The sequence below is a fragment of the Lactuca sativa genome, chromosome 6, assembly GCF_002870075.4.
Source record: "Lactuca sativa cultivar Salinas chromosome 6, Lsat_Salinas_v11, whole genome shotgun sequence".
NCBI lineage: Eukaryota > Viridiplantae > Streptophyta > Magnoliopsida > Asterales > Asteraceae > Lactuca > Lactuca sativa.
In genome coordinates this window covers 133,707,361-133,779,449 of record NC_056628.2, presented here as the reverse complement: position 1 = coordinate 133,779,449, position 72,089 = coordinate 133,707,361, and the positions used below count along the sequence as shown (strand labels likewise).

The window sequence follows — 72,089 nt, the reverse complement described above, 5'->3', positions numbered from 1 at the left end:
TCCTTGGCCTCTTCTAAGTTGGAATCAACTTCTTCTTGCAAAACAAACCCACAAAGGTCCAATAATGGCTTCTTCTCTCTCACAAATGCTCAAGCACTATAAGGGTTTCTCTCAATGGTCTGGTAGCCGCAAATAGTGGCTATAAGGGTCCTTAAATAGGCCCCAAACCCAAGAAATTAGGGTTTCATTAAACAGCATGGACTCGCCGAGTCCACGTATGGACTCGCCGAGTCCTCCATTAAATCAGACCAATACATGCGCGATCCCACTCGGCGATTCTGAGCGCCTACTCGCCGAGTCCCTCTCTAATATTCAATAAAAATACTTAAAATGAGATACCTGGGAATCCGGATGTTACAATTCTCCCCCACTAGAATCAGACTTCGCCCTCGAAGTCTCGCTCCGCAAACAATTCTGGATACTGTTCCCGCATCTCTAACTCCGGCTCCCAAGTCAGCTCGGACCCCTTTCGATGTTGCCACTAGACCTGAACTAGGGACACCTCCTTGTTCCTCAGAACCTTGATTCTCCTATCTTGGATCGCGATCGGCCTCTCAACATAGTTCAGGCTCGCATCCACCTGAATGTCCTCCAATGGAACCACAGCTGACTCATCGGCAATACACTTCATCAACTGAGACACGTGGAAGGTATCATGAATCTAACTCAGCTCGGCAGGTAGCTCCAAACGATACGCTACTCTGCCCACCCTAGTTATCACCCTGAATGGACCGATATACCGAGGTCCCAACTTGCCTCTCTTCCTGAGTCGAATCACACCTTTCCAAGGTGATACCTTCAGCAGAACGAAATCACCAACTTGAAACTCAAGCTCTGAGTGACGCCTATCATCGTAACTCTTCTGGCGACTCTGGCCCGTCAGCAACCTCTTCCTGACCTGCTGAATCTGATCAGTCGTTTGGAGTATTATCCCCGTACTACCCATCACCCGCTATCCTACCTCTCCCCAACAAATGGGAGTCCAACACCTCCTTCCATACAACAGCTCGAAGGGAGGCATATCGATGCTCGAATGGTGGTTGTTGTTATAGGAAAACTCAACCAAAGGCAGATACGTGTCCCAACTTCCTCCGAAGTCTAATACACATGCCCGAAGCATGTCCTTGAGTGCATGGATAGTCCGCTCACTCTGACCGTCAGTCTGAGGGTGATAAGTGATGGGTTTTGAGCATTCTAACACTTCCTAAGTATACATGCAACCCTAATAACATTGGATCTATTTTTGTCTAATTATCATGAAAAGTTGATTTCCAAGGCTATGATCCTATCTAGCATACATGGGGAACAATTTTAACTTAAATAATAGATAGAACTACATACCTTGTTGTTGTAATTGTTCCTTGAAACCTTGTGAGCCTAGCACCCCAAGTGTGATGCCTCAAATGCTTCACACAACACCAAATGCTATGGAGTAAACTTGGAGAGAATGTATAACACTCAAAAATCGGCTCTAACCCTCAAGTATGCATGTGTAGCCGATTTTGGGAGAAACATGATCTTTATATAGTGTTGACAAATCTAGGGTTACACCATGTAAACCCTAATGTGTCATGACTATTCATTTCCATGACCCATGGGCTTGTAACTCCCATGGAGCCTCCATGGAGCATCCAATGGGTCCAACCCAACTTGATTATCCATGGAGCTTCTTAGCCCACTATCTAACTTATGGATGATATACATAATCAGCCCATATATTTAATTAGTTATCTTTTGATCACTTAATTAATTCTAAATTAGTTCTTGATCAAACTAATTAAATAATATTATTAATATATTAGAACTTATAATATATTAATAAACCATATGTGTTATTTCTCTCATTTAGTTTATCCAATTGCATGGTGCCATGCAACCCAAATGGACCATGCCGGGTCGGGTCAAGTACATACCAGAAATAGTTATGGACTTAGACACCTTATCCAACAGTCTCCCACTTGGATAAGTCTAATAACTATAACTGCAAGTATGACTTCAGGAACCGATCGGCAATCGTAGCTTTTTTCAAGGTTTCTCGGAACTGAGAAAACGAAGGTACGCCATTTCAGATAAGGGATCATATAATCCTCTATTCTAGATATCAGCCGGACAAACACATGGAACATAGTCTAGCTTATTGTCCAGCAGTTTATTTCTCGATTTTCGATTTGTTTGACAAAGAACTTAATTGAACACATCAACTTAGTTCTGACCGGGCCCCGTACATAGGCCAAAACAAAATCATCGAGGGGCCCAGATATCAGCTTCTAATCCAAGAAGGAACAGATAAACTTCGACTCATATGCTTGTTCTACTACTTGTTAAATTACACACAAACGCACATTTTATAACATCGAGTTACCAATGCATTTTCGCACGATCAATGTATAACTAACTCATAGTTAACAAGTCATATCTCTAGGTTTGAAGACTTATATGATATTACCGTCTCGCGATCACTCAAGATAAATTCCATGAAGTGATACCAGCAAGCATGGGTTGAATCCAATACTCAGAACTTATGAGCACTCATGAGTGTTGAGGCCATGTCCAACATCTTAGACCTCTACAACCAACTCATGACAGTCTTACTTCATATCTACTTCCAACATATGACTGATTGTGGATAATTTGAATAATATGTAAAACAACATAAATATTCTGGAAGTCAAAACATGCAAAAGAAATAATAGTAAATGATTGACAAAAGATAGTAACACTTTACTCATAAATAAACACACCTTTTATTCATCATCAAATGTCAATTACTTTTTACAAATTTCAAAATTATCTAACTACTAAAACTAATATCATCCTTCAGCCCTATGCTCCTAGCATGCTGGAGATGCTTAACCCTACCCAGTCCCTTCGTGAGGGGATCTACCGGGTTCTCATCCGATGATACTCTCTTTGCCACGAGAAGTCCTTCTTCTATGCGATGTCTGATGAAATGATATTTTTTGTTGATGTGTCTGGATCTCCCATGATCCATTGGTTCCTTTGCTAAGGCATCTGCACTTTCACTATCACATAAAATCTTTATGGGCTTTGATATAGCTGGTACAACTCCAAGGTCTCCAATGAAGTTCTTTAGCCATATAGCCTCTTTTGTCGCTTCGCTTGCCGCTATATACTCTGATTCACAAGTTAAATCAGCCACTGTCTCTTGCTTGGAACTTTTCCAAGAGATTGCTCCTCCATTTAAGGTAATGACCCAGCCCGACTGAGAGCGGAAATTATCCCTATCAGTCTGGAAGCTAGCATCACTATACCCTACAACTCTCAAGTCATCATTCCCACCAAGGGTAAGGACCCAGTCCTTAGTCCTCCGCAGGTACTTAAGAATGTTCTTTACCGCTGTCCAGTGAGCCTTACAAGGATTCCCCTGATACCTGCTAACCATGCTTAAAGCAAAGGCTACATCAGGACGAGTACAGGTCATAGCATACATGATTGAGCCTACTGCCGAAGCATAAGGTACCCGACTCATTTCTGCTATCTCATCCTCAGTACTCGGGCTCTGAGTCTTACTCGGTCTAGTGCTACTCTGGATGGGTAACTCTCATTTCTTGGAATCTTGCATGATGAATCTCTTCAACACCTTGTCCAAGTAGGTACTTTGACTAAGTCCAATTAGTCTTTTACTCTGGTTTCTCAAGATCCTTATCCCTTGAATATAGGCAGCTTCTCCTAGGTCCTTCATAGCAAAACACTTCCCAAGCCAGGACTTAACTTCCTGCAGAGTTGGGATGTCATTTCCTATGAGTAGTATGTCATCCACATACAGTACCAAAAAGCTAACTATACTCCCACTAGCCTTGACATATACACAAGATTCATCTTCACTCCTAGAGAAGCCAAACTCTTTGACTTTCTCATCAAAGCAAAGATTCCATCTGCGAGGTGCTTGCTTTAATCCATAGATGGATTTTTCAAGCTTACACACTCTATTAGGGTACTCTGTGCTGACAAAACCCTCTGGCTGATTCATGTAAACATCCTCAGCCAACTTTCCATTAAGGAAAGCGGTTTTGACATCCATTTGCCATATTTATAGTCATGAAATGCAGCTATGGCTAACAATACCCTAATGGACTTAATCTTGGCTACTGGAGAAAAAGTCTCATCATAATCCACTCCAGGAGTTTGAGAGAAACTCGTTGCTACCAGTCGAGCCTTATAAGTGTGTACATTACCATCCATGTCAGTCTTCTTCTTGAAGATCCATTTGCACCCTACAGTCTTACGACCTGGTACATTCTCAACCAAGTTCCAAACTTGATTGTCATACATGGATTGTATCTCGCTATCCATTGCCTCTTTCCATTTAGCAGACTCAGGGCCTGCCATGGCTTCCACACAGCTGTTAGGTTCATCTAGACCTACTAGTGTCTCATCACTAATGAGTGTCTCACCTTCCGCAGTAATATGGAAACCATAGTAATGCTCAGGTACATTCCTAACCCTTGTGGAACGCCTCAGAGGTACAACTGGAGGTATAATTGGATCAACAGGAGGTTCCTCCTCAAGTTGACTGCTAGGGTTTGAGGTTCCTTCACCACTTGACTCTTGAAGTTCTTCAAGGTCAATTTGCCTCCCACTGTCTCCTTGGCTTATAAATTCTCTCTCTCAAAAGACAGCCCTCCTTGCTACAAAGACCACATTCTCACTAGGTCTGTAGAAGAGGTAACCAAAGGATTTTTGTGGGTAGCCGATGAAAATACACTTCTCACTTTGAGGTTCGAGCTTGTCATGAGTCTCGCGTCTCACGAAAGCCTCATAACCCCAAACCTTGATGTGGGCTAGACTAGGAACTTTTCCAGTCCACATATCATGAGGTGTTTTGGCAACCTTCTTTGTAGGGACCAGATTAAGGATATAGGTGGCAGTCTCTAAGGCATACCCCCAAAATGAGATTGGTAGTGTAGCTCGACTCATCATGGAACGAACCATATCCAACAAGGTTCGATTACGCCTCTCAGCTACACCATTCAACTGTGGTGTCCTGGGAGGTGTCAATTGTGAGACAATCCTACATTCCCTTAGATAGTCGAGGAACTCAGTACTAAGATACTCACCACCACGATCGGATCGAAGCATCTTAATGTTTCTGCCCAATTAATTCTCGACTTCCTGTTTAAACTCTTTAAACCTTTCAAAAGTCTCTGACTTATGCTTGATTAAGTAGACATATCCATATCTACTATAATCATCCGTAAAAGTCACATAATAATGATTAGCATCCCTTGTGGCATGTTTGAAGGGTCCACACACATCCGTGTGTATAAGGTCCAACAAACCTTCACCCCTCTCACAAGAACCTGTGAAGGAAGACTTTGTCATTTTTCCAAGTAAGCATGATTCGCAACTATCATCTGACTTTAGGTCAAATGACTCCAAGACTCCATCCTTTTGGAGTTGGCCTATGCGTTTCTTGCTTATATGTCCAAGACGACAATGCCATAATGATGCTTTATCCAAGTTATTATCATTAGTAGAATCAATACACAATACATTATTTCCTAGGTTATCTACAACAGACACAACTTCATATACACCATCACAAGGTAATGCTTTAAAATAAAACACATTATTAAAGAAAGCATTTATTCCACCAGTTTCATTATCAAAAGAAAAGGTAAAACCTTGTTTATACAAAGCATGAAAGGAAATAACATTTCTTGCCATTTCTGGCGAATAAAAACATTTATTCAAATCTAAAGTAAATCCACTACTAAGCAACAAAGTATAAACTCCAATCTTGGTGACAAGTGAAACTTTCCTATTCGCCATGATCAAGTTTATCTTTCCATGCTCCACATTCTCACTTCTTCTTAGTCCCTGCAATTCAGAACAAATATGAATACCGCAACCGGTATCAAGGACCCAAGAGTTAGAGTAGAGTGAATTATTAGATGAAATAGTGTAAATACCTGCATGGTTGGGTTTAACCTTCCCATCCTTCAAGTCTTGCTGGTACTTTGGGCAGTTACGCTTCCAGTGCGCCTTTTCGTGGCAGTAGAAGCATTCAACCTCTTTGGGATCAGAAGAAGGTGTAACAAAACCTTTCTTGGTTCCGCTAGAAGAGGAGCCATCAAGAGTCTTACCCTTGGTACCCTTCGAAGGGTTCTTTCTCTTCTTCCCTCTACCTTTCCCGATTGCCAGGACACGTGCTGAGTTTGGAGTAGTAGCAGGAGTGGTCACAACCGACTTACCTTTAAGACCTGATTCTGCAGTCTTTGAAGTTTGCTAAGTGTAACTTCCTCCTTATTCATGTGGTATGTCATGTGGAATTGATCATAACACGAAGGTAAGGAGCGCAAAATAATTTCTATTGCTAACTCTTCAGGGAAGTTCACATTCAACTTCATTAAGCGGTCCACAAATCTTTGCATTTTCTGCATGTGGCCTGTGATGGGTTCTCCATCTTTCATTCGGGTTGTGATCATAGAGGAGATGATTTCATATCGCTCTTGATGAGCACTCTAATGGTAGTGTTCGATCAAATCCTGGTGCATCTTAAAAGGATTGTAGTCCTCATAGGACTTTTGGAGCTCGGCTGTCATGGTGGCCATCATGATGCATGCCACTTTGGTTGCATCTCTTTCATGTGCCTCATATTCAGCAAACTCCTCAGGAGTAGCATTTGGCTCAGGCACCTTGAGCTCCTTGTCAAGAACATATTCCTTGTTCACGTAACGAGTGGCCATCCTGATGTTTCTGATCCAGTCAGTAAAGTTGGATCCATCAAAGATGACTCTCCCACAAAAGTTCATGAGAGAGAATGAGCCTGTAGGGTTTGAGCCAGGAGTAACATCGTTGGAAGACATCTGAAAAGAAGAAAGTAAGTTTAGTTTAGATATAGGGATAGTCCTTAATAAAACACCCAAATGTAATATTAAGGCTAGGATCCAATCACAATATAATATAACCTAGAAGAGGGATGCCGTAATCCAAGTTATAACATATTTGAAAGGTAGGTGAATGACGATTCACCAATTTCCACCATGAAAACGAAATATAAATTATTAGGTTTTATTTGGCTTTTAGAAATTCCTAGATTCTTTGAGATTCATTGAACTTTTCAATGGCATGTTTCAATCTCGAGTGTGCCCTTCATGTTTTGTGACTGGGATAACGAGGATCACAAAACAAGGTGTGAAGTAACCATGCAAATTACTTGGTACCCTTAATGTTTTTCACTTAATCGTTGTGCCGGTAAACCACATGCGCTCCTTCTGACCTCATGAAAAACCTTAAGTCACCCTTTTCCTTCCCTGTTAAGTCCAAGTTAGTGTGTCGGTAAACCACACGTGCTCCACCAACGACTTAAACAAGGTGCAAAGTGTAATTTCATGGATTAGCACCTTTTTCACATTTTTCCTAAAGTAACTAAGATTGGGAATTTATAAAACATTTAGTTACTTTATAATAATCATTATACTTTTAATGAGAATTTATAAGTCCTTGTCTTACCCGTTCGGCTAACGACCCTCCACCAGTCAAACAAGCGGTGGGTGAGAGTGGACACCCATTAAGTCGCTATTTTATAGGCAACAACCTTATACCCACCTTATAGACCGGCTTCGTGAATGAGGCGTACTAGCGGTAAGACGACTTTGTTCTTATACATACATATATATATATACATATATATATATATATATATATATATATATATATATATATATATATATATATATATATATATATATATATATAATTATTAAATCATAATACTATAAGTATATGGGTTGAATTTTAACTTTTAAAATTCTAAGGGTTGGAACTAAAGTTTTAATCAAGACTTTACTTGTTCCAAAACTTGAGGGCAAGTTTTGTAAACTTTCAAAACTTTTCATTTCTTGTAACTGATGAGTTTATTAGGGTATTAAAAATGAAGACTCTTCATTTTATAACCCATGTGTTCTTTTAATGGTTCTTAAAACAAAGTGACTTTTGGTTTTCCATAATTTGAGGACAAGTTATGGACTCCATTAAAACACATTATGATCATGAATTAATCTACCACATAGGTTACAAACAATTCCTATGATCATCTAAACATCATAAGATCAAGAACATGAACATGAACACTTTCATGAATCAAAACTTACATTTAAAACTTTGTAATTTTGATAACTTGTTGTTGTAAATGGATTAGCAAACTCATTACACCATCTAAAAAGAGTTTTCAAGTACCAAAACAGTTTAGGCTAATGTTTCTAGTCCATTTCCAGCAACTAAAGTCGAAAATCTGCATTCTTAGGCTTCTACTCGCCGAGTGCACGAACCTACTCGACGAGTAGGATGAAGATACACATGAACTCGACGAGTCCCCCCATGGACTCGGCGAGTTCATCAGGCAGATTGCAAAAATATCGACTTTTTCAACTTTCTAGCACAAATAACAAACAAACAAGCCTAGTCTCTGATACCACTGATGGGTTTTGAGCGTTCTAACACTTCCTAAGTGTACATGCAACACTAATAACCTTGGATCTATGTTTGTCTAATTATCATGCAAAGTTGATTTCCAAGGCTATGATCCTATCTAGCATACATGGGGAACAATTTTAACTTAAATAATAGATAGAACTACATACCTTGTTGTTGTAATTGTTCCTTGAAACCTTGTGAGCCTAGCACCCCAAGTGTGATGCCTCAAATGCTTCACACAACACCAAATGCTATGGAGTAAACTTGGAGAGAATGTATAACACTCAAAAATCGGCTCTAACCCTCAAGTATGCATGTGTAGCCGATTTTGGGAGAAACATGATCTTTATATAGTGTTGACAAATCTAGGGTTACACCATGTAAACCCTAATGTGTCATGACTCTTCATTTCCATGACCCATGGGTTTTTAACTCCCATGGAGCATCCAATGGGTCCAACCCAACTTGATTATCCATGGAGCTTCTTAGCCCACTATATAACTTATGGATGATATATATAATCAGCCCATATATTTAATTAGTTATCTTTTGATCACTTAATTAATTCTAAATTAATTCTTGATCAAACTAATTAAATAATATTATTAATATATTAGAACTTATAATATATTAATAAACCATATGTGTTATTTCTCTCATTTAGTTTATCCAATTGCATGGTGCCATGCAACCCAAATGCATAATGTCGGGTCGGGTCAAGTACATAACAGAAATAGTTATGGACTTAGACACCTTATCCAACAATAAGCAGTGTTGAAATGCAACCTCGTACCCAACTCCTCACGAAACTTCTTCCAGAACCTGGAAGTAAAATGTACATCTCGATCTGACACAATCGAAATTGGCACCCCATGACGAGACACCACCTCCTTCACATATATTTCTGCTAACTTCTCTGCGGAAGAACTCTCTCTGATAGCAAGGAAGTGAGCACTTTTCGTCAATCGATCCACAATCACCCAAATTTCATCGACACCCCTTGGGGTTCTTGGTAGTTTGGTGATGAAATCCATAGAAATCTGTTCCCACTTCCACTGGGGAACCTCAAGTGGCTGCAACTTGCCATGTGGACGCTAGTGCTCGGCCTTAACTTGAAGACAATCAAGCACCTCTCTACAACCCACACAACATGTCTCTTCATACAATGCCACCAATAATCTCTCTTTAGATCCAAATACATTTTTGTGGCCCCGGGATGGATTGAGTATCTCAATCTATGCGCCTCCTCCATCAAAACACTGTGTGCCCTACCAATAAACGGCACCCAGATCCGACCATGAAAAGTTATAAGACCTTGGCTATCAGTCACAAACTCAGATACCTGCCCAATCACTCGTTCCTTCTTGCGGTTCTCCGGTCTCACAGCCTCTACTTGGGCCTCACGAATGGTATCCAACACTGGATTCATCACGGTCATTCTCTTACACATACCTCGTATCAGAACACTCTCTGCCCTCTGACTCAGGGCATCGGCTACCATATTCGCCTTGCCCGGGTGGTACAGGATCTCACACTCATAATCTTTCACCACATCCAACCATCTCCTCTGCCACATATTCAGGTTGGGCTGATCCATCAAATACTTCAAACTCTTTTGGTCCGTGTAAATGGTACACCGAACCCCATACAAATAGTGACGCCATATCTTGAGAGCGAACACTACCGCTCCCAACTCCAGATCGTGAGTGGGATACCTTGCCTCATAAGGCTTCAGCTGCCTTGATGCATATGCTATCACATGCCCTCTCTGCATGAGCACCGCACCCAACACTGATATCGATGCATCGCATGTATACCAAAAAATCCTCGACTCCCTCTGGAAGGGATAACACCGGGGCTTAGCACAACTTTTGGCGACGAGTCTCAAACGAGGTCTGCTACTCCGGACCCCATGAAAAAGCAACACCCTTCCGAGTCAACCTAGTGAGTGGCATTGCAATCTTGGAGAAATCCTAGATGAATCTCCGATAATAACCGGCCAACCCCAGAAAACTCCTGATCTCCATAGCGGACTTCGGCACTTCCCAACTCATCACCACCTCAATCTTGGCCGGGTCGACCAATATCCCATTTTGATTAACAAGATGCCCCAAAAATTGGACCTCTCGTAACCAAAAATCACACTTGGAGAATTTGGCATAAACCTCTCCGACCTCAATACCCCGAGGATCTCCCTCAAATGCTCCTCATGTTGTTCTCGGGATCTAGAATACACTAGAATATCATCAATAAACACGATTACCGATCGATCCAACATCGACTGGCATACTCTTTTTATGAGATCCATGAACGCTACTGGTGCATTGGTGAGCCCAAAAGGCATCACCACAAACTCATAGTGTCCATATCGCGTCCTGAATGTCGTCTTCTGGATATCCTCATCACGCACCATCATCTGGTGATATCTAGACCTCAAGTCAATCTTGGTAAACCAAGATGCCCCCTGAAGCTGATCAAACAAATCATCAATCCTCGGCAGCGGATAACGGTTCTTGACCGTTAACTTGTTCAGCTCCCGATAGTCGATGCACATCCGGTGCGAACCATCCTTTTGTTGACAAAAAGGATCAGCGCTCCCTAAGGCGAGCTGTCGGTCGAATAAACCCTTTCCCCAATAGCTCCTGAAGTTGTGAGGATAACTCCTGCATCTCTGGCGGTGCAAGGCGATAAGGCGCCTTAGCGATAGGCGCTGCCCCCGGAACCAAATCAATGCGAAACTCCACCTGCCTCTCGGGAGGCACACCCAGCAACTCCTCGAGAAATACATCCGAGAACTCACACACTATCGGAACATCATCAACTGAACTTTGCCTTCCCACGGCCTCCCGGGTATCCATCACATAAGCTACGAACCCCTTGCAGCCCTGCTGCAAACTCTGCCTCGCTCTGGCAGCCGAACAGAATGCTGACCCACTTCGAGTTCCCTCGCCATAGACTGTCAGCACTCTTCCACTAGGATCTCGAATCGTCACCAATTGCTGCTCGCAGTCTATCACAGCCCCAAATCGGCTCAACCAATCCATGCCTACGATGACACATATGTCCCCCATCGCAATCGGGACCAGATCTATCGGAAACCCAACACCGAAACTCTCAAGCACACACCCTCGAATCACGTCCGTGGCATACACTGCTCGCTCGTTAGCTATGGAAACTCATAGAGGTCACTCATCGCCTCTCGCTGGATACTGATGTGTCTATTGAATGCTAATGAAACAAATGACCGACTCACACCCGAGTCAAACAACACCAAAGCAGGTACAGAATTCACAGGGAAAGTACCTACGCATATCATAATATAAACACAAGATCTCATCATAAACAAATAATAACAGAATACATACCAGCCACGACGTCGGGCACTGCACGGACCTCCTCCTCTGTCAACTAGAAGGGTCTCCCGCGAGCCTTCGGTGCCTTGGCCTTCACTGACCGAATCACAATAACGCACACGGCGGCAGGGGAAGATCCCTGCTGTGCTCCCTGTGTTGTCCCCCGCAGCTGCGGACACTCGGCCTTCCCATGGCCCGTCTGGTTGCAATGAAAGCAAACCATGAATCCATTGGGGAAGTCCTTGGCTATATGCCCCCTCCTTGCCACATTTGTAGCAAGCACTAGATCGACAAACTCCATCGTGTCCCTTGCCGCACTTCCCGCAAGTGTGGGCCTTCTGGCCTCCAGCTCTTGAATCGGCGGGCTTTGCCCGCTTGGCTGCCGGCTGAGACTGTGTCAGCCGCCTATCCAACCCCTGAGACTCAGCCTCCTCCCTAGCCTGAGTCTCCAACTTAATCTCCCTCTTCCGGGCATTTTCCTGAAGCTCAGCAAATGTCCGATAAGTCGAGTTCGATACGAACTCCCGAATGTCTCTCCTCAGAATGCTCAGATACCGGCTCATGCACGCCTGCTCAGACGACACGTGCTCAGGGCAGAACATCGCCCTCTCATGAAACTTCCTGGTGATCACAGTCACTAACTCAGTACCTTGCTTAAGGGTCAAGAACTCCTGGGCCAACCGTTCCCTTTCCACCGGGGGAAAGTACTCGTCTCTAAACATAGTGGTGAGCCTCTCCCAGGTCACCACTGAGATCTCCGCAGAAGTAAGATGTGCCGTCACAAATTTCCACCAGTCCTTCGCTCCCAAGCAAAGTTGGTTCAGTGCAAATCGAACCCTCAGATGATTTGGACACGAACAGGTGTAGGAGCATACCTCAATATCAGATATCCATTTCATCGCAACAATCAGATCCTGCGTCCCATCAAACTCTGGTGGCTTCGTGTTGCTGAACTCCCAATACAGCAACGAGTCACCCCCTTGCGGCCTGGCAGCAGTGACGGCTGCGGTGGACGCAGCAACAGCAGCGTCAGTAAGAGCGGTGTACCGCTCATCAAAGGTCTCAATCAGCGTGGTCTTGATAGACCCGAACATCTCTGGTATCTCAGCTCGGATGGCCGCAGCCACCTCATCATGAATCATCTGGCGGAGCTCCTCATCGCTCACACCCCCCTCGCTAGTCCCCAGTCTATGACGTGTCCAAACCATAATGTCTCTGAAATACAACATAAAAATATCAGAGACTCGCTCGAGTATACTCGCACTCGATAACTCAACCCTACTTTCTCCCTAGTACTCTAAGAATTCTTACTTGGACTGCGCACTAATCTGGTGTCATCGTTAGTACGGGCCCAATACTACCGCCTACACCGCATCAACATGCACCCCATGTCCTCCTCCTAGGATCCCAGCTCACAAATACTCTATGTCTCGCTAGCATAGGCTACCCTTCGGTAAGCCTCTCATAAGCTCCTCACTGCTACCTACTCGCTCTCAAGCATCTCTTAGCAGCAGAAATCTCCTAGGCTAAGGCATCACAAATCAAGCCACTCTAGTCCTAACATGAATACCTAGCCTACTCTATCATGCATAACATATCATATCTCATAACACATAATGTAAGGGTATTTTGGGAAATCGCTGTTCGGGCGCTAGCTGATCGTACACACTGCTTCTTTCTGCTTTCCTCAAATTCTTTTAATTTTTCGGAAAAATTGTTTCTTTTATGAAAATGTTTCTCAAATCCTCACTTTGAGTTCAAATACACCCGAAGGTGAATCTGAATCCCTCAAACCAAGGCTCTGATACCAACTTGTAAAACCGGAATTTTCAAAACAATTTTTCCTTTTAAATTAATAAAAATACTCCAATCATAATTCTTGAAAACATGTATCAATTGTTTTTACATAACATAAGTGAAATCAAATCCCAGAATCTCCAAACATCTCCATCATAAGTGTGTACTGATCATGCCGGCGCATTCCTGCGATCATCACTGGTACCTGAAACACATAACACACAAACGGTAAGCAATAATGATTAGTGAGTTCCCCAAAATACCACGTACAACACATACGCCTTTCCAGGCCATAGCTCTATGGGATCTTCCGATCCAAGTGTCTCGGGAGATTTCCATCCCATAACTCTATTGACCTTCCGGTCCATGCTCTGTTGACCTTCCGGTCCATATCAACATACTCATATCATAACATATTACATATACAACATACATCACATTTTCATCATACACATAAGACCTTCCGGTCACACATAATTAGCCCATCGGGTAAGGCATACTGAGAAGACTCACCTCAATCAAGTCGGATAAACTCTCGTGCTCAACGTCCCGACCTAGCCTCCTCCTATTATTAAAACAACATTCCCGATCAATAATCTCCCATGATCTCATCTCTACAGACTAGGTAGAAGGCCATTCTACCCTTCCCTGAACTCTCATGTATCAGTCTTGACCAGAACCCTAAAGTCAACGAAAGTCAACGGTCAACTTTGACCCGACCCGTCGAGTGCACAAAGGTGACTCGGCAAGTCCATGCAGGTCCTTTGAATCCTTTTAGACTCTTTTGGCTCATCGAGTGGTCACAAATCGAGGGGCAACCCCGACTCGACTCGTCGAGTCCGCTCATGGACTCGGCGAGTTCGTTCCATTCTCACACTCAAATGACCTTATGAGGTCAGATCTGTTCCTCTAATCCATAGATCTAATCTTCCTAAGCTCAATAATCACGTAAAGGTTCGAACTTGATGCTTATGCAACATCCAAATGACACTACTTGATGATTTAGCCCCAAATACAACATCCTAAGTCTATTTCTTCCATAACTCCTCATAAAGCAAGATGGAATAGGTTCTCTGGACCACTATGGATCCAGATCTGATGTCTAAACATGATAAGGGACCATACTCCCAACAAATCAACTCAATAAAGGGTATAGAAAACCCTAGATCCATAGATTCTTTAACAAAACAGAAAAAGGATCGATATGCTACCTCAAGGATCATGTCCTTTGCTTGCAATCCACAAATAAGCAACCTCCTTGGCCTCCTCTAAGCTGGAATCAATTTCTTCTTGCAAAACAAACCCACAAAGATCCAATAATGGCTTCTTCTCTCTAACAAATGCTCAAGCACTATAAGGGTTTCTCTCAATGGTCTGGTAGCCGCAAATGGTGGCTATAAGGGTCCTTGAATAGGCCCCAAACCAGAGAAATTAGGGTTTCATTAAACAGCATGGACTCGTCGAGTCCACGTATGGACTCGCCGAGTCCTCCATTAAATCAGACCAACACATGCACGATCCCACTCAGCGAGTCTGAGCACCTACTCGCCGAGTCCCTCTCTAATATTCAATAAAAATACTTAAAATGAGATACCTGGGAATCCGGATGTTACATTTATCTTATCCTATTTTATGTTCCTAGTTTCCTATTTTATCTCCTTATTGAAATTGGTGTATTCAATCTCTTGATTGATGAAATAAAGTTTAGAACCAGGAATCATCTTGTTCCGGTTAAACCCAATTTTTGTTTTCTACATTTCTGCCATAGTGTGACATCAACAATATCTTAAAAACAGTTTCACAAGATTAAAGCTCTAGATAGAGGTCAATTTTGACAACGTTGAGCAGAACTGCAGAATGATGCAGTCCAATATTGCTACCAATATGCATGTGTCTATGCCATTACCCCTCCTGATGTAAATCATGTACATAAGGTTCTCCCCTTGGCCCTCGGTAAGATGGATATTTGAACTAAACAAGTGTTCTCCATATATCTACATTTAACAGTGAAATTGTGGTATGCATCTAAATTAAACTACTTTTCTCCCTGAATCTACATTTAACTGTGATTCTACTTCAATTTGGCATCCAAAAAATGAACCCTGTGAAATATAGAGGAAAATAATAAAAGTTTCAAAGTTTATATTGGCATTATAACTAGCAAGATGTTTTGATTTTTGTGATCACAATTTGATCTGAATGGTTTGGAATTAGAGGGTCAAAATTGCTCATGTTCATACATTCTAGTTTACTCAAAGTTTAAGATCAGTTGCAACATTTGGTAGTCATCACTTAAAAAATAAAAATACTTACAGGTGCCTGGCTCTAAAAATTAGTTATAAACTGAATAGCTTAAAGATACTTTGGAAGACGACTCATCATGTATGTATTTACACAAAGAACGAGTCCTAGAATAGTAGGTAGGTTAGCGTTGACTCTTCAACATGTTAACTCCAAAAATGCTAAATGTCAAATTAATAGAAAAGATGCTCTTTTGAATAATTCTTCTGGATTGATATATCCAACTCAGCATGAGAACGCCAGCAAAACTCATCATATGCTTTTCTTTCAATGGCTAACTCATCTTATGCTCTTCTTTCAAGGGTTGCTTGGGTTTGGGTAGACTAATTAACACATTTTTTCGACTTGATGATTTTTATAAATAATTGGCTTATTAGATATGACCACAAAATAATTAGCTATGTAAGTATCAATTATATACAATAGTGGTATGATTGTTGGAGTACTGGCGACAACTTTTTAATGATCTAAATTGTTCAAGATATACAATACATATCCTTTGTTATATATATCTAATAAATTAAGTTAATACATTGACGAGATAAGGTACAAAATAAAAATAAATAATAATAATAATAATAACAAGTGGAATTACAAACTATTAGTTAAATAGATTAGGTAAAATGAAAAGTCAATTTCCAAATTATGTCTAAATGAAGAAAGGAAGAAAAAGTTTTAAGTAGGAAACTGTCAGATTTCACGACTTTCCTATTCCGGTGTTATTTATAGCAACACTTCATTGAATTTTCCGATTATCAATTACCATTTGACCAACAAATAATGGAGGCCTTCCTTGAGGAGTTTCAATATCTCAAAATCCAACTAGAGGCAATAAAGTCGGCTACCAGAAACTTTGATAACAACAATATTATCGGAAAAGGTGGATTTGGGAAGGTATACAAAGGAGTCCTCTCTCACTCTACAGGGCAAAGCACGGTTGCTTTTAAGCGTCTAGATCGTAACTATGGGCAAGGAGACTCTGAGTTCTTGAAAGAGATCCTAATGCTTTCCTGTTACACACATCAAAATCTCATCTCTCTAGTGGGATTTTGTGATGAAGATGGTGAGAAGATCCTTGTGTATGAGCATGCATCTCATGGAAGCCTCGATCGCCACTTAAGCATCACTACTCTCACTTGGAGGCAACGCCTAAATATATGCCTTGGGGCTGCAATGGGCTTGTGCTATCTTCATGATCCCAAAGAGACCCAACAAAGAGTTATCCACCGTGATATAAAAAGCTCCAATATTCTACTAGATGAGGATTGGAATGCCAAAGTTTCTGACTTGGGGCTATCGAAAATAGGACCTGCTAATCAGCAACATACCTTTCTTGCCACCAACGTTGCAGGTACCTTTGGGTACATAGATCCGATGTATGCGGAGAAGAGCATCCTAACAAAAGAGTCAGACGTATATTCTTTTGGTGTGGTGTTGTTTGAAGTATTGTGTGGGAAACTATGCTTTGAAAATCAAAATGGTCATTTACAGAGTTTAGTGCAAACGTGGAAACAAAGCTACGAAGATAAGAAATTAGATGAGATTATATTTCATGATCTAAGGCAACACATGGATCCGAGCTCATTGGAAACACTTTCAGACATTGCCTATCGGTGTTTGCACAAATCTGGTGAAGAGCGGCCAAAGATGTCTGAGGTTGTGGAAAAACTTGAGATTGCGCTTCGGTTTCAGGTGATTTCTGAAGAGGCCGAACCTCAAATGGACTATGAAGAGATCAGTAAGAACGCGGTACCACCTCTGATCTATAGTTCCAGTGAGGAACTAACTATGCTTCTCTCCAAAGGAATCCTCGTTAATGAGGGCAAAACGGTAATTAGCTATTTCTAGCTATAAACCGTGCCACTTTAAATTTTTTTTGTATGAATGATAAATTTTTATATACGAAAATTTAAGAAATTTCACATGATAAAAACCCATGCTAGCAACGTGTACATTTCAATTAGGGAGTTGACAACCAACAACGAAATCAATTTTTTGCATCGTTGTTAAAAATATTTGCGATAGACATTAGATGACATTAGACTTTACATTTGAATTAAAGCTTGTATTTATCTCTATCCCTCCTACATGTTTCCTACTAGAGATAGATCTTTGTAACTTTTTTTCAACCGAAATCTAATTTACTCTTAGTTAACATCCCTAACTGAAATCCACCCATCAGTACACAAAGCAAAACACGCATACAAGTATGTGATTTCCCTTTACTTTTAAATGTTGACAATGTATAATACATCGGCCCAACTAACTTGAGCACTCTTAATGGTCAGTGGTTTTGGTTAAACAAGAACGGAGAAAATTGTGAAATGATATCTCCAATAGGAAGTTTGATTCCTATTGACCCAGCATCCCCCGAGGATTATTGTCGAAAGAAATCAAGGTTACTTGTCCTCCTCTTTTTCTAGTTTTTTAAGACTATTCATGAGTATATAGTAATGTACTATACCCTTTGCTTCATCTACATGCAGATTTGCAGTGGAATACTATGCACCGTTTTGTTTGGAATTCAGAACACATGTCAAGACACAATTTTTGTCACCACATATCACCTACACTATAAACCTTGTATTCAGTCTCGACGACTCAACTAAGGACAACTTGGGCTTCACTTACAAATTGGCTGGGCAGACACAATCTTCGACTTCATACTTTTCAGATAAGAGAGAGGATGGTTGGTTGATGGCAGAATTGTATCAGTTTACAAGTGATACAAGAAATGTTGATCTTGAAATTACTTTTGAATGCCCAAGCGCAATTGCAGTAGAAGGCATTGAATTTCAACCCCTGGAGAGGGTAAGTTGATAAATACCCGTTTATTCATTTATATCATTTGGCTTATGTTGTTTTTTGAGTCTCAAACATTTCATCATATGAGAATCCGATTGGTCACCTGCTTTATAAGGAATCTTTTTCTGTAGTACATATTTGGAGAATGAGTATTCTTCCAGAATCGATCAAAATTTAATGTACAGGTTTCATAGGTGGAGCATCAATTGTTAGAGGATGAAGAGGTGGATATACCAACTGTATCCGATTCAGACACATACTGGACAGATAAATTGCCAAGTGATTATGAAGACATAATCAAGTGGTCAAAAGGAAGTCAGCAATGGAAAACAAACAAGGAACTCTACTGTATTCTTGTGAAAGGATTCCCAATAAAGGATGGTAAAGAGGTATTTTATATTTGAATGATTAATTTCAATGTGATTGTTGTGTAGCATATGAACATGGTTCTACCAAATAACTAAGCAAGTGCTTACTCATCTATTCATTGACAGTGGTTTTCTCTTGACAAAAATGGGAGGAAATGTCATCTGTTACGAGCAAAAGAGGCTTTGCAAAAAGCAGAGTGGAGATGGCAGTCTTTACCCGAATCAAGGTTTTCTTCTCTTTATTTTGTTTATGCATATGCGTCGTAAGATTTTTGGGTAATGCACATGTATATTGTTTTAATTTCTCTATTTTAAGAAAATTTCGGCAACTTTTCAAATCGTCTCCTTTTTTTGCATTCACATTAAATGGAAAGTCTTTATGCAGATTTGGAAAAGTGGCTTTTGGTGAACGTCATGGCTTTCAGATAATTTGCATATCGAATATTCTGTCACCTCAAACAAAATATGGAAGTTTCCTTGTTTACAAAGTACAAGAAAAACGTTCTGCTCCTTGGCTTTCTGTGAAAGTGCATATTAGTTGTCGATATGGATATCCACATCATTCAAGATATACCTATTTAGTTGGTCCTCAAACCCCGATTCTTAGACCAATGAATTATCAAAACACCCACACCCCGTTGAATAGACCCAAAATGGAAGGCCTTCCACGACTGAGAAACGATGGCTGGATGGAAGTACAAGTATGGGAATTTCAAACCGATAGTCGCGGATGGATTTCGGAGAATCTTCAGTTGACTGTTTTCGATAAAAGCTCACTTGTAGGGCTTATTGTTGAAGGCATTGAGTTTAAACCCATATAGATTGACATAATTAGGCTTGGGTATGAATTAATTGTAATAGGCTCTCTTAGTTATGATTAGTCACGGATGATTTTGTAAACACATTTAATTTGTTTTAATGTCATTTTATGCGCTAGTTTCTTTCTTCATTCCACAGCTAGGAATAAATACTATAAATTTATCTTTGAGCTACAAAGAAATGTTTGGTTAAACGTAATTGTAACATGTTTTGCAAATATAAACATTTTTTCAGTGTTTCAATGCAATCCTTACGTATACGTCTCAGTTGCGAAAAACATATCATGTGTTGGAAGAAATTAGGGATAAACAAGAAGAAGAAGATGATTTATCATACGTTAAATGTTAACTACCATATTAATTCACAGAGTTTACATATTTATACATTCCTAACCATCACGTCCATTCATTAGGACGGTTACATAACTGATAACGGCTTTTATCATAAACACCAAGTAACTAATATTTACAAAGTATCTAGCTTAATTCTAACATTCCCCTCTTAAGCTAGATTTCAGATACTCCAAGATTCTTCTTCAAACGATTGAAGTTACCCACTTGCAAAGCCTTGGTAAATACATCTGCCAACTGATCCTTTGTTCCACAAAAACAAACTTCCACATCTTTGTTTGCAACAAGTTCACGAATGAAGTGATATTTGATTCGAATATGCTTACTTTTACCATGGAATACAGGGTTTTTTGACAGAGCTATGGCAGATTTGTTATCACAGAAAAGCTTTGTTGCATTGATTTGGTATTTTCCCAGTGTGACCAAAATACCCCTAAGCCATAAAGCTTGACAGCCAGCCATTGAGAGTGAAATGTACTCCGCCTCAGCAGAAGATAGGGCGACTACATTTTGCTTTTTCGTTTGCCATGATATGGCTCCAGAGCCAAGGTTAAAAACATAGCCTGTGGTGCTTTTACTATCATCTATACACCCACCATAATCACTGTCGCTAAAACCTATCAAACTTGCATCCTCAGTTCTAGTATAGATAAGCCCGTGATTGAGAGTACCATTTATGTAACGCAGTATATGCTTACCAGCTTCCCAATGACTTTTCTTGAGATTCTCCATGAAGCGACTAATAACACTTACAGAAAACATGATGTCGGGTCTTGTTGCAGTTAAATACATAAGGCTGCCTACCATACTCCTATATAGACTAGGATTCACATCATCTTCGGAAGTGTTTTTTGAGAATTTTGATCCAAACTCCATTGGTGTAGAGACAGGTGAAGAACCCACCATGTTGAAGCGTTTAAGAAGTTCCTTAGCATACCTGTGTTGGGAGATTAAGATCCTTTTTTGTTCTTGCTTTACCTCTATTCCCAAGAAGTAATGCAATAGTCCCATGTCAGTCATTTCAAATTCTGTTTTCATAGATTCCTTAAATTCATGAACCATTTGCTCTGAGTTTCCTGTAAAAACCAAATCATCAACATACAAACAAATAATTAAGATTTTTTTATTAGCCTCTTTGACAAAGAGGGTATGCTCGAAGGGGCATTTCTTGAAGCCATTTTTAAGGAAGTATTTTTCAATTCTACTGTACCAGGCACGGGGTGCCTGCCTTAAACCATACAAGGCCTTTTTCAAGTGACAAACTTTATACTCTTCCCCCTTCTTCACATATCCAGTTGGTTGATCAATGTACACGTTTTCTTCAAGTGTGCCATTTAGAAAGGCCGATTTCACATCCATCTGATGCACATCCCATTCATTTTGTGCTGCTAAAGAAAGAACCAAACGAATTGTTTCTAGTCTGATTACCAGAGCAAATACCTCCCGGTAATCAATTCCCAACTTTTGTTTGTATCCCTTGGCGACTAAACGTGCCTTATATTTTTCAACCTCTCCTCTTTCATTAAGTTTAGTTTTATATACCCATTTGACACCAATAGATTTATGATCTTTGGGTGGATCAACTAGTTCCCATGTATCATTCTTCAGAATTGAACTTATTTCTGCATCCATTGCATCTCTCCATTTCTTATCTTGAATTGCATCTTCAAAAGTAACAGGATCAGCATCAGCAAAAAGAGCATAGTCAGCCATGTCTTCAAAGTCCAATCTTTGAGTGTTTTCATATAGGTCTGCCATGCTTCACTTTTTCTTGATCCTTCTAACACGAGGTGGTTCTTCAGATGAACTTGAAGAGTCATCGATGGATTGTTCTGAGTTGTCATTGACAGGTGTGTGTGTGTATTCATCTCATTTCCCTCCTCATTGCTTTCTTTTCTTGAACAAATGCTCACCGAGATGTGTGGACTATTCTCTTCACTTCTTAAAGGTTCATTCCAAGCTTTTGCTTCATCAAAAATAACATCTTTGCTTATGATCACCTTTTTTGTTACAGGGTTATAGAGCTTGTATGCTTTTGTGTTTTCACTGTAACCCACAAACACTGTTTTTTCGGATTTCTGATCAAGTTTTCTCCTTCTTTGGTCAGGAATATGTGCATAGGCAATGCACCCAAAAACCTTTAAATGCCCTACACCCAGTTTAAGACCACTCCAAGCTTCCTGTGGTGTCATGTTGTTTACACTTTTTGTTGATGTTCTGTTGATCAGATATGCTGCACATGCTATTGCTTCAGCCCAAAATTCCTCTGGTAATCTTTTTCCCTGTAACATGCACCTTGCCATCTCTCCAAGAGTCCTATTTTTTCTTTCAGCAACCCCGTTTTGCTGGGGTGTGTAACTTGCAGTTAGTTGATGATGTATGCCATTCTCTTTCAAGAAAGATTGAAGACAAAGAGCAGTGTATTCCCCACCACGATCAGACCTTAAACATTTGATTTTATGTTCACTTTGATTTTCAACCAAAGCTTTAAAGATCACAAAGTAATTGTAGGTCTCCGATTTTTCCTTAAGAAAGTAAATCCAGATTTTTCTGCTAAAATCATCTATGAAGGTTAATACATACCTACTTCCTCCGATTGACAGTGTTTTCATAGGACCCTAAATGTCCGAGTGGACCAATTCGAGAGGCTTTGATGCCCTCCATGCCTTGTCTTGAGGAAATGACTTCTTTGAGTGTTTACCCAATGCACATGTTTCACATACATCGTTTGTAACAATGATAGAGGGTAGCCCATGTACCAGTTGGTGTTTATGCATGTAAGTAAGAGCACCAAAGTTTGCATGGCCAAATCTGTGATGCCACAGACGTGACACATCTTTTGTGTTTGTGTAGAGAGAGAAAAGATTGTCCCCATCAAACTTGATAGGAAACATCTTGTTCACAGTCATCTCTACTCTCCCGATCAAATTATTATTCCTATCTTTTATCTCACATAATCCATTTTTAAATCGTAAGTCATACCCTTTCATAATAAGTTGTCCCACACTCAATAGGTTATGTCTCAAACCTGGTACGTAGAACACATTAGAGATCTTCTTTTCATTATCTCTAATCTTAATGGATATCACTCCATTCCCTGCCACACTAAGCTTGTTATCGTCCCCGGTTCGGACTTCCCTTTTCTTTGAGTCTTCTAGACTAACAAACAGGTCTTTATTCCCTGTCATATGGTTACTGCAACCACTATCTAGATACCACAAGGTATCTTGCACTGAATCTTGAACATTAAGCATCATGAACATCATGTCATCATTATTGCTTTCTTCGTTGTGAATGAAACTAGACTCCACTCCTTCATCTGCAATTCTTTTTCTACAGGCTTTCTTGACATGACCAAACTTATAGCAATAATGGCACTGTATTTGTGTTTTTCTTTGATTCTTGCCTTTGTTTGTGTTTTCGGGTTGATTATCTTTGGCCTGAAAGGCGTGTTCCAGTATAGGGGGTTCAAACTGCTTCATCCTAAGTTCATGGGATTGAAGCGTACCCAAAAGATTTTCTAATGAAAAATCCTCCATGTTTTTCGACTCCTCTATAGCCACAACGACGTATTCGAATTTTTTTTGTGAGGCTTCGCAAGATTTTCTCAACAACCCTCCTATCTTCAAGGATTTCTCCATTTAAGCGCATTTGATTTATCAGGATTATTACCCGATTGTAAAAGTCTTCTATGGATTTAGTTTCTTTCATTCTTAATCCATCGAATTCACAACGAAGTGTCTGCAATCTAACAATCTTAACCTTCTCTTCTCCTCTGTATGATTTGTGTAAAATATCCCAGGCCTCCTTTGAAGTGTCAGAGGATGAAATTCTTTCAAATATGTTTTCATCGACTGCTTGGTATATTAGAAATAAGGCCCTTCTATCTCTCTTCCTCAAAATTTTCAACTCTAATGTCTCAAGCGCAGTCAATACGGTGGGTTATGTGGGTTCATCGATTCCGTATTCAACAACATCCCAAAGATCCTGGGATTCAAACAACACTTTCATTTGGATATTCCAGTGAAAGTAATTCTTTCCATTTAGTTTTGGTAACTACAGTTGAGACTGTAATCCGTTCCCAGAAGTTGATGCCATGAAGATTGGCTCTGATACCAATTTGTTGGAAGAAATTAGGGATAAGCAAGAAGAAGAAGATGATTTATCATACGTTAATTGTTAACTACCATATTAATTCACAGAGTTTACATATTTATACATTCCTAACCATCACGTCCATTCATTAGGACAGTTACATAACTGATAACGGCTTTTATCATAAACACCAAGTAACTAATATTTTGTAAACACATTTAATTTGTTTTAATGTCATTTTATGCGCTAGTTTCTTTCTTCATTCCACAGCTAGGAATAAATACTATAAATTTATCTTTGAGCTACAAAGAAATGTTTAGTTAAACGTAATTGTAACATGTTTTGCAAATATAAACATTTTTTCAGTGTTTCAATGCAATCCTTACATATACGTCTCAGTTGCGAAAAACATATCATGTGATGTGTCTTACATGTAAGATTGTTTGTTTGTGTGAAAAAACATTCATACATACTTATCAAATTTAGGCTAATCATTATACTCCTATTGATGAGCTTGTACTACATTAATATAAACCTCTGTGAAATCAAAATGTTGTCAAGATTTCCAAACCCAATTTTCATGGGCGTTCAGACATCATAATCCCCCGTCAGAGTATCAATCAATCTATTTGCATCATCTACAAGCTATACCATGATCATTTTTCCATAGTCACCCTTTCTATGTACTTCATTCTCACATTAATAGGCGAAATTTACATTCAAAATAGCATGTATACATTCCTCGCAAGGCCATACCAAAATCAAGTACTTTCCCTATGTCCAATTATCGTACAGTTTGCCAATGCAATTGAGCAAGGTTGTACTGAACACATAATCATATCCCAAATTTGTTTTATCTCCTATGAACCAAAAACGTTCCTAAGCTCATACCATAAGTTTAATGTCACATATGGTGCACGAGTTGCTCATATCTGTAACAAAGTTATACCAAACTATCTTATAATAGAGTTTCTTACTTGTATTCATATGACTTGTTCATCTACACATCAAGGTTGTACCACAAATTATCAACTTTTCCAAATCCTATCAAACATTCTGAGCACATTATATCTCTTGCTAAAGAGTCTATCCCAGTTGATAAGAAGTATTTCTTACACCATGCTAGTGCCAACACTAGCAAGGCACTCTCTTGAACATATCTAATCTAGACATGATCTTCACGTAGTTCTTATTCCCTATTGGGTCACTTATTGAAAGACATTCCAAATCATCATTCACATAATGAATCAACATCTTAAGCTCCCTATTTCTTTATGCGTACTGCACCAAAATTTGAAATTATTTAACCTCTTTTCTCTTTGCTTGTTATTTCTTTTGTAGTTTAAATGGTTTTCACATCTATATTCTTTTATGGTTCATTACTTCATCATGTATTTAATATGTTGTCCCTCACTCCTTTAAGCTCATATTATAAATAATCATGGCATCAATTACTTCCTACAACCCGTTTATTCATATTACCATTTCATGAATGAGTTTGCAGTTGACTTATCTTATGTTCTATTCTCTATGATTGTAACACTCATAAAATTCCTGAAAATTTTTAAACTTTTTTAACAACCACAAAACCATCATTGATTAAAATTGTTTTCAAAATAAGTTCCACATCAGAGAAATCCCAAAATCGTAAAAAAGGACATAAGGAGGTGCCATTTGTCAAACCCTATGTGATCCATTCTTAGGTGCCAAAGATCTGTCGCCTACTTTCCTTTACACCCCGTTCCCGAGTTGTAGCAGAGAAGAGAAGAGAAGAGAAAAGAAAGTAAGGAGAGAAAAGAAGAGAAAATAAAGGAAAATAAAATTTTCTTTTGTGTTTCCGAGTTGGAGAGAAGTGGAAGGAAAGATAAACATTTTGTTCTTTCTCTCCAAATCGGACGGAAAGTTAGGAGGGAAAGTGATCATTCCATTTCCTTCCACTTCCTTCCTTTAATGAAACTCGGGAACACCAATTTATTTTACTTTCTTCTCACTTCCACCCATTTCCTTTCTTTTCTCTCCTTAAATTAAACTCGAGAACGGGGTGTTAGTTCTTTCAGCATAGGCAGATGCTGCATTGAGCACGTATACCGTTTAGTCTTGTAACCTTGAAGAATTGGTACCGATGATGTTTCAAATTCTTTGAAGACGCTCACGTCTTCAGGGCCAAATAACACATAAAGACCATCATACATCATTTGAGGAATAGAAATCATATTCTTTATCATTCCCGGAACATGATAGATGTCTTTTAATACCAACTCGTCTTTGCTGTTATCTGATGGAAATACAACATCACCAATATTCGCTATCAAATGCTTCGAGTTATCAGCAATGGCCACCACCCGATTTTCACCATACTTCACAGGATTTTGAAGTTGATTCTTGTCACCGATGAGAAGGTTGGAGCACCTGGAATCAATGATCCAATCATCTAACTTATTTTTCCGGTGTTCGGTTGTTACTGGTTACTGCATACGCCATCACCTCTTCCGTTTGATCTACTAGGACTTCAAAGTCTCACCCTTCTTCTTGCTCTATAGTGGCAGTGTCTCTTTCATCGACTTGTTTTTATCGGGCAGTTCTTCGCCATGTGTCCCTTACGTCCACATCTGTGACATCTATACGGAATGTACTTTCCATTCATATGTGGTTTTCGGTCACCATATATTTCCTGGTGTCCCTGGTTACTTGGCTTCTTGTCACTACGATCATGATGCTTGTTTTTGTCACTGTTCTTATTTGAGACTTTCTGCTTATTACCTGACTTATGTTTTCCATTGCTTCTTTCTACACAGAGTGCTTCATCTTCTGTCTTAGATGTTGCACCCATGGATACCGCAGCAACAAAGCTCTTGTATTCCGACTTCAAACCATGGATGATGATACGTTTCATCCTGGGTTTTCCAATCTTTCCATGTAGATCAAGTTCACCAATTTCTCTGCACAACATTTTGACTTTGTGGAAATACTGAGAGATTTTTAGATCCCGCTGTCACACCGAAAGTAATTTATTTTCAAGAAATTGTAGTTTCGTGTCGTTCTTCTTTGAAAACAAAGTCTTCAACGCATCCCACGCCTCTTTTGGTGTAGTAAGGTCCCATGTAGTATGGTCCCATATATGTTCGACATCCTCATCCTCTAGCACCTGATACTCCACCTACAAATTTACAGTTTAGACTTCTATAGATTATAGAAGAAAACTCGGAATCTCTAGATGTGTCCTATTGAAAAGGTTTCCCCACAAACTAAGTAGGTGAACCATAGGGGTTCTCTTAGATTAAGATGTTCTTTTTTGCAACTCATCTATTTACTAAGAATGATTGAAACAATAAAAACCACATAAACAGAATGGTATAAAGGAAAAAACAAGAATTTTTCAGCTTACTCTCTCCATAGGTAGAAACATAATGCCTTCTACTGCTAATGGTGCTCCGCATTCAAACGTTATGTCAAAATCAATTCTTCTCTTGTCGATAGTAAAGTGATACAATTCAACCATTAACCATCCGTCTTTTCTTTCATCTACTAAGTACACAATTGAAGATTTTGTCTCCATAGCCAATATGTAATTGATGTTGAGATAGTTGTGAACTGGTTAGTTAAAATCGAACACAAGATTTACTGTAGATGTGATATGTGGCGATAAAAATTGTGTTATGACTTGTAGTTTTGATTGATAACAATATGGTATAGAGTAGTCCACATTAAATTTGCAAAAAGATGCAGCAAAGAATATGTTATTATATATACTTATCAAATAGTCTACAAAAGTACAAACAAAACGGAGGACAATTTAGCTAGTAATTAACCTTGATTTTCTTCGACAATAATTTTTGGGAGATGCAAGTTTAATAGGGATTAAACATCCTGCTGCCGATATCATTTCACAATGTTTTCCATTCTTATTCAACGAAAAACGTTGTCCAACAAAAATCTCGATCAAGTTAGTTGGGTTGAAGTAGTAAATGAGTGCTTGCTAAGAAGAGAGATTTTCTTTGTTTTTGAAGTTATAGTGCACTTGTGTCAACATCTAAAACTAAAGGCAAATCATATACATGAGCGTTGGTTTGTTAATAGATATCTATAATCGATAGATGTATTTTAATGTGGATGCTACCCTTAATTAAGGTATAAATAAAATTTCATAAATCACATTTCCACAACCATGAAATAATTATATATAATAAAAATCTAAAGCAGCCGTTGCTAGACATAGACATAGATATAATTAGGGAGCTGATTCGTACACAATAATTTTTATACATACACAACAGTTAGTGCTTTAAAATGTTGTATTGTACAACTATATAATGCATAAATTGTTGTGTATGGCAAAAAATTGTTGTGTACGAATCACTTCCCATATAATTACCGTTTTCCCCCATTAACTAAGATTCCTTTGGAGAGAAGCATCTTTAATTTCTCTTTGGATGTGTACCGTAGACCACAGGAATTATCGCACTCTTAATCAGCTCTTTATAGTCGATCTCTTGATACTCTATCGAAAGTTCTTTAGAAATATCCTATAACCTAAGCGCAATTTCAAGTTGTTCAACAACATGAGACATCCTTGGCCGTTGCTCACGATATTCCTACAAACATTGATAGGCAATTCCTGAAAATTCGAGTGACCTTGGATCCATGTCTTTCTTCATATCCTGAAAGATAATATCATCTAATTTCTTTTGCATGTAGCTTTGTTTCCACCTTTTCACAAAGCTCATAAAACTACCATTGTTATAATTAAAGGATAGTCTCCGACTACTCCAAAAGAGTATACGTCCAACTCTTTCGTTAAAGAATATGTATGCATATATAGTGGATCTATATACACAGGGGTTCCTACAACATTGGCGGCAAGAAAGGTATGCTTTTGATTAGCGGGTCCAATTTTCGAGAGTCCCATGTCAGATATTTTAGCGTTCCAGTTCTCATCAAGGAGAATGTTGGAACTTTTTATATCTCGATGGATAACTCTTTCATGTGTCTCTTTGGGTTCATGGAGGCAGCACAATCCTCTTGCAGCTCCAAGGCATATCTTGAGACGTTGCCTCCATGTGAGAGTAAGGCTACTTAAATGGCGATAAAGGCTTCCATTGGATGCCTGTTCATATTTAAGGATTTTCTCACCATCCTCATTACAAAATCCCAAGAGAGAGATGAGGTTTTCATGTGCATAATAGGAAAGCATCAGAATCTCTTTTAAGAACTCTGGATCTCCTTGCCCAAATCTACGATCTAGACGATTAAAAGCCACTATCTGTCGCCCCTCAGAGTGAGAGTATAATCCTTTAAACACCTCGGGTCCCAAATCCACCTTTACCGATAACGTTGCTGTTATGAAAGTTATTGGTAGCTAACTTTATCACTTCTAGTTGGATTTTAAGATGCTGAAACTCGTCCAGGAAGGACTCCATATTTATAAACAATAACTCTACTTGATTATAAAGAAAAACATAAAATACAACAATAAGGCCTACAAGTTCTGTAAACGAGAAGTTGATTGAATGGTGTTTCGACTTTAGTATTAATAACACACTAAGACACTTAGAGTGCACAAAGTGGGCAACATGGGAGAGGCATTATGCTTATGTGGCATCAAATAACGGCGTTATAACATGAGGAACACCGCCCCCTCTCATGTTATGGTGTTATGGTAAGAGATGTTATCGTGATAAAATATTGTAACGGGAGTCTTTCTTTCCTCTCATTGGTTGCACATATTTATCTTTCTACCTCTCTCTCCTCTTAGCAGCATGTTGTAACATGAAAACACAATTTCCTCCAATTTGTTTTACAACACCATTTTGACATGGCTAGTAGGGTGGCTACTTTAGAGTGTGATAACATGTAGCCCACATGCACCTACATGCCATCGAGGTTGAGAAAAAGAGAATTGAAATAGAGTTTGATCACGACCTCTAACTTTACGTTGTATAAGAAAATTGGAATTTCACCTATTTAAATTGTCCCAATAATTGAGAAATTGCTAGTTGGCCACCTTATCCATTAGCTTTTAGGGGTATAATTTATAAAAGTTCTTTTGTCTTTTTTGGTCAATTATTTTCCTTATATCTTGTAAATAACGATAACATATTTTCTCAAATCTCATATTTCCACTTAAAGAGTAAGTGTTTATACCTTTTTACTTTTTACCTTTTGAGTTTAGTATTGGAAAGAAAAAAAAAAATATCATTTATTTAGGCTAGTTGGGGTGTGCCAAGCCCCTAGCCCGGCGCCCTAAGGCTCATCAAACACCACCCCCATACGTGCTCTAAGGGGGCTCGCTAAGGGCTATGGGTGACAATTTATGACACGACATGAAAAAAATACACAACACAAAACGAAATTTGAGCGAAACTGAAATTTGAATTCATGTGTATGTCGTGTTCGTGACAAGTGTAACAACACAACGTCGTTTCACATTTGTGTTACATAAAACTTTATTGTGTTGTGCCGTTTCAGACAACAATACAACACGATTGGTCAATTTGTCATCCCTACTAAGGGCACTCACCGGTTGAGAGAGAGGGAGGGAGGGAGGGAAGGGGAGAGAGAGAGAGAGAGAGAGAGAGAGAGAGAGAGAGAGAGAGAGAGAGAGAGAGAGAGAGAATTTCTACCATTTTTTGTTAAAAAAATAAGTGGGTTTGTTTTTTTATAAAATTCAAATATTCAATCTTTTTCCATCCACAATAAATAGACACTTAAAGAGTTAAACCTCAACATTTCATTACACACAATATCATTATTTCTCTCAAAACATTTCTCAATTTTTCAAACATAACATGTTTTCACCTAGTCAAACCAAAACCTCAAAATGAAATAAGAAAAAAATCTTCATACTCCAACAACACCTCTTTACCAAGCCATTTATCAAAGATTTGTTATCAACTTTCATTTGACCAGCTTATCTATTCACTGCAGGTTATCATTATTCGTCCATAGCTCAATATTTATATCCACTTCCTCATCGATATCCTTCTAAATCCTAATTCATGCAAATGCTCCAACCTCAAACAAAATTCCAATCCCCACCCATACCATATTTCCAATCCTAACTTCAAATGAATTTCCAATCTTAGTATGTACTCGATCCAAATCCCAATTTGGAGCCTTTTGAGTAATTCATTTTATTGAAAATAAATTGATCGCTTACTTTTCGGTAAAAAACCGTGCATTAAAACTTATGTTCATAGACTTTTATTAAGAAAAACTAATTCAGCCGGTTTTGCAACCGGAAACAAAAGAAACTTGGATTAAACCATTCAACTTTGTATTATATGGTAATTTATATGCTTTAATATATAATTTTTCATTTTAATTTAGTTAAACATATAATTTATCAATTTTATATTATGTGGCATTTGTACTTATATAATACATATCATCATATGAAAAAAGTTGGATATGCATTTAAATGAACTAATACATTCAAATCATAACGATGTTTGACGATAAATAAGCATTCACCCTACTCTAATTGCATACCAGCACTTGAAAATTTTGGATATGCATTTAAATCAAGTAAATTGTTTTCATGGATTATATAACTAATATTTTCAAACAATTCATTGTTCATCTGGAGGACATGGGTAGAACTTGAAGGATGGTGTGTTTTTGATGATTTCATAAGCTCAAGTCTTGAAGGGTCTTGTACTGTCAAATTTATTCATCTTTTCTTTTTTGATTTCTAAGGCGTGCTTCGTTGGTAGGAATGAAATGGAATTCAAGGGAAAATGATTCCAATTCTCTTGAATTTATACGTTTGGTTAGACATAGAGGGTGGAAAGGGATTCCTAAATGAAATAAATATTCCATCATATGGAGAAAAGTTAATTCCTTCCAAAGTTGGATGGAAAACATTCATTCTCATGAAGGAAAGTGGCAGATTACAAAAATATCCCTTTTACTTATAAGAAAACCAACACATAACATTACTTTTATCGACCAACAACCCTGACTGTCACCCCTATCTATCATTTCCACCACTTCTACCATCATCACCGCCGTTACCAGCCATCACCACCACCACTACCATCACCTGCAACCAAAAGTCACCACCGCCACCACCACCACCAGCAACACTACTATTACCCTCCACCGCTACCATCATCACCACCATTACCACCTCCACTACCACCACCACCATCGCTAATGTCCCCACCACCGGCATCATAATCACTCGCCACCACTACAACTGCCACCACCACCACCATCGTTAATTCCACCACCATTACCATCACCCACCACCATTTCCACCATCGTTGCCACTGCCGCCACCACTACCATAATTACCATCACTACTATCACCTAACACCACTACCACCATCGTTACTACCACAACCGCCACCACCACTGCTACCACCGTAATAGCTTAGATTTTATTATTTTTATAAGTCATATAATGTTTCTTTACATATAACTGAGAAAATAAAGTAAGCTTAAGCATAACAGACAAAAAAGGTAATTCCGTCATTTTACATAGATTCTAAATCCATTTCCTATGAACCAAATAGAATTTGGAATTAATTTTTATTCCATTTCCTATCAAGTAAACATGGTATGTGATTGGATTCAAATTCCTGACTATATCATTTTCCAATTTCTTCAAAAACATTTTGCAAACCAGACATCACCTTAGAGATAACCCTTTGCTCGACAAATCATGGGCTCAAAGAACATATCAAATTCGGTCAAAATTTTAATAACCATAAAAGCAACATTGGGTTTTATTCATTTGTCTTTAATGGTGTACTTTTTTTATAATCATACATATCTATGTCCATAAATAAAATAGAAGTTTTACATAAACGTAACGGGTAACTAGGCAACAAGTTGCACTACTAACCCTTTAGGATGATGAAACTAATTTTGTTAATAACTACACTCATGGATCTTGGATTCATAACATTTACTTGAAGACAACTCACTAAGAACTTATCCAATTTGTTTCTACCATCATTTTGTGAATCATATTTGGAAGGCACAATGTATTAATCCTCCAATATCGACGAATAAGATCCAATGAAAGTGTCATCCATTAGAAAGGTTTTATCTTGTGAGCATAAGGAATATCCATGATTGGCATAAAACAACTTGTGCAAGGAGTCATTGAAATTGGAAAAAAAAATCAAAAATCAATGCCCTACAACAATATAAACCTACTTTTTTTAAATATTACCATTTTGTATTTTATTTTTTTGTATTGTATATGTATCTCCTTTAATGAAAAAATAAGATAGATGGTACAAAAGCTATTTAGAACCAGGCACATTACACTTGTGAAGAACTTGAATTCTCTCACTTGCTAGTTTCACTTTAATCTTGTTGAATTCATTCTAGATTGCAAAACATATTGATGTGTTTAAATATAGTCTTGAGTTTATAAAATGAAATACAAGAGGACTATTACACTACTAGGTAAGTGCACCCAACCGTATAGTACTATAGTTGAGGTAAAATTGGGTTATTGAACTCAAAGGGAACGATATTGAATCAGTAATAGATGATTTAATTATTAGTTGAACTAAGTAGTAAATTGAATTCAGGAAATTTTATTATGAGACGCAAACGAAGAATAGAAACAAGCAACAAAACTAACTAGAAAACGAAAAATTGAGAACATGAATAATAAAGAACTAGTTTCACTTAGACTTGAGTCCCCGTACAATTATGGTTGATTAATATGAAGCAGAATGAATATTAGTCATGGTTCAATGATTCCTAAGTTGATTACATCCCTTAGTTCTTTCACTAATCCTAATGATAGAGGGATTATAATAACAATGGTCATGTAAACTAGTCATCCCTAAATTATCCTAGGATTTGGTCCATCACTAACCAAAATTATCAATGGTCATAAAAAACTATGATACAAGCATAAACAAGTTGGCCCACTAAACGTTGTAAACTTAGAAATAAGCTACAAGTAAACTTCAACACATTTGGAATGAAAGTAGGTTGTGACAAGTAGTCACTTATTACATTCATCATTACATATATATATATATATATATATATATATATATATATATATATATATATATATATATATATATATATATATATATATATATATTCTTAGTTTAGTACACTAATATTTGATCAACCAAACGGATGCGTGTAATAAAAGTAGGTAGCATCACCGTTGCTTACCATGCAGTTTAAACATTTAAAAGCTTCACGCAATTCCTAATAATGTTAGTAATAGTGGTCATAATATACTTAGTATATTTCTTCTTGTTTAAGCCTAGGTGTAGACAGTGAAAAACCTAATTCATTTGAACCACGGCTTTGATACCACCTTGTACCACCTCATTTTTATTGTCTTTAAAATACTATGGCATTTTATTAAAATATGATCCCACAAAAGAAATATTATTCTGTTTCAAAACACAACATACACATGGAGTTACAAATTACTATTAAAACAAAACCATTAACATAGAGTGGTAATTTACACAAGAACTATATATCTTTTATCTTTAAAAATTCACTTCTAAGGCTAGAACTCTCTAACCTTTAATTCTAGAACTTGAGATAAATGGCCTAAATAAATATGTAAGACAATAATTTGTATCAGGACAATAATTTGTATTTGGACCTACATGGTTTTAGACACAATATTTTATCAAAAACTTTGATAAAAATATTTTATTTCAAATCGTTCATATAATTTATGTGAATTTAATGCATGATCATATATGAAAATAAAACCTTATGGGCCTTCCCCTATCATGCCATCATGTTAACATATAGTCCTTTAGTTATATACTGATTTAAACCTTAGGGTTAATTATAGAAATGGAGAGTTGTCAATCTTACTAAAATAGGAATAACAAATAAAAATATTAAGGTGTCCCTAGACGTGTACTTCAAAAAGGGACGAACAATCCCAATAAAGTCTTTCTTTATCATGTTCTTAGGAAATCATGATTGTATGGAAATTACATTATACTATGCAGTCACATTCAGTGTAACGTCCCAATTTTCAAACCAAAATTTTCATTTAAAAACCAAGTTAAACATTAAAAATCCATTTTTAAGAACATAATATAATGTCCAATTTTTTCAAAAGCATAAGGTTTAAACAGAGTTAAACTACAAAGACCAATGGAAGTCGAATTACCATAAAACTCCTATGCGAATGTATAGTCTCCTCGTGCCCTTCCTACATATAACCTAAAAAGCATCTAACTTAACAACGTACACATAATGCTTGGTAACTTCCCTAGTATAGCACATATTGCACCATACATATAATACATATAAGCAAAGTTCTTAGCTCTAAAGCCGATTCACCATCATCACTATCAATCAAAATGTATCAACATACATATCAACCATACATACGCACCATACCATCATACCACTTCCGGTTCTCATCCATCATATAACCATCAGCTCCAAGATCCCATACTACAACCACCTCTCAATTTTACCATAACCATATAGAAGCTACTATTAATATTAAATGATCGCCTTATGAATGTATAGTCATACGTAGTCAGTAAATAAGATAAACAGTCGAACAAGTGATCTTACCAAAAGAAATATATCAAACAAGAACCATGAACTAAGGCCATATTAAGAGTTCTCAATATATATGTAATTTAAACTACGGTACAACCACTAGGGCATTCACTCAATGACTCACCAATATTAACAATACCCCAACTATTCATGGCACCTAACAAACCATTCACGGCACGCTCTTTCAAAAAAACCATTCATGGCACTTAATAGTACCATACAATCAATCAAGCACATACTTAGCAAGGACTATCGTAGTCTATTAGCATAATTGTACCCTAATAGTACCTATATATTATCATTCAAACGATATACAATGTCACACGTAGTTGTAAAAATTGGGAATTTCTTGTCAGAAATTGTTACTAAAGATTAGCATCAACTAATGATAATGATAGAACTTTTCATATCGAAGAAAAATATAATCAACTAAATGATAATAATAGGGTCAAAATGAGTGTTGAAAAAGTTTAAAAAAGTTTACGAAGACGATTATTGTATTTGGTAAGTACACAACAAAGTGATCCTAAAGATATAAGCATTGTGAAAATCTAACACCAATTGGAAGACTTATGATTTTCTAAGAGATAAAAACCAACCACATTAATAACGCTAATAAACCCTCTCCCTCTGCACTAAAAATCAATAGACACAAAACAAATAGCTAGGGTTCGTTGATAGGTGGAATCTAATGCAAAGAAACAGGAGGTAAACCCTTCTCCCATGATCTGTTGTTGCTGAAAAGGGAACATGGAGACCAAATTCCAAAGTTAGAAGATACAGACCCCAAGGTTTGGTCTTTAGACACTTTTACCAAAAGTTGATTTTCTAAAAAAAATGGGTTTCAAGAATATATATATATATATATATATATATATATATATATATATATATATATATATATATATATATATATATATATATATAAATGACAAAACTTCAAAAATGGTCCCTATAGTTTTCGAAAATATCAAGTTTAGTCCCTAAGTTCAAAAAACTTCACAGATGGTCTTTATGGTTTCAAAACTTTTAACAAATGGTCCTTTTAGCTAACTCCGTTAGCTTTTTGGTCGTTAAGTGAAGGGTATTTCTGTCACTTCACTGCCACATGGACCATTTATGAAGTTTTGCCTTAACTTAAAAAAATAAATAAATAAAAAAATATAATTATTTAATATTAAAGGGCTCTCTCTCTCTCTCTCTCTCTCTCTCTCTCTCTCTCTCTTTGTTGTCTTCTCCCTCTATTTTTTCATTGTCTTCTCCCTCTCAATGATATGCAGAAAGAAAAAAAAGAAACCCCAACCACATACACCCATTTGATTATTCTGGCTTCATTTTGAATGGAAAACTCGAACTGTGAATAAATGAATATATAAACCATTCTATGTATTCATTCCATCCTCACATTCCTGCAATCCAGGAGCAAAGTTGCAAGCCAAGAGTAAACCAAGATTTAGGGTGAGATACGGAATGGAACAAGGGGGTCAAAATGGGTCATCGTTTAATCGACAGCAAAAACACACAGGAGAACAAAAAATAAAGAAGATATCAAATGAACTTCATTTTCCCCTCCGATTTGAGTACTGTTAATCGAGTATTGTTAAAAAAAAATAAAGAAGATATCAAAATCAAGTACTATTAATCGTGTTCTCCAACAACGATTTGAGTTGCTAAGTCAAAAAAACTACAATAACTTAAAACAAAACCTTGATTTTGTTTTTAAATTCTTGAAATCAAGCCTAAATCCAAGACAAAACACGACTGTGACAGGCTGTGGTTTTCTATAATCGTCTTCTTCACTCTTGCAACACATCAATAGAAGCCGCCCATGGCTTAGTTAAGCTCGAAAACAACGATTCCCTAACGAAATATCCATTACTTCGATAATCAGCCTCCCTCTATCCCGATGAGGTCTATCTTGGAACGATTTTGACTCACTCGTCGTTGTCAATGGAGGTGGAAATCTTCGTGAAAGCACCATCTTGGACTCCACCTAATCTCTCCAACTCCTTTTGACTAATAAATGCGATGATGGGAAGGCAAAAATGGGGTCATCCCCACTCATGTTGCTGCCAGTTTCGCTACCTAAGACTAGAGGGTATGGTGCGGTTTGGGACCGCACCTTGGTGCCACATTAGCAGGGAACACCGCCCCCAGGGTGCGGTTTCCTGCCATTGAGACCGCAGTGTGGCCCTTGAAGACCGCGATATTTGATTGGTTGGTCATATTCTTGACCGTTGAACGCAATTTCCCTTTTTTTTTTTTGTTTCCTTCCTATATATATACACATATCAAACTCAATTTTTTTCACAATACAATCTTCTCTCTCTCAAATTTTTTTTTTTTTTTTAAATCACCACTCTCCAAAAAATGTCATCTTCTTCATCTTCTGAAGAATTTCAGACTATTTTTGATACCGCTATTACGTGTGTTCAAATGGCGGAACAAACATACAACGTTGTATGTAACAACGCAGCTGCAAGTTCTCAACAGAGAACACGAAGATACATTTACAGAAATCGTGAAGAAGCCAACCAACGTTTGGTGCAAGACTATTTTGCAGAGAATGCCACTTACCAAGGGTATTATTTTCGTAGGCGCTTCAGAATGCTCAAAGGTTTATTCGAACGTATAGTTGGAGATGTAACGAGGGAGTGCAGTTTTTTCCAACAACACTACGATGCTAGAGGTACACCCGGTTTCACTCCGTTACAAAAATGCACGGCCGCACTTCGTCAGTTAGCATATGGCATTCCGCCTGATGCATTAGAAGAAAGTTTTAGGATGTCTGCTAGGACAGCACGAGACAGTCTCCATTTTTTCTGCAAAACTGTCATTCAGTTTTATGGTCCAAAATATTTACGTAAGCCTACACGTAATGACATCTTGCAATTGCAAGCTCATCATGCTAGTGTGCATGGGTTTCCTGGAATGCTAGGAAGCTTAGATTGTCTCCATTGGGCATGGGAAAATTGCCCTACAGCATATCATGGGCAATTTACACGAGGTGATCATGGTCACCCAACGGTGGTACTTGAAGCAGTTGCATCACAAGATATGTGGATTTGGCATGCTTTTTTTGGTTCTCCTGGTTCGATTAACGACATCAACGTTCTTAACCGTTCACCAATATTTAACAACATATACGATGTATCCGCACCAGATTCTTCTTTTCAAGTGCATGGAACGCCATATAAGTATGGTTATTATCTGGTCGATGGAATCTATCCTGAGTATGCTGTGTTTGTTAAGTTGTTTTCAGCTCCACATGGTTCTAGACGAAAGAAATTCAAGAGAGCTCAAGAAAGAGCTAGGAAGGATGTTGAGCGTGCTTTTGGAGCTCTGAAGAAACGGTGGTTCATACTGAAAAAACCAGCAGCTTATTTGGGCGAGGAAAAACTTCAAGAAATCATGTATACGTGTATTATATTGCATAACATGATTATTGAAGACGAAGGAAGAGCGATATGTGCGTTTGACGAGGAAGAAATAATACTAGAGACACAGCCAATAAAAATTGGTGGCGAAGAGTATATAAACAGAAGAGCAGAGATATGTTGCAATGAAACATTTCATAATCTTCCCAATGACTTAGTGGAACACATTTACGGGGTTCAAAACATTAACCTTAATTTGGATCCACCGGATGACCCCGAAGACGAGTTCTCGGAGAACGACTTTATGTAGTTTCCTTTAGTTATTTTATTTATGTTTTTTAAGTTTATAGGGTTATTTAAATGTCATGTGTGTGGTTTTTTTTTTAGTAACGCAATGTACTGTTTTTTTTTTATTTTCAAGTAATGAAGAATTATGTTTTTTTTTTATTAAAATAGAAGGTATATTAAATTAAATTAGTTAAAAAAAAAGAAGTTTTATTAAATTAAAATACTTAAAAAAAACAAAAAAATAAAAGAAATGCAAAGTGTGGCACCACACCCTTGGTGTGGCAAGAAACCACACTTAAGTGGTAAAATGTGATGTGGCGCTTACGTGGCGAGGGAGGGAGTGCGGTTTCGGTGGCACCACTCCCTCCAGCCTAAACTCCTAGTTCAAAGATCGAGGCTTTTCTGGCTAACTTTCAGAGATTTTTGGTCATGAAGATAAGATTTTCTGGTTTTTGTGAGGAAGTTTCATCAATAGGCTTGTGGGAAAAGGGAGATTCGAGGAAAGTAGAAGGTCAGAAGATGGTTTTTTGGTTGAGAGAGAGAGAAAGAGACCTCTTGCATATTAAGTTTTATTTATATTTTTTTGTTAAAAGTAATAGAAAACCCCATAAATGGTCCCTGTATAATGAAATGACAAAAATGCCCCTTACTTAATGGTGAAATGCTAACGAAGTGAACCGGAAGGACCAAATGATAAAAGTTTTGAAACCATAGGGACCATCTGTGAGATTTTTTCGAACTTAGGGAATAAACTTAATATTTTTGAAAACCACAGAGACCATTTTTGAAGTTTTGTCTATATAAATTCTCGAAAGCTTAAGTAATACTAAAGTTCCTTTGTTTTAGACATTTTTCACTAAACATTTTCATTCTTACACTTCTGGACCCTTATTACAAAGGTTTCTTTGTGGTCTTCAAAATTTAGCAATAATAGTTTCCATAGTTTGGCAAGTTTAGTTCCTTAAGTCTCAAAAGCTTAAAGAATAATAAAATTTCTTTGTTTTAGACATTTGTCACTAAACTTTCGGATTCTTACACTATTAGTCTCTTATTACAAAATTTTGTAGTCTTCAAAAATTAGCCACAATATTTTCCATAGTTTAGCAAGTTTAGTCCCTTCTACCTTCTATTGAAAAATAAAATAAAATAAAAATAAAACAGGGCGTCACCCCGGGTTTTCTTTCTAGTTAGTATAATATCCCATGGATTTATATTTTCTTTATAATAATAATAATAATAATAATAATAATAATTATTATTATTATTATTATTATTATTATTATTATTATTATTATTATTATTATTGTAACCCTTTATATTATTATTATTATTATTATTATTATTATTATTATTATTATTATTGTAAACCTTTACGTCTATCTAATGTCTTTTATTAATTCACTCCCTTATCAAACTTAAAAATTAGCCTTTAATTATATTTATATGTATTATTTGTTAACCCTATTTCGCAATAATTAATTCGAAACGAGGCGTTATATTCGGTGAATGCATGATCACCACTTTTCTTTTTACATTTCGATCATATAAGTGTTATGATCTGTATGAAATACGATTTTAAAATTTGCAAAGTAAAATATTAACAGGTTTTATTACAATTTATTAAGCCAAAATCATGTTAAAGTAATTAAGTAACAAATACGCAAAGAACTCTTTTATCTTGTATAAAATTTTCAAATCTTTTAATTTACTCTTTTAAAAGAGCCCACAGAAAAAAAAAATCATAAAAATAAGTCAAGTAACCCATTAAGAAAATTCATATGTACTCATCTCATCAGTGAGTGTTAACAAACTACTGCATTTTTCCTCCTTGAAGCCATAATCCAAATTTACTTTCAACTACGTATCCCTTTTCTTAACTTATAAACTTTGATTCTAATTACATGCTTTTAACATGTTATTAATTACGAATAATTTATATGATTTCCCTAGTTCATCTCATTGGTACTTATTCTCAAATTCAAGTATCTAAATAGTTAATGCTAAAAACCTAAGGTTTAAATCCAAAGTTTCTCAATTCATCATATCATGGACTATATGTTGAGAAAAGAACTTATTAGAAAGATATTATGGTGCGGAATTTAAGTTAATCTCACGGATCTTCATAAACCTCAACAATAAAAGACAGTGGAATTGTAAGGAAACATAACAACATACATCATTAAATATAAACAAGTTTAAAGAAATACTTATTGAATCATAACTTCATTTGCAATCAAACACAAGTTATTAAACGGTGAACAAAAAGGAATGAACAATGAAGAATGTAAGATAAAAGATAAGGAGACTTGTATTTCACTTGATAAGATTACAAAGAAGACGAAAATCAGACATACGTTGTAAGGATTACAAGAATATCTATTTATAGAAGGAAATAGTACTAGTCTATAAATAAGATAATGCAAAAGTAATCCTGATTTAGATGGCCATGCTTCCCATGCTTCAGACTGGCAAAACCAACTTAACACATAATGTCAAAAATGATGATCATTATTTTTCTTACAATGCATTATTCACAGTAGAAAAAAGCTTTAACTCATCGTGTCTCCTTATCTCTGATATTCAAGTCTTCAGTCAAGACGATACATCTCTTCGGTAATACTTCTCATCCAAACTCTTTTCTATCCGTTCACACAAGTGTTCGCGTCACAAATACACTTCATTTTTGTCGAGGGTCACTTTTGTGTACCAACAATTTCCCACTAAGTGACTTCACAATTATCCTCTTCATCGATTAAGCTTGAGAAACTTGATGATGACCCACCAAAACTTCCTAACTTCAAAAATCCATTTGATTCTCCTTGTTATTTCAAGCTTTACTTCGTTACTGGTGAACTTGGACTTTTGAACATATAAGATAGTTCCTTCAAGTTGTTTATGCGAGCATCGATGAAATGCAGTGGCCGGTATGATGAATTTTTCACTATCTCTTGAGAATTTGAATATAATGCCAAGGTCAGGGACGATTGTGGCTCTGAGGCTTAGATCTTGAATCCATTTGTTAATAACTGGAGGATGTTCACAAGGAGGAAACTCATCTTTTCAGCAACAACAAGATGTATCTTGGCATCAATCCTTGCAAAGTCAGTTACTATAGCCTTAAGAAAGTCACATGCTCTAGCATATGCGGGTTTCATTTTGTGGTATTTTTTTATCTTGTTCTGGAACACTCTTACAATTAGAAAGATATCTTCAGTATTCATAAAGGAAAAGTCTGCTTGAGTGCGATGGCATTCTTTGTTAAAGCGAGAGAGAGAGAGAGAGAGAGTATGTGTGTGTGTTTGTTTGTGTGTGTATTGAAAGTAGGTTGCACCTTTGTATGAGAAAGGCTTATATGTATTGACTACCTCAGGAACATCGTTGAACTAGATTTCCTCAATTTTCTTTCCATACTTGTTGTGAAACAAGTTCGACTCTAAAACCACATAGGAAGCTTGTAGTCATCTGGGATGTGAAGACAAATGGTTCCAAGACTGGGAACTATTTTGCATTGGCAGATAGAGGAATATCCCGGTATCCATCGGTAGAAGGAACTTCATAGATCAAATGAAGGATGTAGTGTGTATCCAAAAGTCATAATATAGGATTTACCCAGGAATGGATTAGTGATTAATCCATTTGGATGTCAAATCCTTTAGTTCAGCAGATGTAATTGACCATCTTGGCTGCCTCCGGTCTTAATTTTTCTGCTTAGTAATGGGGGACTCTTCCGATTTATCCAAAGACATGGAGGGCTCCATGGTGGCTTTTTGAAAGGCAGTATCATCTTTTGAGCAGAATAAGGAGTTGGAATTTTGTCTTTTGGAGAAGGAGGATGGATTGGAATTTTTCCTTTTGGAGGGGACCTTAGTGGAGACTGATGAGGAGTTTGATTTTTTGAAGGAGATGGAGACTTAGAGGTTTTGTAAGAGGAGTTGACTTCCACTATTAGTTTCTTTCCCGCTTTTAAAGAAGAAGGCTTCGCTTTCTCCTCAAACAATGCTTTAATTTCTTCAAACAGTTTGAAGATTTGGTAGAACCTAGTTAGCATCTGGGTGCTTAAGTCGTTGGTTATCATGAGGTTTGGGTTTTTGATGTAATCAAGGATATCCTTAGTAATGACTTGGATGTTATTCATTGTTTCCGTTGCCTAGCCTGTTCTCCTTAAGCCTTTGATTGTTGATCGGAGTTTGGAATACCCAACTTTATAAGCGTTGTGGATTTTATTAATCAGAAATTATGTATTCTCTTCTTGCTTTATGGTCACCTTGACCAGTTGATCTTTCAATTCTGTCAGTAGCTCCTTGGCCTTTTTGATGAATTTCTTATGATCTGCTTGCCTTTGGACATCTAATTGACGAATTCCCATCTCAATGTGAAGTAGGATGCGTTCATCTGTGAACTTTTCTCTTGTTTAAATTGCCATAATTCGTTCCTCCATGGTTTGCATTGTGGTCAGAACAGGGGTCTATGGTGGATGAGAACTTGTGACTATAGCAAAGATTTGATCAATTGTTCCCCTGAGTTCAAGGAATTCTTTTCTTGTCACAGATAGCTTCTCCTTCTTTTTGGGCTTAGGCTTGGAAGTGGAGTGTAACACCGTAAATTTCAAAACAATTTTTCGCATTTTATAAAAACATAATCCATTCATTATTCATGAAAACATCATTGTTTAAAACTCAATTCATAACATATGTCAATCCCAAGATCTCATAACATAAAAATCCCGTGTGTACTGATCATGCCGGCGCCTTCCTGCGTACATCACTGGTACCTGAAACACACCACACAACAATTGTAAGCATAAATGCTTAGTGAGTTCCCCAAAATACTACTTACACACATATGTCTTTCCAGGCCATGACCTTCCGGTCCATGTGTCTCAGGGGACTTCCGTCCCAACCCGGTAAACTTTCCAGTCTTACCCGCGTCGACCTTCCGGTCCACATCACAATGCCTTCCGGCCCATAACATAAATGACTTCCGGCCCATAACGTAATGCCTTCCGGCCCATAACATAATTCCTTCCGGCCCACATCAAGCATAGCATACATAGCATATATAAACGGCTAACTTAATCACATACAATGCATACAACTCATAACATATCCGACCTTCCGGTCACACATAGGTACCTTTCCAGGTACAGTATAGTGAGAAGACTCGCCTCGTGGAAAGTCTAGAATCTCACGTGCTCGCTATCTCCGAATCCCAAACGAAGACTCAACCTCGCCTAATCATAATGAATATTATTTTAATTAATATAGACTTCCACTACTAAACTTTACCCCTTATTAACATTCCTCAGAGGGGTAAAAGACCATTTTACCCTCCCTTGACTCAAAGTTCACAAGTTGACCAAAACCCTAAAAGTCAACATCTTCAGTACGTGGGGCGTACAGACTGATGTACGCGGGGCGCACATCGCCAACTCAATAATCGGGGTCTCCACCCAGTACGCTGCGCGTACTGGAAGTTACGCCCATCGTAATAGTCAGATATAGACACACTTCATTTCTGGTCTTAATCGGTTAAGCCACTACTTCAACTTCTAGATATGGCCTTATTTAAGCATCCTTACTCGTAAAGTCGGAACCTTTAAGCCTTGGCATGGCTGTAAAGGCTCTTACACTCCTTAACACCTTTCCATTTCAACTCAAGGATCTAGATCTCATGCATGGCTAATCATTCACGTCCAAGATTACATTTTTATGGATCTACAACTCAAATGGACCATAAATATGATGGATCTAAGCTAATGGAGACCACTTGCTCATAAAGTCTCCACCTTTGGGACCAAAACCCTAGAAAATGGTCCATAAAGCATACCACAAGATCTACAAGTCAAGATCCAAACTTTTTACCTTAGAAAGAAGCTCCAACCTTTGCTAAGCCTGGATCTACACTTGAACACCAACTCCTAGCCTCCAAAATGGACTCTTCTTCTCCTTTGCTACCTTGAAATGACACCACCAAGCTTAGAACACTCACAAAAGGGCTAGGAAACGAGGGAACACTCTCTTAACGTTTCCTTCTGAAGGATGGTGGCTGAGGAACCAAGCCATCTCATTCCTTTTATAGCCAACAACTCAAATTAGGGTTTTGGGTCTGGACCAGTTATGCCCAGCGTACCCGGGTGGCAACGTGTTCAATTTGAGCGGGCGAGTACGTGCAGCGTACTCTTTGTACGCCCAGCGTACTCGCCCCAATACAAAAGGGCCAACATGACATATATGAAAAGATGGAGGTCTAAATGGTTATACATGAATTTCGGGCTGTTACAATTCTCCCCCACTAGAGCCAGACTTCGTCCCTGAAGTCTTATACCGAAAACAGTCCCGGATACTGCTCCCGCATCTCCGACTCGGGCTCCCATGTCAGCTCGGACCCCTTCCGATGCTGCCACTGCACTTGCACCAAGGGCACTTCCTCATTCCTCAGAACCTTAACCTTTCGATCCCTAGTTGCCACCGGTCTCTTAATATAGTTCAGGCCCGCATCCACCTGAATATTCTCTAATGGTACCACTGCCGACTCGTCGGCAATACACTTCCTCAACTGCGACACATGGAAGGTGTCGTGAATCTGACCCAGCTCCGCAGGTAGATCTAAACGGTAGGCTACCCTGCCTATCCTCGCAATTACCCTGAAAGGTCCAATATATCGAGGCCCCAATTTGCCCCTCTTCCTGAATCGAATCACTCCTTTCCAAGGAGAGACCTTTAAGAGTACAAGGTCACCAACCTAAAACTCGAGCTCGGACCGACGCCTGTCCGCATAACTCTTCTGGCGACTCTGAGCGGTCAACAATCTCTGCCTGACCTACTGGATCTGTTATGTCGTCTGAAGCACAATCTTCGTACTACCCATTACCCGATGCCCCACCTCTCCCCAGTAGATGGGGGTCCGACACCTCCTCCCATACAACAGCTCAAAGGGTGGCATACCAATGCTCGAATGATGGCTATTGTTGTATGAAAACTCTGCCAAGGGTAAATAGGTGTCCCAACTCCCTCCAAAATCCAAAACACACGCTCGGAGCATATCCTCGAGCGTCTGAATCGTCCGCTCACTCTGCCCGTCCGTCTGTGGGTGGTATGCGGTACTGAAATGCAGCCTTGTACCAAACTCCTCGTGAAACTTCTTCCAAAATATGGAAGTAAATCGCACGTCTCGATCTGAAACAATCGACATCATGCCGCAATACCACCTCCCTCACATACAACTATGCCAACCTTTCAGCAGAAGAGCTCTCACTGATAGCAAGAAAATGAGCGCTCTTCGTCAACCTATCCACAATCACCCAAATTGCATCGACGCCCCTCGCGGTCCTTGGCAATTTGGTGATAAAATCCATGGTAATTTGTTCCCATTTCCACTCGGGAACCTCTAATGGCTGCAGCTTACCATGTGGACACTGGTGTTCGGCCTTAACCTTGCGACAGGTCAAGCATCTCTCTACAAACCATGCGACATCCCTCTTCATACAGGGCCACCAATAATCCTTTTTCAGGTCCAAATACATCTTAGTGGCTCCGAGGTGGATCGAGAATTTCGATCGATGAGCCTCTTCCATCAAGATGGTACGCGCCCCGCCCACGGACGGTACCCATATCCGACCCTGAAAAGTCATAAGCCCTCGAGTATCGGTAACGAATCTCGATACCGGCCCGACAACTCATTCCCTCTTCTGGCTCTCAGGCTGCACAGCCTCAGCCTGGGCCCCACGAATAGCATCCAAAACCGGGGTCATCGCCGTCAATCTCAAACATACATCTCGCAATGGGGCGCTCTCTGCCCTACGGCTCAGTGCATCGGCTACAACATTAGCCTTGCCCGGGTGGTACAGGATCTCACAGTCATAATCCTTGACCACGCCTAACCATCTCCGCTGTCGCATATTTAGGTTGGGCTGATCCATCAAATACTTCAAGCTCTTGTGGTCCGTGTATATCGTACACCGAACCCTGTACAGATAGTGTCGCCAGATCTTGAGAGGGAACACTACCGCTCCCAGCTCCAAATCATGAGTGGGATATCTCAACTCATGAGGCTTAAGTTGCCTCGATGCATACGCTATCACCTGTCCCCTCTGCATAAGCGTCGCTCCCAATCCGGATATCGATGCATCACAATAAACCATAAAATCCTCCATCCCTTCCGGAAGGGCTAACATTGGGGCTTTGCATAACTTCCTGTGAAGTGTCTCAAATGAGGTCTGCTACTCCGGGCCCCAAGAAAACGCAACACCCTTCCGGGTCAACTTGGTGAGTGGCACGACGATCTTGGAGAAATCCTTAATAAATCTCCGATAATAGCCGGCCAATCCCAGAAAACTCCTGATCTCAGTGGGTGATCTCGGCACCTCCCACCTCATGACTACCTCAATCTTGGCCGGGTCGACCAATATCCCATTTTGGTTGACAAGATGTCCTAAGAACTAAACCTCTCGTAACCAAAACTCGCACTTGGAGAATTTGGCATACAGCCTCTCCGATCTCAGAACTCCAAGGATCTCCCTCAAATGCTCCTCATGTTGTTCTCTGGACCTCGAATATACCAAAATATCATCAATGAATACGATCACTGACCGATCCAACATTGGCCTGCACACCATGTTCATGAGATCCATGAACGCAGCTGGTGCATTGGTGAGCCCAAAAGGCATCACCACAAACTCGTAATGCCCATAACGAGTTCTGAATGCTGTCTTATAGATATCCTCATCTCCAACCCTCATCTGATGATAACCCGACCTCAATTCTATCTTGGAGAACCAAGATGCCCCCTGTAACTGATCGAACAGATCATCGATCCTCGGCAACGGATACCAGTTCTTGACCGTCAACTTGTTCAACTCCCGGTAATCGATACACATCCGGTGTGAACCATCCTTCTTCTTGAAAAAAAGGATCGGCGCTCCCCAAGGTGAGTTACTCGGGCGAATAAACCCCTTTCCCAGCAGCTCCTGAAATTGCGAAGATAACTCCTTCATCTCTGGTAGCGCGAGGCGATAAGGTGCCTTGGCGATAGGTGCTGCTCCCGAAACCAAATCGATACGGAACTCCACTTGCCTCTCCGGAGGCACACCCAGTAGTTCCTCGGGAAAAACATCCGGAAACTCGCACACTATCAGAACTTCCTCAATCGAACTTGGCCTTTCCATGGCCACACGCGTGTCCAACACATAGGCCACGAACGCACTGCAGCCCTGCTGCAAACTCTGCCTCGCCCTGGCAGCTGAACAAAACGCTGACCCGCACCGGGTCCCCTCGCCATACACCGTAAGCGCTCCCCCACTAGGGTCTCGAATCGTCACCAACTGACGCTCGCAATCTATAACAGCTCCAAATCGGCTCAACCAATCCATGCCCACTATCACACACACGTCCCCCATCACAATCGGGACCAGATCTACCGGGAACTCCACCCCGAAGATCTCAAGGATACATCCTCGAATCACTTCCGTAGCATATGCTGCTCGCTCATCAGCTATGGAAACTCGCAGAGGTCGACTCAACGCCTCTCGACGGATACTAATGTGCTGACTAAAGGCCAAGGATACAAACGACCGACTCGCACCCGAGTCAAATAATACCATAGCAGGTACATAAATCACAAGAAAATTACCAGCCACCACATCGGGCGCCGCGCGGACCTCCTTCGTAGTCAACTGAAAATCTCTCCCACGAGCCTTCGGAGCCTCGGCCTTCGCCGGTCGAGCCTCAGTAATCCTAGCAGCCGGCGCAGATCCCTGCGCTGATCCCTGGTGTAGCTGAGGGCACTTGGCCTTCCGATGGCCGGTCTGGTTGCAATGGAAGCAAACCATAAATCTCTTGGGGTAATCCCTGGCGATATGCCCCTCCTTGCTACATTTGTAGCAAGCACCCGATCGACAGGCCCCCTCATGACCCTTGCCGCACTTCCCGCAAGTGCGGCCCTTCTGGCCTCCAGTCCTCGAATCATCGGACTTGGTCCGCTTGGCTGTCGGCTGAGACTGAGCCGGCCGCCGATCCATCCTCTGAGACTCGGCCTCCTCCCTGGCTTGAGTGTCCAACTCAATCTCCTTCTTCCTGGCATTTTCTTGGAGCTCAACAAATGTATGGTATGTCGAGTTTGACACGAACTCCCGTATGTCCCTCCTCAGAATACCCAGATACCGGCTCATCTGAGCCTGCTCAGTACCCACCTGCTCAAGGCAGAACATCGCCCTCTCATGAAACTTCCGGGTGACCATAGAAACCGAATCATTACCCTGCTTGAGGGTCAAGAACTCCTGAACCATCCGTTCCATCTCCACTGGGGGAACATACTCGTCTATGAACATGGTGGTGAACCTCTCCCAGGTCACCGCTGAAATCTCTGCAAGAGTGAAGTTCTCCGTCACGAACTTCCACCAATCCTTCGCTCCCAAGCAGAGCTGGTTCGAAGCGAACCGTACCCTCAGATGCTCCGTACATGAACAAGTATAGAAGCATCCCTCAATGTCAACAATCCATATCATCGCAGCGATCGGATCCTACGTCCCATCAAACTCGGGTGGCTTCGTGTTGCTGAACTCTCGGAACAGCAACGAGTCACCTCCTTGAGGCCTGGCAGCAGCCACAGCTGCCGTAGCTGCAGCGGCTGTGGCCTCAGTCACTGCGGCGTACCGCTCATCAAAAGTCTCCAACAGCATGGTCTTGATAGACCCAAACATCTTCGGAATCTCGGCCCTGATCGCCGCAGCCACCTCATCGTGGATCATCTGACGAAGCTCCTCGTCACTCACACCGCCCGCCTCAGGCCTGTGGCGTGTCCCAACCATGATGCCTCTGAAATACAACAAAATTATCAGAGACTCGATCGAGCATACCCATACTCGTTGACGCAACCTACTCGTCCTCCGTTGTCCAAAAGATTCTTACTTGGGGTGTCCACTGATCCGGTGTCTTTAGTAGTACGGGCCCAATACTACCAATCACACCGCATCAGCATTCACTCCAAGTCCTCCTCCTTTTGATCCTGGATTACGAGTACTCTACTCTCATGAGCTCCTGACTGCTATCTACTCACTCTCAAAGCATCTCAGCAGAAGAAATCTCCTAGGCTAAGGCATCACAAATCAGGCCACTATAGTCCTAATATGTATACCTAGCCTCCTCTAGCATGCATAATGTAACATAACGCATCTCATAACATATAACGTAAGAGTACTTTGGGGGATTCATCGTTCGGGCGCTGGCTGATCATACACACAGCTCTGCTCTGTCTGTCTCAAAACTCTTTTTGCTCTTTTCAAAAATTTTACTTATCAAAAATTTTCCTCAAATCCTCAGTTTCTGTTCAGATACACCCGAAGACGCATCCGAATCCCTCAAATCAAGGCTCTGATACCAACTTGTAACACCGTAAATTTCAAAACAATTTTTCGCATTTTATAAAACCATAATCCATTCATTATTCATGAAGACATCATTGTTTAAAACTCAATTCATAACATATGTCAATCCCAAGATCTCATAACATAAAAATCCCGTGTGTGTACTGATCATGCCGGCGCCTTCCCGCGTACATCACTGGTACCTGAAACACACCACACAACAACTGTAAGCATAAATGCTCAGTGAGTTCCCCAAAATACTACTTACACACATACGCCTTTCCAGGCCATGACCTTCCGGTCCATGTGTCTCAGGGGACTTCCGTCCCAACCCGGTATACTTTCCAGTCTTACCCGCGTCGACCTTCCGGTCCACATCACAATGCCTTCCGGCCCATAACATAAATGCCTTCCGGCCCATAACGTAATGCCTTCCGGCCCATAACATAATGCCTTCCGACCCACATCAAGCATAGCATACATAGCACATATAAACGACTAACTTAATCACATACAATGCATAGAACTCATAACATATCCGACCTTCCGGTCACACATAGGTACCTTTCCAGGTACAGTATAGTGAGAAGACTCACCTCGTGGAAAGTCTAGAATCTCACGTGCTCGCTATCTCTGAATCCCAAACGAATACTCAAACTCGCCTAATCATAACGAATATTATTTTAATTAATATAGACTTCCACCACTAGACTTTAACCTTTATTAACATTCCTTAGAGGGGTAAAAGACCATTTTACCCTCCCTTGACTCAAAGTCCACAAGTTGACCAAAACCCTAAAAGTCAACAAAAGTCAACATCTTCAGTACGCGGGGCGTACAGACTGATGTACGCGGGGCGTACATCGCCAACTCAATAATCGGGGTCTCCACCCAGTACGCTGCGCGTATTGGGAGTTACGCCCAGCGTAATAGTTAGATCTAGACACACTTCATTTCTGGTCTTAATCGGTTAAGCCACTACTTCAACTTCTAGATCCGGCCTTATTTAAGCATCCTTACTCATAAAGTCGGAACCTTTAAGCCTTGGCATGGCTGTAAAGGCTCTTACACTCCTTAACACCTTTCCATTTCAACTCAAGGATCTAGATCTCATGCATGGCTAATCATTCACGTCCAAGATTACATTTTTATGGATCTACAACTCAAATGGACCAGAAATATGATGGATCTAAGCTAATGGAGACCACTTGCTCATAAAGTCTCCACCTTTGGGACCAAAACCCTAGAAAATGGTCCATAAAGCATACCACAAGATCTACAAGTCAAGATCCGGACTTTTTACCTTAGAAAGAAGCTCCAACCTTTGCTAAGCCTAGATCTACACTTGAACACCAGCTCCTAGCCTCCACAATGGACTCTTCTTCTCCTTTGCTACCTTGAAATGACACCACCAAGCTTAGAACACTCACAAAAGGGCTAGGAACGAAGGAACACTCTCTTAGGTTTTCTTTCTGAAGGATGGTGGTTGAGGAACCAAGCCATCTCATTCCTTTTATAGCCAACAACTCAAATTAGGGTTTTGGGTCAGGACCGGTTACACCTAGCGTAGCCATAGGTTCGCCCAGCGTACCCGGGTGGCAACGCGTTCAATTTAAGCGTTCAAGTACGCGCAACATACTCTTTGTACGCCCAGCGTACTCGCCCCAACACAAAAGGGCCAACATGACATATATGAAAAGATGGAGGGCTAAATGGTTATACCTGAATTCCGGGCTGTTACATGGAGTGATGAGATCCACTTGATTTTTCCTCTTTAATAAACATGGAGAAGTCATCATCATTCCCTTGATTTTGCACCTCATCTTCTTCATCATCAAAATTGAATCCCAAGATTGGTGCTTCACTTAGCTACACTACAGTGTCATCGTTGTTGGAATCTCCTACTTCGGGTGGCATAATTATAGGTCATGAACCTCCTGCTTTGTTTCTAGTAACTTCACGAGCCTTACTCACTTTTTCATCCATATCCTCTACCCAGTTTTGAGTTCTCTCCATATTATCAGCTTTCTTTGTGCTGTGAATAAAGTTTCCCCAGTAGACTGCAATTTAACAATTTGCATCATCCTTTTTTTGTTGTTGTTGAGTTTTCTTGTTTTTAGAGGGCTCACTTGAAGGCTTAAAACTTCTTCTTTTTTGAATCCGTGGTTGGATAAGATCTGGACAAACTATCATCTAAAACATAACCATTAAAACTAGTAACCATTAGGGTGTCCCTCGGGTTACGTATCCTCGCACAATGGTGCTCCCCTTGCCTAATTCGCTTGTAAGTAAACTTGGTGATATAGGTTTTTCTGAACTTCCTCGGTCTCCTTGGTCTCGAACCATGTTTGGCCCCAGATCCTTTCTCGCTAGGATCTCTAAAAAGAACCCTGCAGTGCATTTAGTGTTTGATGTGCATGTGTGTAATAGAAAGAAGAATGGAGTTCAGATCCTTAGGTGTAAAAACATGCAAGTGCTTGATACCATAGACCTTGGGATATTTCTTGACACCGGAATCCACTTGGAATCCCGATTGGGAATTGTCTCCATGTTCCTGATTTGAAACCGTGACACTCTTTTTATTAGAGTGGCTAGATCAGTTAGTTCGGGAGATTCAATATTGAATCAAATGGCTACTAGAGACTTTTGACAGGCTCTGGTATCTGCCTTAGATCGCTTTTTGGCTAAGAGATATAGGAAGTTTCAACTTTCTTTTCCTAAATAAATCTTCATTGTTTACTTTCTCAGGCTCTTTGGTATTGACATTTACTAGTTCTTCAGTGATGTTGGGAGTTTGATGTTGTGTAAGGTCTGCAGTCTGTTCAGGGTCTGTAGTATTAGCTTGTTCTCCGGTATTGGGTTTTGGATCTTCAGTGTGCATGGCCTCTGTGGTACTAACTCAAGGTTTATTTAGGACTTTGGCACTTTTTGTGATAGCCTTGATTGGAGTCTTTATCTTAGACTTGATCTTTCCTCTAGAGAGCTACGATTTAGGAGCACGACCAGTGGGTTGTGGTGTGGGACTATGCAGGGTATAACAATATGGTGTTGTATCATTCGTAGCCTCCATGTGGTACGATACTGCAGGATCGATAATTCCAAGTTCATTTAGTATGTGTAATGGGAGTTTTCTAATGGGACCGAACACAGATTGATCTTGTGGAAGAGAATACCTCTTAAATTCTATGTAGATGAAGTACTTGATTTCCTTGACCATGTTAACTTTGTCTTATGAGTGTAGATCATTGATGCAAAGGGACCAAAACCTTGTATATGTTACTTCGGTGAGTCCTTGCCTTGCTGAGTCTCTTCCGACATAGGTGATCATATCATCCCAAAGGATGAATCAACTAGTTGGCCAGTGAAAATACTCCATACAATGTCCAAAAGTTGCTTAACCACAGCGTCTGTACCACCGGTTTGACCTAAAAGGCATCGAATAATGTAGTGGCAAAGGAACTGCCAAACAACCAATAATTTGCTTTCCTTGAACACAGTTTTTGTAGGGATTCTAAGATGGATTGCTGTGACATCCCCAAAATCACGGCCAGAAAAGACCGATTTTGTTTATGCTTTATAAAAATCAGAGTACTTCTTTTCATAAAAATGTTGCGGAATTTGTTCCCAGAAAACACGATAAATACGTTATTAAAACATTTTCGAAGAAACGTATTTATTTCATTTTAAAACGTTTGGGATGTCATCGTTAATACAGAAACATAAGCATAAACAGAACTTACAATTATTTACACTAGTGATCTACATCTCTTTAAATCCCTCAGTGTAATGTCACTTCATATCGTCACCTGTGATGTAAATAAACTGAGTGGGTCAGGTTGGGAAACCTGGTGAGTACATAGGGTTTTCAACCCACAATAATATAATTGTTATGTTTAATCATCAAACAATTAACCCCATTACCCATCCCCGTTATCTTCTTTACTCTTAAGGATTTAACCTAAGAGTCATCTATCCTGCATTCGTTTATTCCTTACTTCCAGGGTTATAGGACTGGCACTAAATCCATAGCTGCCAATGTTCGTTCATAAAGCACTAATTCCATAGCTGCTATAGTCTATTCATCGGGTACTAAATCCATAGCTACCAGTCCTTATCTAATAGGTACTAAGTCCATAGCTACCAATGTTCAACAGGTACTAAGTCCATAGCTACCAATTCCTACAGGTACTAAATCCTTAGCTACCAGCGTCTAACTAATAGGTACTAAGTCCATAGCTACCAATTCCCAACAGGTACTAAATCCATAGCTACCAACGTCTAAAAGGTACTAAGTCCATAGCTACCGGTGTTCGTCTCATAGGCACTAAGTCTATAGCTGCCAGTATATACTCACGTCATCTTCTATCTCTCATCATTCATCTACCCATCTCATACCCAACATATTCGTATATATAAAATACGTATACAGTTTAAATCCTTTAAAACATGTATAGAACGTTCATCCAACATAGACAGCAAGTATTCAGATAATATGCACACATAGCACGTAAAATACTTCATATCTATGTGTAAGATGAAAGGGACCATGCACTCACCTGAGTAGGTGGTGACTCAGTACTCGGACAGCGCTTCGATACTCTCAAAACGATATTCCTTCGATAAAACCTAGTATCGATACCACTAGGGTTTAGTTTAACGATAACCGCGACAAATTAATTAGTCCGAGTATTATTAAGCGTTAATAATACTCGATATAACTCATAATAATAGCCCAAATAATTATTTTAAGGACCTAATAACATTCCTATAATTATTTGAAAGCTATTTTAAAAATTGCGTAAGCGTAGCACACTTACAGCGAATTTTATCGAAAACCGGAACTTAATTGGAGCAGCGTTTTGAAACCGAAAAACTCCTTTTTCTCGGGACTCCGGGAGCCTCGGGGCTTCCCTAGGGTGCTAAGGGGTTTTTCTAGGGTTTAGGGGGGTTTAGATGAGCTAGAGAGAGAAACTAGTGAGAGAAAGAAGTGAAAATGTGTGAAAAATCCGGAAGAAGTCGCATGGTATTTATAGGGACCGAAGCTCGGAATTACGCTGGGCGTACCGAGGGTACGCTGGGCGTACTCCTCGGATAAGATCACCAGCTCGGACCCAGCTGTCTCGCACCCATCGGATGGATCAGATCGGACCTACGCGGGGCGTAACCTCTTCGGACGCGGGGCGTACTGCGAGGGTGGCGTGTCATAATCCGAAGCGAAGCCTTGATCAAGAAGCGACGGCCCAGATGCAGCCACGTCATCCATCTCGCATCAGATTTCGCAATTTCCACTCCCGACTTCTAAAAATCATAACTTTCACATATGAGCTCCGTTTTCGACGTTCTTTATATCCACGCGAAGGTGGGAACGTACTCTACAACTTTCGTTTAGACTCCGTCGGCCAATTTTGGCTCGATTTTAAATTTTATATTATTAACGGGCCGGGACACGATTGGTCCGTTAAATCCTCATAACTTCTTCATCCGACATCTGTTTTCGCCCATCTTTTTCTCGTTACGCTACTCTCAATGAGATCTTCGATTCTCGTTTAGGTCGAGTCGGCTAAAAACCGCTCGATCTAATATTTGAATTTCGGACTGTACACTGCTAGTCCGAAACTTCGAAAAATCATAACTTCTTCATACGAAGTCAGATTTGGGCGTTCTTTTTATCGATGTTCTTAGTTTAACATATTCTATGACTTTCGTTTAGATTGCTAAGGCTAAATCTCGCTCTATCGTAAATTCACTATTTACGCTTCCCGGTGTCGTGCCGTTTTGCCGTAAAACTTCGACGGGCCATAACTTCTTCGTTATAACTCGGATTTCGGCGTTCCTTATATGTACGGAAACCTCGTGACATATACTAAAACTTGGTTAAGATTATTTATTCTAAATAATCTTTTGTCGAAAATTCGTTTTCGACCCCTATTGCCTCTAATTTGACTAGCCCGGATCTACGGGCGTTACAATTATCTCCCCCTTAGGATGATTACGTCCCGGAATCATCAACGAAACAGGGTCGTATAATGACTCCATACATCATCTCTTCATCCTAGGCGATAATTATAACTTCTACATTCCTTCAATTCTATCTCTTAAACTCATTGATTGTAAGAGTACTCGATCGTGCACCTGTTCTCTTCCTCAGGCTAGACTCCAAATTATGATCTTCAAGTCAAAATCTCGATCCTTACTGGACACGAATTTGAGATGAATTCTTTTATTACTACTATGGATCGATGTGTCATATTCTAATGACCTATCATCGTATGTTGCAACACTTAGACTTAGGTCTCTTAGAGTTAAATTCTAAAACAGACTATGCCTTCCTTCATGTTCTAATGTGATATAATCACACTTTAACATTAGGCATTTCTAGCTACCAACTTCTTTAACAACGAGTGCGATACTTCTATTGATCGCTTTAATTTCAACCGTTTGGTTTAATGTCGGACGCTACATCAAACTTGTTTCTCTGAACCACACAACATACTCATCGTAGTCGGACTCGATTCGATATGACCACAAGGGTCGGAATATCAACAATCTTCTTAGTCATTACCGAAACAATGGTAACAACATTCTTGAATAAAACGAAATCAATTTCTAGCTTCTCGGTAACCTTGTGACTTTCCCTGATCCAAGTGTAAGTCCTGTGCTTCCGGTAGTATAGGCCTCTACTACCATTCACACCTACTCATACTCGTCCCAAGTATTGTCTCGCAGTTTCGCAAGTCACCATGCAGCAAATCACACAATCATTCGACACATCAGATAACAAAACGAAGGTTTTATATTAATTCTTGAAACGATTACATAGGTGTTCAAGTTCACCCTAGACTATGCCTCTACTAGGCTACATCATAAAATACTATGGCTACTACATAACTTGATCTTCTGATATGAAGTCCTCATCCGTGATTCCTCGCACGGTTTTCTGCTTCGTCGAGGATCATGTGAAATGCCCTTGGCCTTGGTGGCGTTTCTGGTCTTACTGCTTTATTTTTCTTTGGGCAGTCTCTGGACATATGCCCCTTGCCTCCACATCCGTAGCATACTTTATCATCATGTGTGCAGTCTTTGGAATAGTGACCAGTCCTCCCACACTTGTAACAAGTCACTTCTTCTTTGCACTTCCCACCATGCTTCTTCTTGCATCTATCACACCATCTTGCTTCACCTCCATCTGCTCCTCCAAGTTTGAGAATTTTCTTTCCTTGTTCGACCCCGAAGGTCCCTCAAACTTTCGCTTCTCTCCTGCCTTATCTTTTTCTAGACCCTTTTCTCTTATCTGGGCCTCTACGTTCTTAGCTGCCCTAACAGCTGCTTTCAAGGTAGTTGCCATTTTGACCATTGGGCCAAAGTCAGTGGGCAGTCCGTTAGCAAACCTATCAATCTTGGAGAGTTCAGTAGGCACCAAGTAGGGAAATAGCTTCATCCTCTCGGTAAATGCGGTGGCATACTCATCAACACTCATCTTCCCTTTCTTCAGGTTCTGAAACTCGTTGTTTAGGTCTATCAGATCTATCTCTGAGCAGTACTGCATTTTCAACTGTTCCAAGAACTCTTCCCATGACATCCTTAAGGCTTCTCCTCGTGGCATCGTATCTGCCAATAGCTTCCACCAGCTCAAGACTCCGGTTTTCAGCTGTCTTACTGCGAAGACAGTCTTCTGTTTCTCGTTACAGCTGCAGCTCTCAAACACCATCTCCATCTCAGAGATCCAATCCATAATCTCAACCGACTTTGGTCTTCCTGAGAGACTTGGCGGTTTCGCACCCAAGAAATTCTTGTACATCCGCCCATCCTTGTTGTTTCTCCCTTCTGGGCCATCCCTTTGCTCACCTTGAGTCCCTACTTGACTCACTTGGCGGCTGTAGTTCCCTTCCTCAGATTGCTCGGGAATCAGTTCGGGTTGCTCAATGGGCATAGTAGGTTCGTCCCTATTCAACATCTGTCTCATTTCTTCCCTTTGTTCAGCCAACATAGCCCGAATCATGGCTTGAACTCCAGCCATGGTGACTGGCTCAGGCGCAACTTCTTCTACAACAGGTATTTGCTGAACTACTGGGGGTTGGTTCCTGTTCCCATTTGCGTTTACGTTTCCGCTACGGGTCCTTACCATCTCGATCTATACACCGAATAAGGTGGATTTAGACCTTTACTTGACGTTTAAATCATCCTTATCACTCCGAAACATTTACATGCTAGTTCTAATACCGTAGTCGTACGTTTAGAATCCTAAACACATAAGGTTTCCAGATCCGGTCGGCAACAGACCATAGATCCGAACAATTAACAACATATCATGCACAAAGCATTTAGCACATAAAAGCATTTTAGGCACAATTCCTAAAATAAGCTAGTGCTCACACCTCACAATCATCGCTTAGCATCCTAAGTTTAAGTCTAGAAATAAATCCATATTCCTAGTTCGCTTAAACTAATGCTCTGATACCAACTGTGACATCCCCAAAATCACGGCCAGAAAAGACCGATTTTGTTTATGCTTTATAAAAATCAGAGTACTTCTTTTCATAAAAATGTTGCGGAATTTGTTCCCAGAAAACACGATAAATACGTTATTAAAACATTTTCGAAGAAACGTATTTATTTCATTTTAAAACGTTTGGGATGTCATCGTTAATACAGAAACATAAGCATAAACAGAACTTACAATTATTTACACTAGTGATCTACATCTCTTTAAATCCCTCAGTGTAATGTCACTTCATATCGTCACCTGTGATGTAAATAAACTGAGTGGGTCAGGTTGGGAAACCTGGTGAGTACATAGGGTTTTCAACCCACAATAATATAATTGTTATGTTTAATCATCAAACAATTAACCCCATTACCCATCCCCGTTATCTTCTTTACTCTTAAGGATTTAACCTAAGAGTCATCTATCCTGCATTCGTTTATTCCTTACTTCCAGGGTTATAGGACTGGCACTAAATCCATAGCTGCCAATGTTCGTTCATAAAGCACTAATTCCATAGCTGCTATAGTCTATTCATCGGGTACTAAATCCATAGCTACCAGTCCTTATCTAATAGGTACTAAGTCCATAGCTACCAATGTTCAACAGGTACTAAGTCCATAGCTACCAATTCCTACAGGTACTAAATCCTTAGCTACCAGCGTCTAACTAATAGGTACTAAGTCCATAGCTACCAATTCCCAACAGGTACTAAATCCATAGCTACCAACGTCTAAAAGGTACTAAGTCCATAGCTACCGGTGTTCGTCTCATAGGCACTAAGTCTATAGCTGCCAATATATACTCACGTCATCTTCTATCTCTCATCATTCATCTACCCATCTCATACCCAACATATTCGTATATATAAAATACGTATACAGTTTAAATCCTTTAAAACATGTATAAAACGTTCATCCAACATAGACAACAAGTATTCAGATAATATGCACACATAGCACGTAAAATACTTCATATCTATGTGTAAGATGAAAGGGACCATGCACTCACCTGAGTAGGAGGTGACTCAGTACTCGGACAGCGCTTCGATACTCTCAAAACGATATTCCTTCGATAAAACCTAGTATCGATACCACTAGGGTTTAGTTTAACGATAACCGCGACAAATTAATTAGTCCGAGTATTATTAAGCGTTAATAATACTCGATATAACTCATAATAATAGCCCAAATAATTATTTTAAAGACCTAATAACATTCCTATAATTATTTGAAAGCTATTTTAAAAATTGCGTAAGCGTAGCACACTTACAGCGAATTTTATCGAAAATCGGAACTTAATTGGAGCAGCGTTTCGAAACCGAAAAACTCCTTTTTCTCGGGACTCCGGGAGCCTCGGGGCTTCCCTAGGGTGCTAAGGGGTTTTTCTAGGGTTTAGGGGGGTTTAGATGAGCTAGAGAGAGAAACTAGTGAGAGAAAGAAGTGAAAATGTGTGAAAAATCCGGAAGAATTCGCATGGTATTTATAGGGACCGAAGCTCGGAATTACGCTGGGCGTACCGAGGGTACGCTGGGCGTACTCCTCGGATAAGATCACCAGCTCGGACCCAGCTGTCTCGCACCCATCGGATGGATCAGATCGGACCTACGCGGGGCGTAACCTCTTCGGACGCGGGGCGTACTGCGAGGGTGGCGTGTCATAATCCGAAGCGAAGCCTTGATCAACAAGCGACGGCCCAGATGCAGCCACATCATCCATCTCGCATCAGATTTCGCAATTTCCACTCCCGACTTCTAAAAATCATAACTTTCACATACGAGCTCCGTTTTCGACGTTCTTTATATCCACGCGAAGGTGGGAACGTACTCTACAACTTTCGTTTAGACTCCGTCGGCCAATTTTGGCTCGATTTTAAATTTTATATTATTAACGGGCCGGACACGATTGGTCCGTTAAATCCTCATAACTTCTTCATCCGACATCCGTTTTCGCCCATCTTTTTCTCGTTACGCTACTCTCAACGAGATATTCGATTCTCGTTTAGGTCGTGTCGGCTAGAAACCGCTCGATCTAATATTTGAATTTCGGGTTGTACACTGCTAGTCCGAAACTTCGAAAAATCATAACTTCTTCATACGAAGTCAGATTTGGGCGTTCTTTTTATCGATGTTCTTAGTTTAACATATTCTATGACTTTCGTTTAGATTGCTAAGGCTAAATCTCGCTCTATCGTAAATTCACTATTTACGCTTCCTGGTGTCGTGCCGGTTTTGCCGTAAAACTTCGACGGGCCATAACTTCTTCGTTATAACTCGGATTTCGGCGTTCCTTATATGTACGGAAACCTCGTGACATATACTACAACTTGGTTAAGATTATTTATTCTAAATAATCTTTTGTCGAAAAGTCGTTTTCGACCCTATTGCCTCTAATTTGACTAGCCCGGATCTACGGGCGTTACAATTGCATCGAGGAACTTTTTGTTGGCGACAACTACAGTTAAATCATCAACAAGCTTGAGATGGATCTGCTATGGATCTAGAGTTGGATGATATGTAGAAAACACACACTTGCAGAGCACTGAGAGTGGAACAATGTCTGCAACAGAGTAGCAGGCATTAAAAGACAGATGTTTTGGCATGTATCTGATGATGAGCTTGATGGTAGGATCACAGTGATCGTGATCTTGAAATATGGCAAGATAGTCACTCGCAGCGACTGCTCAGTGTTCTTTATTGATCATAATAACTAGTTTCATAATAATGTGGTAACCATCAATAGCAATTTAATAAGAAATCAATCATAGGGAAAATGGGGATTCATATCTAACAAAATTACTCTTTAATATTGAATTTGAATAGTTTTCTTTGCTTATTTTAATTTTGATATTTGGTAGGTGCGTGATTTAAATTCTTCTGATCTTGCAAAATCAGTAAAACCCCCATTTAAAGTTTGTTTCTTAGTTTAATGTCAAGCAATTGTCTTATTAATTAAATTGTGTTCCCTATGTTTGACACCCAACTTACATAAACTATTGTATAATTTGAATAGGTACACCGCCTATAGGTGCATAAATTATTTAAGTTAGTTGGGTTTATAAATTTAAAAGTTGATAGGTATATTTTTGCATATCATCCTTTTCTCTCCTACACTACCAACCATTACAGATCACATAAATCTAGGTTATTAAAAATCTTCCTAGCCCTTTTCTCTCCTATAGCACCAACCATTACAGATCACATAAATCTATGGCTCACATAGAACCTCTTCTGATGATCCCATAAGCCTTGGGCTCTTATACCAAATGTTGGTCCCGCCCCCTCTTCAACTTGTGAACAAATAAGAAAAAGAAATAAACTTTGTTGCTCTACACGAGAGAAGAAAAAGAAGAAAACAGATGGGAAAATTTTGTTTATATTCCACACTTTAAAATAAACTGCAATCTATGTTATTTATAGCTAGAGAAACAAACGAGAAAGGCTAAAAGCTAAAGGTGCATGCGCTCCTAAGAAAGAAAGCGACGACTAATCCACATTATACTCCTAAGACTTAGTCAACAAATGAAAAATTCATCAACTAAATTACTATGACTAAAACCTACTCGGTCACCATTTTGACTAAAGTTAGAATTAAACCTAATCAAGTTGCACGTTGTAGGTTTCGAGTAACCTCCATGGGACATTATCAAGGGTCAGTATTTAATCGCCAAATATCTTGTGTGAATTCTATTAATTTTGAATCTGGGTTTCAGTTTCTAGTTCAAACACATATGCAATGTAAAATATAGTTGTCTATTGACAACAACTATACATATAGAGAAACACCTCCACCAAATATCTTGGACTCGATTTTTATTTCTAGTATTACTTCCTTCTTTTTCTGCCCTATTCATCATCATTTTTCTTTGACTCGCACATGTAAATAGAGAGAAAAAGAGCCACGGAATACACAAATCACATGCACGTCAAGGGGACTACCTTTGTTCTTTGTTTTATTTGTACATCGAGCACTCGGGTGTTCGGTAATATAGAGCAAGAGAAGAAAGACCCGCAAATAAGATTTCTAGGGAGCTACGATTTGAAGGGAGTTAGATGGGTGATGTATGTATGTATGAAGAGAGAGAGAGAAAGAGAGAGAGAGAGAGAGAGAGAGAGAGAGAGGCATATCATCAAGATCATCATATGGCGCATATGCCTCAATCATCATATCATACTATACTAATAAAGGAAACATTTTTCATTTCACCACATCAATTTGAAACTACCAACTTTTAAAATTTCCATAATATACTTTTTAACTTGAATATGTTATTAATTATAAATACTATCATAAATGAAAGACTTCTTGAATTATCGACAACTTCAATATAGAGTTAAATACATAACCTAAATTAATATATCAAACAAACTTAAAAATATAGTGTAAAATTTAAAAACTGAAATAAATTATCAAATAAAGTTTTAAAAAAAAACTCAATGTATATTTTTTACAAGGAGATAAAAGTAAAGTATTAAATAGAATAAATGTAAAAGAACATAACTCTAAAAGTACATTTAACTAAAAGATCTCCAATAATTATTTTTTATATTAATTGAAATTCAGTTAAGTTGTTTTTAAATTAATTTATAATAATAATAGTTAAAATAACATAAAGTTATAAATTAAATTATGTCACATCATAAACAATGATTGATAATTTAAATAATCAACAAGATGAAATTAAAACGTTGTCAATTTTTTTGAAGTTAATAAATCATAACATTAGTTAATTAAACTAAATGAGAAATATAACTAATTTTATACACACGTAAAGCATGAGTAGATACAATTAAATGACTCTATTTTTGTAAGTGTTATATTATTTATTGTTCAAATTAATTATGATGTTATATTAACTAAATGTCTAAATGTAATAATAATTATTTTTTAGTTAATATAAATGACATAAATATTTTCAATGACATATGATTACTAAAAGGTTAACTAAATAATTTTATTCCGCGTAACGTGCGTATATTCGCCTAGTAAGTTATAACATTAGTCATAAACAATAAACCCCCTAAATAGATATAAGTACAAAAATTTAATTAAATATCCAGCTTATTGAACCCAAAAGACACCAAAATGTAAAACTGACCATTTCTTGGAAATTCAAGGGTTTTATGACATTAGCCCTTAAATTTCTTTGTCACTAAACATGTCACTAATTGGATAGAATTCTGTCGAATTTCATTGACAAATGAATCTATATATTAGTGACGAATGAGTCGTCACATATATAACGTCTATATACTAGTCACTATCTAGTAAGCACTTATATATTTTGGTCTTTAATTAGTTTAGTGAAGGATCTGTAATGTCCAAAAGTGACGACCAAAATATGGTCACTAAAACATTTAGTGACTACTTAGTTAATGTTAGTGACCACAACATTTTTGTCACTAATTAGCATTTTTCTTGTAGTGTATTCTTAAAGCTCATTTAAATAGTGTTAGTGTGAGGACTTTGTTTTCCTGTTGAAAGTTTCCCTGTAAAGAAAAGATTAGTAGCAAAACGTGGTGGCTAAGGATCGAGTTGGACTCGCTTCCTTTAAACAGATTCGCCGTCTGTTCCCAAGGTACAACAACCTTAACAGTGGTGTACTGCCGATTATATCACTAGCTTGAAAAAATCGTCGGAAGCAAGAGTATAAAGAAGAAGGAGAAAGAAGAGTATTTTCATTCGTGTGTTGAATGAGATGGTAAAGGTCTCCTTTTATACTTGAATCGTATAATGGAAATAAATCAATGATTGATTGAGCGTTTAATGCCAATAAATATCATTAATTATATAATTAATGCATCCGTTACATAATTAAAAAATAGGGACCAAAACTGTCACATTTAGCAAAAACGAGGGTTGCTCGAGCCCATTTTTGGTCTACGAAATCCAATATTTGCATTCCCCTCTGCGCGTGGGTAGGAATTGTAGTGAAACCATAGACACAAACTTGTAAGCCTTACATGCATTCAAGCTTATAAGTCTTGTTGAGTTTGGTCTTTCTACGAATGTGGGACTCATTCCCACATTCATCATTTTTTGCTAAATTTATTCTCAAATACCCTACTTTGAGTATCGATATCTCATTCACATATACTCCATTTTGGACATAATATATCGTTTCGAAGTCCTCGTGGAGGAGAACACAAACCCACTTAAAGTTATTTATATATACAACATATGTATATAATTATATATGTCCAAAGTTAGTAAAAATATAATTTATACTAAATTTTCCAACAAATAGTGGAAATTGGTTGCCACCATGAAAACTCAAGACCTAAAAGCCACTTCTAGAAACATGATTCCATAGCTTCACATTTGGTTATGAATCAATCTGATTTCTTTTAACAATAGTAGATACACACACAATATTACACTTACTGCCCTTTTCTTGTAGCTCATAGTTAAGTTTTAGGTATGCATTCCTTATAATAGGGTGGAGAATAATTTTACACGATAAATCCATAACAAATTCATCATATTTACATATAATTCTTTTAAAATCATAATTACGAGAACTTAGATGGGTCTAACCTCAATGCCTTGCACAATGAGCCCCTTAAGAAAAGCATCATTAGAAAACGTCAATCTACAATTCCATTTGGATTCCCATAGTTGTACTTCCATCCAGCCATCCATCCTTTGTTGTGGAAGACCTTTCTTTTTGGGGCTATTCAATGTGTTGTGGCTATTGTGATAAGCCTTACTTTTAATAATTGGGATTTGGGGACAAAGTAAATAGATATACCATGAACAATACCAATCATTCACGACTATTGGAGACTCAAAAGCAGAATGGTTCTCTTGTACTTTGTAAACAAGGTAACCTGCAAATGTTCTCCAAGAGGTCTTCATTCTGGATGTACAGTTTAGCAAAAAGCTGCTAGGAGGATCATAAGCCACTTCTCCAAATCTACATAAAGATGGTGCGAGTTACTAATTTTTCTCATTAACACATTGTGTTTAATAGAAATGCTAGAATATGACAACATATTCGTGAAAAGGATTTAAATAGTTACAATGGTTACATGTACTATAAGAGTATCCACAATACATAGATTAATGGAATGGTTGAATGATGTAAAATGTCTAGTTGACATTCAATGGGTTAAACTCAATCACAGAGAGATGCCACATTGGTGTTCGATGGATATGAACTTCGATGGCCAATGGAAAAAATGAAACTTTTTTAATATAAAAAGATTACCAAATAAGTGATTTGTTTACAAAAATATATTCCATTGAACTTTTGTAGAGTCATTGTGGAAATTAAATTGTATGAAAGGTAAATGATGATGTAGTATTTTTACTAAATTCTATAGAGTTCAATACACTGTGGATGTCTAAGTCGTCTCTTTATTTACACATTGATTTTTTTTTATGAGTGGTGAAATTTTCTTAAAATATAGAAACTTAATGAATGCTTGCGACTTTCACAATATGTATGCCACTTGAATTTGCAAATGGGAAACCCAATTTCTGCCATGCACAGAGTTCCTAAAATCCTAGGTGGTTTGTAAACCAACCAGTGAAGGGTAAATTAGTAGTTTTCTAATCAGTTGTTAACAATCTTACAGGTCTCTGTTACCCAAAAATCTTTACCACATAGGCATGGCTACAAGAAAATAGGTTGGGAGATAGAGGAAAGAACCTTGATTCGGGTGAGGACTGCCATCTCCACTCTCCTTCTTGCAAACACGATCTTGGTGAGAGCATATGAAGTTTCTTCCCATTTTTTGTCATAGAAAACCACTGTCAACGATAAATGTGTAAGTAACTGTTTTGGAGTTCTGGAGTTCTCCCCTTTTATACAGGTAGAACCATGTAGACATGAGAAATATTTGATTAAGAGTGTCTAAAAATGACGGGAATGAATCATTCATATAGGATATACCTCTTCACCATCATCAATTGGGAATCCTTTGCAAAAAATAGAGTAGAGTTCCTTCATTGTTGTCCATCGCATAATGTATTTGGAACTGTTGATTATTTCTTTATAATCACTAGGCAATTTTCGTTCCCAATATCTGTCTTCATAATCACTAGGAAACTTTTGTTTCCAATAATTTATGTCTGTAAGTGACATGGTTTGCATATCGACCTCCTCATCCTCTAGCACTTGATACTCCACCTACAAATTTACACTTTAGACTTCTATCGATTATGGAAGAAAACTCGTAATCTCTAGATGTGTCCTATTGAAAAATTTTCCCCACAAATTAAGTAGGTGAACCATAGGGGTTCTCTTAGATTAAGATATTCTTTTTTGCAACTCATCTATTTACTAAGAATGATTGAAACAATAAAAACCACATAAACAAAATGGTATAAAGGAAAAAACAGGAATTTGTCAGCTTACTCTCTCCACAGGCAGAAACTCAATGCCTTCTACTGCCAATGGAGCTCCACATTCAAACGTTATGTCAAAATCAATTCTTCTCTTGTCGATAGTAAAGTGATACAATTCAGCCATCAACCATCCATCTTTTCTTTCATCTACTAAGTACACAGTCGAAGATTTTGTCTCCCCAGCCAATATGTAATTGATGCCGAAATAGTTGTGAATTGGGTAGTCAAAATCGAACACAAGATTTACTGTATATGTGATATGTGGTGACAAAAATTGTGTTCTGACTTGTAGTTTGGATTTATAACAATATGGTATAGAGTAGTCCATATTAAATCTGCAGGAAGATGCAGCAAAGAATATGTTATTATATATACTTATCAAATTGTCTACAAAACTAGAAACAAAATGGAGGACTAGCTAGCTAGTAATTAACCTTGATTTTCTTCGACAATAATTTTTCGGAGATGCAGGTTTAATAGGGATTAAACATCCTGCTGCCGATATCATTTCACAATGTTGTCCATTCTTATTCAACCAAAAACGCTGTCCATTAAAGATCTCGATCAAGTTAGTTGGGCTGATGTAGTGAATGAGTGCATGCTAAGAAGAGATATTTTCTTTGTTTTCGAAGTTATAGTGCACTTGTGTCAACATCTAAAAGTAAAGGCAAATCAAATACATGAGCGTTGGTTGTTAATAGAGATATCGATAGATGGATTTTAACGTGGATACTACCCTTAATTAAGGTATAAATAACAATTTATAAATCACATTTCCGCACAACCACGAAATAATTATATATAATAAAAATCTAAAGTTGTTGCTAGACATAGACATAGATATAATTACCGTTTTGCCCCCATTAACTAAAATTCCTTTGGAGAGAATCATCTTTAGTTTCTCTTCAGATGTGTAGACCACAGGAGTTGTCGCACTCTTAATCAGCTCTTTATAGTCGATCTCTTGATACTCTATCGAAGGTTCTTCAGAAATCTCCTGCAACCTAAGCGCAATTTCAAGTTGTTCAACAACATGAGACATCTTTGGCCGTTGCTCACGATATTCCTGCAAACATTGATAGGCAATTCCTGAAAATGTTTCGAGTGACCTTGGATCCATGTCTTTCTTCATATCCTGAAAGATAATATCATCTAATTTCTTTTGCATGTAGCTTTGTTTCCACCTTTTCACAAAGCTCACAAAACTACCATTGTTATAATTAAAGGATAGTCTCCCAGACAGGACTTCAAATAAGACTACTCCAAAAGAGTATACGTCCGACTCTTTCGTTAGAGAATATGTATGCATATACAGAGGATCTATATACCCAGGGGTTCCTACAACATTGGTGGCAAGAAAGGTGTGCTTTTGATTAGCGGGTCCAATTTTCGAGAGTCCCATGTCAGATATTTTAGCGTTCCAGTTCTCATCAAGGAGAATGTTGGAACTTTTTATATCTCGATGGATAACTCTTTGATGTGTCTCTTTGGGTTCATGGAGGTAGCACAATCCTCTTGCAGCTCCAAGGCATATCTTGAGACGTTGCCTCCATGTGAGAGTAGTGCTACTTAAATGGCGATCAAGGCTTCCATTGGATGCGTGTTCATACACAAGGATTTTCTCACCATCCTCGTTGCAAAATCCCAAGAGAGAGATGAGGTTTTCGTGTGTATAACGGGAAAGCATCAGAATCTCTTTCAAGAACTCTGGATCTCCTTGCCCAAGTCTACGATCTAGACGCTTAAAAGCCACTACCTGTCGCCCCTTAGAGTGAGAGTATAATCCTTTGAACACCTCCCCAAATCCACCTTTACCGATAATGTTGCTATTATGAAAGTTGTTGGTAGCTGACTTTATCTCTTCTAGTTGGATTTTAAGATGCTGAAACTCCTCCAGGAAGGACTCCATATTTACAAACAATAACTCTACTTGATTATAAATAAAAACAGAAAATAAAACTATAAGGCCAATAAGTTCTGTAAACGAAAAGTTGATCGAATGGTGTTTAGAGTTTAGGTTGAGAGAAAGAGAATTGAGATAGTGTTTGATATCACGACTTCTAACATTGCCTTGTATAACAAAATCGGAATTTCACCCATTTAAATTAATGTCCCAATAATTGAGAAATTGCTAGCTGGCCGCCATAACCCATTAGCTTTTAGGGGTATAATTTATAAAAGTTCTTTTGTCTTTTTTGTCAATTATTTTCCTTATATCTGATAAATAACGATAACATATTTCTCAAATATCCTTCTATTTCCACTTAAAGAAAGTGTTTAGGAAAGAAAAAAAATATATCATCCGATTAGGCTTGCGGGAGTTGTGTCAAGCCCCTCCCCGGGTGCCCTAAGGCTTGTCAAAAACCACCCACAGACATGCTCCAAGGGGGCTCGCTGAAGGCTAGGGTGGCAATTTATGACACGAAATGGTAAAAATCAAATTGGAGTGAAATAGAAATTTGAATTTGTGTTCGTGTTCGTGACAAGTCTAAAAAACATGATGTCATGTCATATTTTTGTTACATAAAACTTTGTCGTGACAAACAACAACACAACACGATCGGCTGATTTGCCACCCCTGCTAACGACACTCGCCGGTTAAGAGAGAGAGAGAGAGAGAGAGAGAGAGAGAGAGAGAGAGAGAGAGAGAGAGAGAGAGAGAGAGAGAGAGCTTTGTTTTTTTTTTACCATTTGACCATGTTCCAACATATTCAAACTACCATTTTTTGTTAAAAAATAAAAAATAAAAGAATAAGTAGCTTTGTTTTTTTTTTTTATAAAATTCAAATATTCAATCTTTCTTGCGACCACAATAAATATCATGGTTCTAAAAAGCGCGTCATGGCGCACCTCAAGGTGTGCCATGGTGCAAGTCGTGACCCAGCCTTTACGAAAACATCCAAGACGGGTTTGTTAAGTGTGACGTCTAAATAACGTGCCAAGGCGCGTCTTATCACGTTATGGCGACTTTTTTTAAGGTGCGGTTTTTTTTTTGTTTTTTTTCTAATCGACCCTAAAATAATTGAGTTTTTGTTAACTTCTTGATACAAAATATTATTAGAACATTCTAAGAACTTGATATATTAGATAAAATTCAATAATTATATCATTTATATATATATATATATATATATATATATATATATATATATATATATATATATATATATATATATATATATATATAATAGTTGCGCCTTGAAAAATGTCATGGCTCGCCATGGCTTAACTTTGACATTGACGCTAAACCCACGCCTCATGTTATTTAGAATATTGATAAATACACACTTAAACCTCAGTATTTCATTACAAACAATATCATTATTTCTCTCAAAACATTTCTCAGTTTTTCAAACATCACATGTCTTCACCTAATCAAATATAAACCTCAAAAAAGAAATAAGAAAAAATCTTCTTACTCCAACAACACCTTTTCAACAAGTCTTTTATCATCGATTTGTTATCGACTTTCATTCGACCAACCAATCTATTCACCTCAAGTTATCATTTTTCGACCATAGCTTTATATTTTTATTCACTTCCTCATCAATATCCTTCTCAATCCCAATTCATGAAAATGCTCCAACCTCAAACAAAATTCCAACCCTAACCCATACCATATTTCTAGTCTATACTCGATCCAAATCTCGAATCGGAGCCTTTTGAGTAATTCATTTTAGACAAAAGTGCAAAAAGTTTCATATAGTATGCATTTTTCTGAGGTTTAGTCCAAACTTTGACTTTTTTGGTTTCATGGTCCTTTTGGCCATGTTTCTATGTGGAAACGGTCCCTCCAAAAATTGAAATGACTAAATTGCCCTCTTGATATATTTTTGTTTTGTTTTTTTCTATATAATTTAATGTCTTGTTAATAATAATAATAATAAAATACGGTCCACACGTCATTCTCTCTCTCTCTCTCTCTCTCTCTCTATATATATATATATATATATATATATATATATATATATATATATATATATATATATATATATATACAAACAAACAAGATATATCTTTTCTTAGGATTTTTGTCAAACACCTTGTGTGCAAGATTCATTGTGTGCAAGATTCGGAACTCCAGTTCAACATGTAATTTATTTGTAGTAGTTTCCAATTTCTAATATACAACCCAAACTAATGACAAATTTTCCTTTGTAACCTAGACTCTTAAAGATTCCTAGAAAATTGGACACTAAGATCGTTGTTATCTATAAATAGCGGTAGTTGTTGTTGGCCTTAATTTTAATTCAAGAATATCTTGTAAATTCGTGCTTGAATCATCACCCAATACATGCCTTTACTCCTTCATCCATCATCTATGACATCCCCAAATTCACGGCCAGAAAATACCGGTTTCATTTATGCTTTTA

At 38.6% G+C, this 72,089-nt stretch overlaps 3 protein-coding genes and 1 pseudogene across 3 annotated transcripts; 2 read left to right on the top strand and 2 right to left on the bottom strand.

Moving 5' to 3' along the window:
- The first annotated feature begins 16,627 nt into the window (after positions 1 to 16,627).
- LOC111919229 (uncharacterized) lies at positions 16,628 to 20,012 on the top strand. The gene is made up of 6 exons (XM_023914841.3): positions 16,628 to 17,720; positions 18,179 to 18,288; positions 18,377 to 18,701; positions 18,890 to 19,084; positions 19,190 to 19,290; positions 19,449 to 20,012. The coding sequence occupies exons 1-6, from the start codon at positions 16,671 to 16,673 to the stop codon at positions 19,882 to 19,884; spliced, it is 2,217 nt and encodes a 738-aa protein (XP_023770609.1). The 5' UTR covers positions 16,628 to 16,670; the 3' UTR covers positions 19,885 to 20,012.
- An 8,108-nt stretch (positions 20,013 to 28,120) lies between these two features.
- LOC111919204 (putative receptor-like protein kinase At5g39000) lies at positions 28,121 to 29,706 on the bottom strand (annotated as a pseudogene).
- Positions 29,707 to 38,229: 8,523 nt separating this feature from the next.
- LOC111919206 (protein ALP1-like) lies at positions 38,230 to 39,546 on the top strand. Its single transcript, XM_023914815.2, has one exon. It carries the CDS (start codon positions 38,230 to 38,232, stop codon positions 39,544 to 39,546), a length of 1,317 nt encoding a protein of 438 aa, XP_023770583.2.
- A 26,222-nt stretch (positions 39,547 to 65,768) lies between these two features.
- LOC111919230 (uncharacterized) lies at positions 65,769 to 69,801 on the bottom strand. The gene is made up of 6 exons (XM_023914842.3): positions 68,567 to 69,801; positions 68,151 to 68,260; positions 67,727 to 68,051; positions 67,262 to 67,498; positions 67,019 to 67,119; positions 65,769 to 66,280 (listed from the first exon to the last, which is right to left on the bottom strand). Exons 1-6 carry the CDS (start codon positions 69,623 to 69,625, stop codon positions 65,887 to 65,889), a joined length of 2,226 nt encoding a protein of 741 aa, XP_023770610.1. The 5' UTR covers positions 69,626 to 69,801; the 3' UTR covers positions 65,769 to 65,886.
- Positions 69,802 to 72,089: the final 2,288 nt, after the last annotated feature.

Excerpts from the sequence above, each read along its gene's own strand:
- LOC111919230 (XM_023914842.3), bottom strand. The coding sequence starts at position 69,625 with ATGGAGTCCTTCCTGGAGGAGTTTCAGCATCTTAAAATCCAACTAGAA. Across the intron at positions 68,261-68,566 it reads TAGTTAATGGGGGCAAAACG|CGTTTTTGGTTGAATAAGAA; the intron begins GTAATTATATCT and ends TTTAATGGACAG. Across the intron at positions 66,281-67,018 it reads CAGTCCTCACCCGAATCAAG|ATTTGGAGAAGTGGCTTATG; the intron begins GTTCTTTCCTCT and ends ATCTTTATGTAG.
- LOC111919206 (XM_023914815.2), top strand. The coding sequence starts at position 38,230 with ATGTCATCTTCTTCATCTTCTGAAGAATTTCAGACTATTTTTGATACC.
- LOC111919229 (XM_023914841.3), top strand. The coding sequence starts at position 16,671 with ATGGAGGCCTTCCTTGAGGAGTTTCAATATCTCAAAATCCAACTAGAG. Across the intron at positions 18,289-18,376 it reads TATTGTCGAAAGAAATCAAG|ATTTGCAGTGGAATACTATG; the intron begins GTTACTTGTCCT and ends ATCTACATGCAG. Across the intron at positions 19,291-19,448 it reads CAGTCTTTACCCGAATCAAG|ATTTGGAAAAGTGGCTTTTG; the intron begins GTTTTCTTCTCT and ends GTCTTTATGCAG.